General features: G+C 33.7%; 11 protein-coding genes across 24 annotated transcripts in view; 6 read left to right on the forward strand and 5 right to left on the reverse strand.

The window, feature by feature from the left end:
• Window positions 1–9209: 9209 nt before the first annotated feature.
• On the reverse strand, window positions 9210–13461 carry ABCG11 (white-brown complex-like protein). Of its 2 annotated transcripts, XM_012211864.4 has the most exons (11): window positions 13107–13259; window positions 12544–12931; window positions 12044–12333; window positions 11764–11935; window positions 11570–11692; window positions 11205–11333; window positions 10870–11064; window positions 10440–10526; window positions 10071–10343; window positions 9872–9979; window positions 9210–9784 (listed from the first exon to the last, which is right to left on the reverse strand). In XM_012211864.4, exons 2-11 carry the CDS (start codon window positions 12928–12930, stop codon window positions 9437–9439), a joined length of 2112 nt encoding a protein of 703 aa, XP_012067254.1. In that variant the 5' UTR covers window position 12931; window positions 13107–13259; the 3' UTR covers window positions 9210–9436. The 2 variants fall into 2 exon arrangements, with proteins under 2 accessions (XP_012067254.1, XP_012067245.1); XM_012211855.3 differs by having other exon boundaries at window positions 12544–13461.
• A 7297-nt stretch (window positions 13462–20758) lies between these two features.
• Window positions 20759–31144, forward strand: LOC105630152 (uncharacterized). 4 transcript variants are annotated; one of them, XM_012211892.4, is made up of 8 exons: window positions 20759–20907; window positions 21076–21125; window positions 21428–21585; window positions 26329–26549; window positions 26655–26901; window positions 27577–27662; window positions 28516–28610; window positions 29516–30417. In XM_012211892.4, exons 3-8 carry the CDS (start codon window positions 21487–21489, stop codon window positions 29629–29631), a joined length of 864 nt encoding a protein of 287 aa, XP_012067282.1. In that variant the 5' UTR covers window positions 20759–20907; window positions 21076–21125; window positions 21428–21486; the 3' UTR covers window positions 29632–30417. The 4 variants fall into 4 exon arrangements, with proteins under 4 accessions (XP_012067282.1, XP_012067274.1, XP_012067266.1 ...); XM_012211884.4 differs by lacking the exon at window positions 29516–30417 and adding an exon at window positions 30462–31144 and having other exon boundaries at window positions 20761–20907; XM_012211876.4 differs by lacking the exons at window positions 20759–20907; window positions 29516–30417 and adding an exon at window positions 30462–31144 and having other exon boundaries at window positions 20926–21125.
• A 1647-nt stretch (window positions 31145–32791) lies between these two features.
• LOC105630166 (uncharacterized) lies at window positions 32792–39772 on the forward strand. The gene is made up of 7 exons (XM_012211904.4): window positions 32792–33259; window positions 33599–33831; window positions 35266–35944; window positions 36339–36699; window positions 37362–37456; window positions 38219–38413; window positions 38879–39772. The coding sequence occupies exons 1-7, from the start codon at window positions 33071–33073 to the stop codon at window positions 39491–39493; spliced, it is 2367 nt and encodes a 788-aa protein (XP_012067294.1). The 5' UTR covers window positions 32792–33070; the 3' UTR covers window positions 39494–39772.
• LOC105631189 (pentatricopeptide repeat-containing protein At4g33990) lies at window positions 39459–44050 on the reverse strand. The gene is made up of 2 exons (XM_012213220.4): window positions 41430–44050; window positions 39459–40673 (listed from the first exon to the last, which is right to left on the reverse strand). The coding sequence occupies exon 1, from the start codon at window positions 43754–43756 to the stop codon at window positions 41585–41587; it is 2172 nt and encodes a 723-aa protein (XP_012068610.1). The 5' UTR covers window positions 43757–44050; the 3' UTR covers window positions 39459–40673; window positions 41430–41584.
• A 572-nt stretch (window positions 44051–44622) lies between these two features.
• On the reverse strand, window positions 44623–47897 carry LOC105631197 (alpha-galactosidase). Its single transcript, XM_012213230.4, has 15 exons — window positions 47349–47897; window positions 47135–47193; window positions 46995–47051; window positions 46883–46917; window positions 46696–46799; window positions 46511–46586; window positions 46368–46426; window positions 46216–46281; window positions 46056–46139; window positions 45855–45919; window positions 45638–45720; window positions 45461–45551; window positions 45330–45379; window positions 45100–45240; window positions 44623–44986 (listed from the first exon to the last, which is right to left on the reverse strand). The coding sequence occupies exons 1-15, from the start codon at window positions 47534–47536 to the stop codon at window positions 44870–44872; spliced, it is 1275 nt and encodes a 424-aa protein (XP_012068620.2). The 5' UTR covers window positions 47537–47897; the 3' UTR covers window positions 44623–44869.
• Window positions 47898–48441: 544 nt separating this feature from the next.
• On the forward strand, window positions 48442–53347 carry LOC105630189 (uncharacterized). 4 transcript variants are annotated; one of them, XM_020678333.3, is made up of 7 exons: window positions 48442–48602; window positions 48733–49175; window positions 49270–49389; window positions 49512–49565; window positions 49758–49921; window positions 51390–51566; window positions 52996–53347. In XM_020678333.3, the coding sequence occupies exons 2-7, from the start codon at window positions 48780–48782 to the stop codon at window positions 53201–53203; spliced, it is 1119 nt and encodes a 372-aa protein (XP_020533992.1). In that variant the 5' UTR covers window positions 48442–48602; window positions 48733–48779; the 3' UTR covers window positions 53204–53347. The 4 variants fall into 4 exon arrangements, with proteins under 4 accessions (XP_020533992.1, XP_020533994.1, XP_012067335.1 ...); XM_020678335.3 differs by having other exon boundaries at window positions 48774–49175; XM_012211945.4 differs by having other exon boundaries at window positions 48446–48602; window positions 48771–49175.
• LOC105630176 (putative aquaporin TIP3-2) lies at window positions 53304–54671 on the reverse strand. 2 transcript variants are annotated; one of them, XM_012211925.4, is made up of 3 exons: window positions 54341–54669; window positions 54015–54265; window positions 53304–53937 (listed from the first exon to the last, which is right to left on the reverse strand). In XM_012211925.4, exons 1-3 carry the CDS (start codon window positions 54471–54473, stop codon window positions 53548–53550), a joined length of 774 nt encoding a protein of 257 aa, XP_012067315.1. In that variant the 5' UTR covers window positions 54474–54669; the 3' UTR covers window positions 53304–53547. The 2 variants fall into 2 exon arrangements, with proteins under 2 accessions (XP_012067315.1, XP_012067306.1); XM_012211916.4 differs by having other exon boundaries at window positions 54015–54671.
• Window positions 54672–55124: 453 nt separating this feature from the next.
• On the reverse strand, window positions 55125–57455 carry LOC105631208 (putative leucine-rich repeat receptor-like protein kinase At1g68400). Its single transcript, XM_012213241.4, has 3 exons — window positions 56525–57455; window positions 56015–56389; window positions 55125–55923 (listed from the first exon to the last, which is right to left on the reverse strand). Exons 1-3 carry the CDS (start codon window positions 57339–57341, stop codon window positions 55319–55321), a joined length of 1797 nt encoding a protein of 598 aa, XP_012068631.1. The 5' UTR covers window positions 57342–57455; the 3' UTR covers window positions 55125–55318.
• A 3692-nt stretch (window positions 57456–61147) lies between these two features.
• On the forward strand, window positions 61148–63881 carry LOC105630205 (PHD finger-like domain-containing protein 5A). 4 transcript variants are annotated; one of them, XM_012211957.3, is made up of 3 exons: window positions 61159–61288; window positions 61685–61742; window positions 63357–63881. In XM_012211957.3, exon 3 carries the CDS (start codon window positions 63400–63402, stop codon window positions 63730–63732), a length of 333 nt encoding a protein of 110 aa, XP_012067347.1. In that variant the 5' UTR covers window positions 61159–61288; window positions 61685–61742; window positions 63357–63399; the 3' UTR covers window positions 63733–63881. The 4 variants fall into 4 exon arrangements, with proteins under 4 accessions (XP_089578107.1, XP_012067347.1, XP_089578106.1 ...); XM_089721980.1 differs by having other exon boundaries at window positions 61190–61288; window positions 61693–61742; XM_089721979.1 differs by having other exon boundaries at window positions 61230–61253.
• A 2884-nt stretch (window positions 63882–66765) lies between these two features.
• Window positions 66766–67770, forward strand: LOC149495938 (uncharacterized). Its single transcript, XM_089722081.1, has 2 exons — window positions 66766–66929; window positions 67527–67770. Exons 1-2 carry the CDS (start codon window positions 66827–66829, stop codon window positions 67598–67600), a joined length of 177 nt encoding a protein of 58 aa, XP_089578207.1. The 5' UTR covers window positions 66766–66826; the 3' UTR covers window positions 67601–67770.
• A 361-nt stretch (window positions 67771–68131) lies between these two features.
• LOC105630223 (internal alternative NAD(P)H-ubiquinone oxidoreductase A1, mitochondrial) overlaps window positions 68132–68543 on the forward strand; it is a 4212-nt gene continuing 3800 nt past the window's right edge. For 2 of the 3 annotated variants that reach the window (XR_016320904.1, XR_016320905.1), the window contains exon 1: window positions 68132–68543. This exon is cut by the window's right edge and continues 256 nt beyond it. Coding sequence is in view for 1 of the 3 variants with exons in the window: in XM_089721521.1 (XP_089577647.1) it covers window positions 68338–68543 (206 nt within the window). In the remaining 2 variants the exon portion in view is untranslated. The other variant, XM_089721521.1, reaches the window with a different exon arrangement.

Consider the following 68543-nt stretch of genomic DNA (forward strand, 5'->3'; position numbering starts at 1 on the left):
AATATTTCATGTAAGATATGTAGAAAGCATTATAATCATTTTGGGCCATTCCGTGCGGGAGTTTTTGTGCCCTAATATCCAAGGTATACCCCTTTAGTCTTAGAAGTCCAGTATGAAGGCCTGTTCCAAAGCCAATATCGTCTATACACCTGACAGCAACTCGTATAAGATCTTCTAAGTGATACTTTAGGGTCTTATGGTCATATCGGTATGCCTATCTCTCCTGCTCGATGTGTCATTAAGAATTGCATACGCCATATAAACTAATGCGCAAAATCGGTGCCACTAAGGAAGCATTTGGAAGTTTTTGCTCAATATCTCTCTTTCTGTTTCTTGTCAAGCCATTTCGTGGCCATAATATTTTGTCTAAGACATGTAGGAAGCATTGTAATCCTTTTTGGGCCATTTCATGATTGAGCTTCCAGGCCCTAATATCCAAGGTATACCCTTTTAGTCTTAGAAGCCCTGTATGGAGGCCTGTTCCGGAGGTGATATCTTCTGCATGCCTGACCGGCAGCTTGCATAGGGTCTTCTATGCAATAGTTTAGGGTCTTATGGTAAAATTGGTATACGTATCTCACTGGCTCAATGCGTCATTAAGAATTGCATACGCCATATAAATTAAAGCACAATATCGATGCCACTCCGAAAGAATTTAGCAGTTTTCGCCCAATATCTCTCTGTCTGTTGCTTGCCACGGCATTTTGAGGCCATAATATTTCATCTAAGACATATAGGAAACATTGTAATCATTTTTTATCCATTCTGTTTCATAGCTTTTGTGCCCCCATATCCAAGGTATACCCCCTTTGGTCTCAAACGCCCTGTGTCAAGGCCTGTTCTGGAGCTGATATCTTCTATACATGTGACGGGCAGCTTGTATAGGGTCTTCTAAATGATATTTTAGGGTCTTGTGGTCAAATTGGTATTCCTAGCTCGCCATCTTGATGCATCATTAAGAATTGCATATGCCATATAAATTAATGCATAAAATCGATGCCAATCCGGAAGCATTTGGCAGTTTTCACCCAATATCTCTGTGTCTGTTGCATGCCATGCCATTTCAAAGCCATAATTTTTCATCTAAGACATGTAGAAAGTATTGTAATCCTTTTTAGGCCATTCTGTGATTGAGCTCTCGGGCCCCAATATCCAAGGTATACCCTTTTGGTCTTAGAAGCTCTATGTGGAGGCCTGTTTCGGAGTCGATATCTTTTGCACGCCTGACGGGCAGCTCATATAGGATCTTCTAGGCAATATTTTAGGGGCTTGTGGTCAAATCAGTATCCCTATCTCGCCTGCTCAATGCGTCATTAAGAATTTCATACGCTATATACATTAATGCGCAAAATCAGTGCCACTCCAAAAGCATTGGGCAATTTTGGCCTAATATTTCTCTGTTTGTTGCTTGCCATGCCATTAAAAGCAAATAATATTTTGTCTAAGACCTGTAGGAAGCATTAAAATCATTTTTGGGCCATTCTATGACAGAGCTTCCATGCGCAAAAATCCAAAGGTAATACCCCTTTAGTCTAAGAAGCCATGTATGTAGGCCTGTTTAGAAGTCAACATCGTCTATACGCCCTAGGCGCAGCTTGTATAGGGTCTTCTAGCTGATAGTTTGGAGCCTCGTGATCAGCCTAACATTCCCATCTCGCATGCTCGATGCGTAGTTAGGAATTGCATACGCCATATAAATTCATGCGCAAAATCAGTGCCACTATGTATGGATTCGTTAGTTTTGGCCCAATATCTGTCCGTCTATTTCTTGGCATACCATTTTGAGGAAATAATATTTCATGTAAGACCCATAGGAAGCATTGAAATCATTTTCAAGCCATTTGGTGTCAAAGCTTTCGGGCTTAAAAATCCAAAGGTATATCCCTTTAGTCTAAGTAGCCCTATTTGGAGGCCTTTTCTGGAGCCGATCTCGTCTGTACATCTGAGGACCAGCTCGTATAGGGTCTTTTAGGTGATATTTTGGGGTTTTGTGGTCATCCCAGCATGCCTATCGTGCATGCTCGATGCGTTATTAAGAATTGCATACGCCATATAAATTCATGTCAAACTCATTGCCACTCTGGAAGCAGTCAGCAATTTTTGAACAATATATGTCTGTCTGTTGCTCGGCATGCAATATTTCATCTAAGACCTATAGGAAGCATCAAATCATTTTTGGGTCATTCCGTGCCGAAGCTTTCGGGCCCAAAAATCCAAAGTTATAGCACTTTAGTCTAAAAAGCCATGTTTAGAAGCCTTTTTCGGAGCCAATATCGTTTGTATGCTCAAGAGTAGCTCGTATAGGGTCCTCTAGGGGATAGTTTGGGGTCTCATGGTTAGCTTGAAATGCCATCTCGCCTACCCGATGTGTCATTAAGAATTGCATATGCCATATAAATTCATGCGTTAAATTGGTGCCACTCCGGAAGCATTTGACAGTTTTGGCATAATATCTCCTTGTCTAGTTCTTGGCATGCCATTTTGAGGAAGTAATATTTCATTTAAGACCTATAGGAACCATTGAAATCATTTTTGGGCTATTCCGTGCCCGAAAAATCCAAAGGTATACCCCTTTGGTCTAAGAAGCGATGTCTATAGGCCTGTTCCAGAGTCGATATCGTCTATATGCCCTAGGCGCAGCTCATATTGGGTCTTCTAGATAATATTTTGGGGTCTCATGGTCAGCCAGCTTACCTCTCTTGCCTGCTCGATGCATCGTTAAGAATTGCATATCACATATAAAATCATGCGTAAAATCGGTGGCGCTCTAGAAGCATTCAGCAATTTTGGCCAAATATCTCTCTGTGTGTTGTTTGGCACGCCATTTTTAGGCAATAATATTTTGTCTAAGACCTGTAGGAAGCATTGAAATCATTTTCACGCTATTTTGTGCCTTAACGGGCAGCTCGTATAGGGTCCTCTAGGTGATAGTTTGGGTTCTCATGGTCAGGCAGGCATGCCTATCTTACCTTCTCGATGCGTCATTAAGAATTGCATACACCGTATAAATTCATGCACAAAATCAGTACCACTTCGAAAGCATTTGGCAGTTTTGGCCAATATCTCTCATTCTATTACTTGGCACGCCATTTTGATGCCCTAATATTTCATATAAGATATGTAGGAAGCATTGAAATCATTTTTTAGCCATTCCGTGCCGGAGCTTTCGAGCCCAAAAATCCAAAGGTGTACCCCTTTGGTTTAAGAATTCGAGTCTGAAGGCTTATTTTGGAGCCAATATCGTCTATACGCATGATTGGCAGCTCATATACGGTCTTCTAGGTGATAGTTTAGGGTCTCGTGGTTAGTACAACATGCATATCTCGCTTGCTTGATGCGTCGTTAAGAATTGGATACGCCATATAAATTCATGTGCAAAATCGGTGCCACTCCGAAAGCATTCGGCAGTTTTGGCTTAATATCTCTCTATCTATTGCTTGGCAAGCCATTTCGAAGCCAATTTCGTCTAAGACCAGTAGGAAGCATTGAAATCATTTTTGGGTCATTCTGTGTTAGAGCTTCCGGGCCCAAAAATTCAAAGGTATACCCCTTTGGTCTTAGAAGCCTTGTCTGAAGGCCTGTTCTGGAGTCGATATGATCTGTACACTTGACAGGCAACTCATATAGAGTCTTTTAGGTGATAGTTTGGGGTATCATGGTCTACCCGGCATGCCTATCTCGCTTGCTCAATGCGTCGTTAAGAATTGCATATGCCATATAAATTCATGCGCAAAATCGATACCACTTCGAAAGCATTTGGCAGTTTTGGCCCAATATCTCTCTGTCTATTATTTGGTATGCCATTTTGATGCCCTGATATTTCGTATAAGACATGTAGGAAGCATTGAAATCATTTTCTGGCCATTCCGAGCCACAGCTTCTGGGCCCAAAAATCCAAAGGTGTACCCCTTTAGTCTAAGAATCCAAGTCTGAATGCTTGTTTCGAAGCCAATATCATCTGTACGCCTGACGGGCAACTCATATATGGTCTTTTATGTGATAGTTTGGGATCTTGTGGTCAGCACAGCATGTGTATCTTGCCTGCTCGATGTGTCGTTAAGAATTGGATAGGCTATATAAATTCATGCGCAAAATCGATGCCACTCCAAAAGCATTCAACAGTTTTGGCCCAATATCTCTCTCTCTGTTGCTTGGATACCATTTTGAAGCTGTAATATTTTGTCTAAGACCTATAGGAAGCATTAAAATCATTTTTGGGTCATTCCATGCAGGAGCTTCTGGGCCCAAAATTCGAATGTTATATACCCCTTCAGTCTAAGAAGCCATGTCTGACGGCCTATTTTGGAGCCGATATCTTCTATACGCTTGACAAGCAGCTCATATAGGGTCCCCTAGGTGATAATTTGGGTCCCATGGTTAGCCTGGCATGCCTATCTCGCATGTGCAATCCATCGTTAAGAATTGCATACGCCCTATAAATTTATGCGCAAAATTGTTGCCACTCCAAAAGCATTCTACAATTTTGGCCCAATATCTCTCTATCTGTTGCTTAGTACATGATTTTGAGGCTATAACATTTTGTTTAAGATCTGTAGGAAGCATTGAAATTATTTTCGGGTCATTCCATGTCAGAGCTTCCGGCCGAAAAATCCGAAGGTGTATGAGTAGCCGTGTCTGAGAATCCCTGTCTAAGGCCTATTCTGAAGCTGATTTCATCTATACGCCTAACAGGCAACTCATATAGGATTTTCTAGGTGATAGTTTAGGGTCTTGTGGTAACCTCTTCATGGCTATTTAGCCTGCTTGATGCACCGTTAAGAATTACATATAAATCATGCGCAAAATTGATGCCACTAAGAAATCATTCGGCAGTTTTGTCCCAATATCTCTCTATCTGTTGCTTGGGATGCTATTTTGAGGCTGTAATATTTCATTTAAGACCTGTAAGAAGCATTAAATTATTTTTGGGCCATTCCATGCCCAATGTTCTGGGCCCAAAAATGCAAAGGTGCACACCCTTTGGTCTAAGAAGCCATTTATGAAGTCCTGTTCTGGCGTCAATTTCTTCTAGATGCCTAATGGTCAGCCCGTATAGGGTCTTCTAGGCAATTATTTGGGGTCTTATGGTCAGCTCGACATGACTATCTCACCTACTCGATGCATCATTGAGAATTGCATATGGCATAAAAATTCATGTGCAAAATCGGTGCCACTCAGGACGCATTCTACAGTTTTGCCCAATATCTCTCTATCTGTTGCTTGGCACGCCATTTTAAGGCCTAACATTTCATCTAAAACCTGTAGTAAGCATTCAAAGCACTTTCGCTGTATTCTGTGCTGGAGCTTTCGAGCACAAAAATCCAAAGGTGTATCCTTTTAGTCTAAAAAGTCCTTTATGAACGCCTGCTCGGGAGCTAATATTGTCTATATGCCTGATGGACAGCTCATATAGGGTCTTCTAAGTGATAGTTTTGGGTCTCGTGGTAACCTGGCATGCCTATCTTACCTGCTCAATGCGTCTTTAAGAGTCGTATACACCATATAAATTCATGCGCAAAATTGGTGCCACTCAGGAAGCATTCGGCAGTTTTGGCCCAATATCTCTCTATCTATTGCTTGGCATGCTATTCTGAGGCCATAAAATTTCACCTAAGATCTATAGTAAGCATTGAAATCATTTTTGAGTCATTCCGTACCGGAGCTTCCGAGCCCAAAAATCCAAAGGATACCCCTTTGGTCTAAGAAGCCTTATATGGGGGCTTGTTCCGGAGCTAATATCTTCTGAACGCCAGATGGGCAGCTCATACATGCAATAGTTTAGGGTCTCCTTATCAACCCAGCATGCCTATTTCACCTACTTGATGAGTTATTAAGAATTGCATATGTCATATAAATTCATGCGCAAAACTGATGCCACTCCTGAAGTATTCAGCAATTTTGGCCCAATATCTATCTATCTGTTGCTTGGCATGCCATTTTGAGATCATAATATTCCATCTATTGACTTGTAGGAAGCATTGAAACATTTTTGGGTTATTCTGTGTCAGTGCTTTTGGGCCCAAATATCCAAAGGTACACCCCTTTTGTCTAAGAAGCCCTATATAAATGCTAATTCCGGAGCTGATATCTTCTATATGCCTGAGGGGCAACTTGCATCAGGTCTTCTGTGTGATAGTTTGGTGTCTCATGATTAGCTCGGCATGGCTATCTCACATGTTTGATGCGTCATTAAGAATTGCATAAGCAATATAAATTCATCTGCAAAATCAATGCCACTCTGGAAGCATTCGGTAGTTTTGGCCCAATATCTCTATATCTGTTACTTGGCACTCAAATTCAATACCATAATAGTTTGTCTAAAACCTATAGGACGCATTGAAATCATTTTTAGGTCATTCCTCGTCGGAGCTTCCGACCCCAAAAATTCAAAATTCCCTTTGGTATAAGAAGCCCTATATGAATGTTGTTCCAGGAGCTGATATCATTTTACGCCTGATAGGCAGCTCATATAGGGTCTTCTAGGCGATAGTTTGGGGTCTCATGGTTAGCTTGGCATGCCTATCTCACCTACTCGATGCATTATTAAGATTTGCATATGCCATATATAAATTCATGCGCAAAATCGGTGCCACTCTAAAAGCATTCGGTAGTTTTGGCATAATATCCCTCTATCTGTTGCTTGGCATGCCATTTTGAGACCATAATATTTTGTCCAAGACCTATACGAAGTATTGAAATCATTTTTGGGCTATTCCGTGTCGGAGCTTCCGGGCTCAAAAATCCAAAGGTATACCCCTTTGGTCTAAGAAGTGCAGTATGAAGGCCAGTTTCGGAGCCTATATCATCTGTACGCCTGACGGGCAACTCGCATAGGTTCTTCTAGGTGATAGTTTGGGGTCTCGTGGTCAACCCGACATGCATATCTCGCCTGCTTGATGCGTCATTAAGAATTGCATATGCCAGATAAGTTCATGCGCAAAATCGGTGCCACTCTGAAACCATTGGGCAATTTTAACCCAATATCCCTCTGTCTATTTCTTGGCACACCATTTTGAGACCATAATATTTCATAATTGACCTATAGGAAGCATTAAAATCATTTTCAGGTTATTCTGTACTGGAGCTCCCACGCCAAAAATCCAAAGGTACCCCTTTGGTCTAAGAAGCCCTGTATGAAGGCCTGTTCTGGAGCCGATATCTTCTGTATGTCTGACGGGCAGCTCATATAGGGTCTTCTAGGCGATAGTTTGGGAACTCATAGTCAGCCCGGCATGTCTATCTTGCCTGATCAATGCATCATTAAGAATTGCATAAGCAATATAAATTCATGCGAAGAATCGGTGTCACTCTGAAAGTATTCGGTAGTTTTGGCCCAATATCTCTATATATGTTGCTTGGCATGTCATTTCGAGGTTATAATATTTCGGCTAAGACCTGAAGCAAGCATTGAAATCTTTTTTGGGTCATTTTGTGACGGAGCTTCCACGTCCAAAAATTCAAAGGTATACCCCTTTGGTTTAAGAAGTCTTGTATGAAGGCCATTAATTATGTTATACAAAGTTAGTATTTATAAAGGGGGTATAGAATTGTTCATACCTACGTAGAAGAACTATTCTCTTATCTCTCAGGTCAACTCTTTATTATGGTATCATATCTTCTTCAAGGTACTTGTTGCAGATTTATTTTATTGTATTTATAAATTAGGTTATATTATGTCATGGGAAAAGAGGGGATAAGGAGAACCACTCGCAGTTGACTATTAAAGAACCTTTTTTTTTTTTCCTTCTTCTAAATTGCTTATGAAAGTTTGTTTTTATAAATATTGCTTAATATGAATATGAGATAAGAAGTTAATGACATATAGCTGAACCCAAAAGAGGTGAAGACACACCAAGTCAGATAAATTCAAGCTCTAAAGAAACCTAGCTCGGATTTAAGCAGTCCACACGTTTGAGCTTTAGCAGTTACCGAGTCCAAACTCAAGTAGTCCACACGTTTGAGCTTTAGCAACTACCGGTCCAAACTTAAGCAGTCCACCCGTTCGAATTTAAGCAGCAGTCCACCCGTTCGAGTTTACGTAGCTCACCCAGTCCAGACTTAAGCAATTCACAAGTTCGAGGTTAAGCAGCTCACCTACAACACTTAATCAAATTATAATATGTTTTGGACATAAATGACTAAATAATTATAGGGGGATTACTTATAATATATAATAATAAAATATATAAAAGAATAATATATATATATATATATATATATATATATATATATATATATATATATATATATTTTGAAGGTTAAAGTCTAATTAACAAATAAAGTAGGATTTCCACTCTTCTTATCTAAAAATAATTATTTCTCTTCCCTATCAATTCTAGAAAAAGGGCTAATTCAAAAATCTGGATAGTTAACACTACTCACACAGCTAACAATAACAGCAAACAACTAAATACTAATAAAATGGCTAATAGCTACTAAAACAGTTAACAATTATCAAAACAGCTAATTTTGCGGAACGGATCCAAACTCTTCATAAAATTTCAACTGCAATTCTGCAGGCTATATCTGTAGCTTTTAAAAAACGAGATATCAAAACATATTTAATTAATACTTAAAAAAGGAGAGATATAAATAATTCTGCATTGATTCTCACGAACATTTAAATAGCTTGAGTTAAGTCTAACTCAAAGTAATGTGTAATTTCATTGGAAGTTTTTTTAACTCAAGGATATATGTGTAATTTCATTGAAAGTTTTTTTATATTTACAATTTCCTTTTAATTGTAATTGAGATACTAGTGCAAAATTGCATAGAAAAATTTAATAGAGAGATTGCAAAACCTCTAAGTATTCTAATATATTAACCCAAAATAACATACTATTTTAAGATTTTTAAAAAAATAAACATTCCACTTTTTTCGAAATACCAATTATATCCTTATTTCGTCCCAAGATACTAAATATATCCTTATTTTATTAATATATCCTTATTTTATTTTTGTCTTCGAATCTGCCCCATCCCAATCAAATAAAAAAATCGAATTTAGTTCCTCTTCTATTTGCGAACCAAATATAGGAATAAAGATTTTCATTCTACACCCGATTTCGTTATTGATTCTATTTCATTTTGTATATCAAACGTATACCAAGAGTAATAGATTATCCTTTGTGTCGCCTCCATGACAGTTTATTTCAAACTTTTTCATTTTGTATTGCTGTCCAAAAGCTAAAAAGAAAACAGAAGAAAGATTCAGAAAAGCATAAATAGTCTTATTTTGCATAATGAAATATCATTTAGAGGGCCCGCACTTGCCAATAACATCTCTTTAAACTGAAGTGAAAGCCTTAAGGTACATGTATTTCATTTCATATTATATATGCTTAAGGATTGGATAGAATGTTAGAAGGATTAATATAATTTTGCCTATCGTGGCATGCTCCTCCAAATTGGAATACCATACTAGCTTATCTTTCATCTACCTTTTACCACTTGGTCGATTGGCTACGTAATTTCTCAAAGAAGGGGACTGCGTTAGACCATCGGGAGCTACAGTTGTATTTTGAGTTCCATTCTTCTGCTGCATTCTTCTCCTTGCTATGTAACCTCTTATCCAAGGCGTGACATCTTCACTTATCTTGATCATAATAAAAAAGATTATGCGGTAGACGACAATCATGCTGAAGATGACACTTAGGTCCACCCATTTTGATCTGTGCACATCAATCTGGAATATATTTTCCAGGATGTATTCTCCAGGAATCTTGGGAAGATCTGGCGTCTGGTTGTCGAACATCAAGCCTCTTAAATCATTCTGATACTGCCCCTGGAAAATACATAAAAATATGCTTCAGCCATTGATGAATAATGAAAGGTAGAAGCATGCATAAGGATATATATAGTATTAGCTTACCTGTAGAGCCCAGAAATGGAAACTAATATATGACATCGGATAGCGCCAAACAGGTTTTGGTATGTCATTCGGAAGCCTAAAGTATCCAGAGACTAGCATGAATATTCCCTGACATCACAGTTGAACAAAAATTCATAAGTTACTCATCTATAGATCTTGTTAATTGGTACATTTAACATATTGTATATCATCAACAAACCTGAATTCCAGCTCCGATGATGATACCCATGAGGAAGTTGGGGACAATGCTAGCTATGGCCATCATCAAGCTCTCAACCACGGTGACACTTGCATAAAGGCACAACACGAAGAATAAATAATGTTCGAAACCTGGGTGAAGGCGGACCATAAAGTAACAAATGGTTCCAGAGATAAAAGTGATCATTATCAGGAATGGCATTGCAGAGATTGTGTTGCTAATCACAAAAGAAGTCACACCATAGTGGCCATTCAGCCTCTCTCTTTGGAACACCTTCAAATCAAAATGCAAATAGAGAAATCCTGATTATTACTTTTCTTGGTAAATTTATGTATGTGGGTACCTCATACAAGAAGATAAAGTAACTACCTTCATATCTTCTACAAAAGAAGGAAATCCACCAATTGACATGAAAGTGACAAAACCAAAGACAAAGGAGGCACATGAACCTCTCGCCTGTCACAGATGGAAGGGAAAAAATAGTTAAAATCTCTACTGAATGCACACAGGTCTCCTGGGTCTCATCAGTTCGGTTAATTATTTCTTTTTCCTTGAAAAAAGCAAACTAGTTCTCCAACTAGTATTCTGTTGGGAAAAAAAAAAAAAAAAAAAGTTCTACAGTTCCTTTTACAAGTTACTTGTGCTGTTATTAGTAATGCGTTAGAGTGTAACGTTCTTATGTTCTTGAAAGGAGTGTCAAAAGAAGTGCGGTGCGCTTTTTATCCAACAATTTAACGTTCATATTCTGCTTATAACGAAAATTAACTTAAGATAGCAAATTGGCGACAGAGAAAAGTACCAGGATTGAATTGTAACCTGTGCCGACATTCAAGTAGATAGTTCCAATGCAGATGGTGACCACAATGTAAATCACAAGCCTGAGCCAGTAATAGCCAAAGTCCCTTGACATATTAATGAATGAACGTTTGGTTAGAATAAAGGCCTGCAACAGGAAACTAGCCTGACTTCCTCCTGAATCTAGCACAGTTCCTTTCTGTAACACATGGTGAAGCAATATATCATAATCAATTGTAACGGACATAAAGAAATGATACTAATCAAAAAGCATGATCGATCATAAAGAATAGAAGACTACAAATAAATGAATAATAATTGAGCATAAATGATACTTACAACTTTAGATATCTCCTCAACTTTTTCTCTTGCAGCATAATAGTACTGAGAAGAACGGTAGTAGTCAACAAGAGTTCGTATGGCTTCAGCTGTTGTTATCTTCTCCAAAGGATCTTCACTTGACTCAAACTGAATAGAAAGACCAAGTCAAGTTTTAACGAGAATCAGGTTATTCTTGAACAGCGTGAGAGAATTCTAATATAAAAACATTAATAGCCTGTCCATACTAATAGCAAGTACTCAATCAGGAAGCTAAAATGAATCAAACTACCAGATTCATCATGCATATTCTTCCCTTATACTAACTCCTGTTTATATTATAATTTCAAATTCCAATAGAAATAGATGACAAGAAGCAGTGATACCCGCAGTTTCATGGACCCCTTCAAAGTAGCCTTTACTTTGTCAAAGTCAGAATTGATGCATCTAAGAAAATGATCAGAGGGGTTTCTCAGGGCAGGGCAAGGAAAGCCAGCTTGTGCAAAGAACTGCCAACACCAATTAAAATGTTTAGTTTCTAAGTAAGTGAATCGATAATATAATAGCAGAGACGCCTTACCTCGTATGCTTCTGAAGCCTGACCAAAATAAACAGTTTTGCCTCCTGAAAGCAAGTACAGTCTATCAAAGAGCTCAAACACTTCACTACTTGGCTGGTGAATTGAAGCTATGACAGTCCTTCCATCTCTAGACAGACCACGTAATGTCTGTGTTACAAAGAAAGCTGAAGCACTGGCCACACATATCGAATAGAAGGTTAGAGCCAGCAACAGCCCATGAAAAGATTAAATATTCAAATAGCAACAGGAAGATGGATCCAACTAAGAGCATGTAATTAACCTGTCAAGTCCGCTTGTTGGTTCATCAAGAAACAGCAATCTAGGCCTCATAAGGATTTCAAGAGCAATGCTGACTCTTCGTTTTTCTCCTCCACTAATCCCACGCAAATGCCAATTTCCGATAACTGTATCTGCACAGTCTTGAAGACCCATCTCTATTATGGTACTCTCAACCAACGCCCGCTTCTCCGACCGAGGCATCTTATCAGGGAGACGTAGTCGAGCCGAATACCAGATTGTTTCCCTCACCGTTAGAGTACCGATCAAGTTGTCATCTTGTGTCACATAGGCCTATGTATGTTTGTACAAAATCAGTCCGAATTACAGAACAGAGGGGACTCTCCTAAGTTCTAAGTTTTAAGCTCCAAGTCAAACAAGCAGAGCATATAATAGGATTAGAAGATGTTTCCGAAAGCATATACAAACTAATCTTTGCGACCATTAAGGCAAGGAAGGATCAATTAATAAATTTAAAAAAAACAAAACAAACAAACAACTCACTGCCGCTCCGAAAGAGAGCTTGGTTTTACGACCATTAAGCAGAATGGTCCCCGAAAGGAAAGCATTGGCAGCAAGGCGGCTAGAGAGAGCATCAAGCAGAGTGGATTTGCCAGAACCAGATGGACCCATGAGCGCCGTGATAGTTCCTGGTTCAGCATAACCAGTGAGACCCTCCAAAACATTTTGTGTCTCCCCATTGCTGAGGCTCACCATCACCGTTAGATCCTTCCATGTAAGCCTAGCCGAAACATCCCCTACAAATTCTGTGCTTGCCTTTTCTCTCCAAAGAGTCTCGCTTAGAGGACTCAAACCCCCAACCACCATCCCATTTCCTGCCGGTTTGCTTGACTCTATCTCCATCATTACGTGATTAGCTGAATTCTTCATCCTAATTAAATTTTTGAAGCTTAAATCTTGATTGTAAAACAACCATTCAAGGAGCTATAACAGAGATGAAAAGTTATATATGCAAGCGAGAGAGAGACAGTAGGCGAGAAAGTTGTGAGGACGGAGAAACGAGTAATGGATGAGTTGACCAAGTGAACATTAGGTTAAGAACAAACCCATGCAGAAAAAGCCTCAACACAATTTGAGTTGGCAAACCGACCACCGGATGCGCAATTCTCTATTCTTCTACTGCTGATGTTTCTGCTCCTACTCCATATTCAACGTCTAAACAACCAATATAGAAGAAGGAAAGGAAAAAAAATATCAAGAGACATGAAATTACACCTTTCTCATTTCTCATCCATTAAATGGGTTCCGGGGGTTGTTGGTAGCGGCATTTAATACAAGACCGACCCTCATTAAACTTACGGCTCCATCAAGTTTTTGACACCACACCAGCGCCATCGGCAACTGTTGCTTTGACAGTTGACTTGACATATACATTTAACAAGCTTGCTTCAGCTATTTGAATTTTTATTACTACTTAAGCAATCAGATGAATTTCACGCGCAGTGTAAATAAGCATTGAATTTGAACAGTATTGGTAAAACGAAAAAAACAGTTGAGCAGCTTCTCATCTTTGCACATGCAAAGGAAGGAAAGGAATGTACACACAGATACCTAATAGCCAACTGGATAATTAATGCAAGTAGTTTGGGATAGGGAATGACTTGTCATACCACCCACACCTGCCCCAAGTTCCCTAACCCTTTCACCACACCATGTTCTATCTGTCTAGAAGATAAGCCATTATAGATGAGATGTAAGTTTCTTATATTCGATTCCTATATATATCTTTAGAAGAAAATAGCTCATTTTGCCTCCCAGATTTGGCTTACATATCCAATTTGCCAGATTTCAACTTTATAAATTATAATCAATTTACTCCATTAGTTTATCAAAAATTATTGAATTGCCCTTTGAATCTTCTGCGTGCTTTACACGCGGTCACCACAGCAAAAAGAAAGAATCTATGAACTAATTTTTTATTAATACCAATGATTAAAACAGCTTCAACCCTTAAATCGCTAAAAACATAAAATAAATCATCTAATCACAAATTCCAAATTAAAGAGAAAATACGAGAAAGTGAGCCTGAAAGCCTGAGCTTCGGTTTTCGACTATCATCCTCAGTCTCCTCATGAAACTATGGAATTCACTGCCAGATTATTAATATGAGGAGGCGATTCACTATTGTGGATGTGGCTTGAAGGTTCCGTTTTGGGTTTTCTAAGAGTGAGAGAATCCAGGTAAAATATTCTATTCTCATAGATTCATAAAAGTAAAATGGATTTGTAACTTTTATTTTGGAATGAAGCAGAATTAAAAAAAAAAAAAGAAACTCTCCATATATGTTATGTTCTAACTTGTTGCGATGGAGTGCTCAGATGAGCTGCTTTATACTTTGTTACTCACATGCTGAGAAGAAATAAATTCTTTTACACAGTTAACCTTATAAAATTATGTACAATTTGACATTTTTAGGCAAATTAATAGAGTAAATTTACTATAAAATTAAAATCTGGCAGAATGAGCTAAATTCAAGTTGCATAATGAGCTATTTTCCTGTTTAGAACAACATGAAAGAAAGCGCTTCCTTACGTCACTTTAGAACTTCACCTGATAACATGGAGATATAATTTGAAATTAGGTCGATGGTTATTTTCTTTCTATTGTTATTATTTTTCATTTTTTCTTGAGAAAATTAAGGAATATCTATTAATTTTTTCAATTTTATCTTTAATAATATTTTATCTTTAAATATTATTTTATAATTTATTTTGTATTATTATTTTTAATAATTATTATGAATTATAAAATTTGTTATGAACAACAATCAAACTACTTAATATAATCCAACAATGCAAATATCAGTATGATTTGTAATAAAGAAAAGTATATCATTGTTTGCAATGATACAACATTATAAATCTACAGCGTTTTAATGAAGTTTCATTTAATATAATATTATGTTTCCTCTCAATTGTAACCCTACTCAAATTTATTGATTATTGATGTATTTACTAAACTTTTATATAATTTACTTGTAATTTAATAAATTCAAATTTAAAAATTACTAATGAACGGAAGACTTTGATTTTCTTTTTCCTTTTAAAAATATTTTTTTGCCAAAAACAGAAAATAGGCTAAAAGAATAAAAAAAAATATAGTTTTGATCTTATTAATTAGAAACAATTTAATTAAACTAAAACATGGTTGTAAAAAAATTACGACGAAATCAAAATATTATCTCAAACTTGCCATACAACTCTTTTTTTTTATTCATGAATTAATTTTTAATCCATGCAAGATTATAAAAGTATTGATAATTTACGTAACACTATCATTTTCATTATTATCATGCACGACCAAATTATTGTAAAAGCCTCTAAAAAATAATTAAATATGTTTAATGGGAATCATTCAACGTGTATGTCCTCTTCTTAGCATAAATTGTTAGCCATTTGATAAATGTAAAAATTTTAATCAATAAATTAATATGCCATGATTTAAATTTCAATTGAGATGAATTTCACTTGATTGAGAAAGAAAATGAAAAGAAGAATCATTTGTGTTGTATTCAAATTAACGGTTTTATGATAATGTACTTAATTATCTATAAATAGTAATTATCTATGTATATTTATTATATATATATTCAAAATAATTATAAATAAAATTATATTAAAAGTGGGTCCCACTCATTCTTCTTAGATTTCTTAATCTTCTCCTGACTCGTCTAGCTCAAGACGTCTGCCTAGGATCAGTCTTTCCATAAAGGCGTATGCATCTAGGATCAATCTGCCTCGCTCAGGATGAAGCTTTTAGGATCAATCTTTCCATACAGACACTCAGGTTCACCGGTGGGCTCATAGGTGTCGCATGGGCGAGTGTCGGTGGTAAGCACCAGACTCGAGTTGGCTCGGTACTCACACTGCTTAAATCAGGCGTATGCATCCGCACCACCACCTAGTTGTGCCATCAAATTTTCTGGCACTCAAAACCCTAAGTTGAACAAAAAAAAAAAAAAAATTAAAATAACAATAAAAAGTTCACAAAGTCTAGGGTTTAAAAAAAAAAAAAAAAAAAAAAAAAAAAAAAAAAAAAAAGCTAGAGGAAAACCGAATGAACCTGTTATCTAAGATTTCATATGACCTATTTACCGGAACTTATGTTAAATCTAAACTAACAAAAACAACATGCAAAGATACAAAAAATGAAACAAAGTACCTACAGCAGCCAAAAAATCTCCCATGTGAAAGTATGAAGGAAAATTTAAATGAAAAAATATAGAAGTTGAAGAAAACTAACTTCTATTCAACATACCTTTGAGGTAGAAACATACGTTCAATTCAACTATATATATAGTTAGACTTTAGATTCAAGAATGTAAAGATATGGTTTAGCTGAATTAAATTAGATTTTAAAAAAATAAGGTTTTAGTTGTATTAAATTACGTTTTAAAAGTTATCAATTATTTTTACTACATATTAAATACTAAATTATAAAAAATAATTATATTGGTCAATCAAAACACATAATATAAGGAAAAAAATTAAAATTTTCTTAAAAAACGAAAAATGAAATGCAGAAAGAGAACACTTTGAAATTTTCTTTTGTTTCAGCTTTCATATATATATATATTACCAAATGCCTATTGTCTATAATTTCTTAAAATCAATTTTATCACATCTCTCTCTTAATATTTGTGGCATATTAATGAAAAGAGAATTATTAAGATTCAAGTAATCAAATAAGATAAAAAGTAATTTAATTAAATTAAGAAGTAATTTATTATAATTCATGTTACATAAATTTTCACAGGTATTTTAGTTATATATATATATATAAAAGAAAGATAATACTCTTTTGTATCTAAAGACATTTATCAAAAACATATTTGGCAAATAAAAATGGTAAAATACACTTGTGTCCCTAATTAAATTATAACTTAATTAATACTTTCCTATCTTTATTTTTAAGAAATTATTAAGGTACTTTTTAAATTTGCTTAAATTCATTATACTATGTCCTTCTATAAAAGAAAAAATAAATAGTATTTTTCATCAAGAAGCGATTATATTCTATCTAAACAGCGTCTTTAATTAACAGTAAAATGTCGATTTTTTAGATAAAAAGACCTAATAGTAAGTTTAAGCAAAAGTTATGGACGTTATAATAATTTTTTTAAAAATAAAGGAAGGAAGTGTTAATTATAATGTAATTAGGGACCAACGTATATTTTACTCAATCAAAAATTACACTGATGAAAAATGAAAAGGGCAAAAGAGAGAAGCCAAAATCTATTTTAGGATGTATATCTATAGTAATAATGATATTTTTATATTAATTAATTAATTAATATATAAAAGTAGAAATAGGGAACGCAATATTGAGATCGATAGAAATAATGTACTAAATTTATGGATTAAAATATTATCTTAAAGGAATTTAATTTAATTAGTTAAAAGTTAAAAGTAATTTATTTTGATTAATTATATTATATTTTTATTTAAATTTAAATTATATTGACTAAAAATAAAATAAAAATTGTTATTTTTGTGTAATTAATCTTAATTTGATTAATTATATTAGTTTTCCATTTAAAAATTCAAATAAAAATAAAATAATAAATTATTTCAAATATATTAGTAAATAAGTATATGTAAAGAACTGATTTCAAAAAAAAAAAAAAAAGAGTATGTAAAGAACTAAATTTAAATACAAAAACTAATTAGGGGAGTGTTGTAATATAACTAGTTATAATAATTTGATATATTAAAAGAACTACTTGGAAAATTTTGTAATATAATAACAAGTATATATAATGCAAGTCATATTATTTATCATGGTTAAGAAGTTCTGCCTTATCATAATTTGGAATTTGAATTCTATTGTGGAAGTTTACCCAACCATACTATATATATATTGTTGCCAAAAATCAAGGGTTTACTTGATTTTTCTGTCAATAATTTTTTGCTCTCAATGTAAGGATATATACGTTTGAAAACTCATCTCTTTATTATTGTTAAATCAATTTTTTCCTTATTCTTGAAATATTAATTTTAATTTATGATATATTTTTCTAAAAGAATTTATCATAAAAGCATACAACTATTAGAATTTATCATGAATTATATAACTATTATCTCATTTATATTTTTCAAGTTTTTTATATCCATAAAACATAAAAATTAAGGTAAAAATTTATAATTTTTTTTAATAAATATTTTGATTAAATTTTTATTCTAATAAATTTTATCTTATGTTTTTTAAATTAATTTGAATAGTTGTACTACAAAGCAAAATATTAAATAAATAATATTTTTACAATTTTATTTCTTTATTGTAAAAGTATCTCTAATTATTTTTTTTGAAAATATCTCTAATAATTTGTTATTATAATCAAAACGACAAACATATGTTTTATTATTAGTAATTTTCTTTGTCTTTTTTTTTTTTTTTTTTTGATAGCCTATGTTTTAGTTGTTATGTCACGTATTTTATGTAAGTAAAAACCCATAAATAAGAAGAATAAATTTTTGCCAATTAGGTGATAGTTTAATTGGTCTTCTCACTTGTTTCAAATCCTCTTGACCACCTCCGATGAATAAAAAATAATTTTCTATCAGTGAAAATTTTTTCGAATTTTTAAAGATTTTTTTTTTTGAAGTAGCTAATTCTGTAGGTAACAAAATAATATTTCTCTAAAGTTTCTCATATTATAGACAGTTTGTAAATATATATCTTACAAACTTGTGATTGCTTGTGATCGAAGACTTTAGATCTTCAAGTTCGGATAATTTTTTTTTATCAATAGAACTTAGCAATGCGATATTCTTCCATTAAACTCTGATACGTGGGTGTCAGTTGTAATAACGTTCGGGACAATATTGTGGAAGGTGTCTTTTGTCACTCTATTTAAAAATAAATCAGTTTTTATCCGGAAAATTGATCTCTTCTGCCAAAAATTAAGAACATCTCCAAACAGAAGATTTCAATTTTCTATATTTAGATTTTTTATACTTATAAGAATATTATGATGTACTCAATTTATATTTATTATAAATGAATTATTAAATTTAAAAAAAAAGGAAGTATGATAATTTACATATTTGATCTTAATAGTTTTTATGTTCATATATTCTTAATCTTAAAATAATTTAATATTAATTTTTTTTGTTTACGCCATAATATTATATTATAATATGAGTGAATACTCAACTTAAGATATTTCCAAAAAGAGTGGAGTATCCAGGGTTTAGTGTTTAAGATACTAACTCAATAAAACCTTACCAAAAAAACCTTATAATATTATCTGATATAAAGTAAATTTTAATTATTAACTTTTCTATTTAGTTTATAAATATTTAATAAATAATATTTAATAATATTCTATAATTTTAATAAAAATTATTTAAATAAAAAATATTGAATGTAGTTATTTATTTTTCAATAATATAATTATTTTTAAAAGATGAACATGATAACAAATATAAATAAATATATTATTAAGTTACAAGTAACTAGAACGAATAATAACTTGTAGTGCACTTTCTTAAATATTAGTAATTATAAATTTGGATAAGTTTATATATGACTTTGTATGTTTATATTCGTCTATATATAGTAGAAAAATATTAAATGAAATAAAATAATTTAAAAACAAATAAGAGAGGCATTTTTGGCAAATAAAAATTTATACCGATGAATATTGTTCACAGCAAAAGTGAGAAGCTAAATATATAACTATGAGTTTATAGAACTCCCATGTGTTTATAAAAATATTGCATATTGTTTATCTCGTTGTTTATATTTATTTATTTATAATATTAAATAATATAGCATTAAATTGAAATATCATTTTATTTCCATATAAAAAAACAGAAATAAATGGAAATGGTGCAAAATTAAATTGAATGACCAATTATTAATTTTATTAATTTTTATTATCTTAAAATATATTTTGTTAAATAACTATGCTTGCGAAATAAATCCATCATGGTATGCTGTTGATTTACGTAAATATTATGATTTTCTAACTAAATCTACTGTTTTAGCTTATATACTTTTGTTTTTATGATTATATAATAATAATAATAATAATTTTATGGTCACCTTTTGATCTTTCTACTGTTTTGTTATATTAAACAGAAAATAACAAAAATTTGTACGATTAATGATACAATGAAAATAAAAAATGCAAAAGAAAAAAATTAAAAACAAGCATTAAGTAAAAAATTTATACAAAAATAATAAAATCAACAATAAATAATGTAAACAAAATTTTGAAAATCTTATAGAATACAAGTAAAGTTTTAATTACTTTTAAATATTATTTTTATATAGTATCATTTATTAATAAAATTATAATAATTTTCTTAAAATTAAAATTGGTGATTTTTTTAAAGTGACTTATAAAATAAACAAAATAAAAATTCATGATAAAATTACGAAAAACTTTAAAATTCAGTTTTTTATTTATTTATTAAAGTATTTCGTTTTCCTTAAAATTAGTTAAACATAATGAGAATATTTTTCTTCCAAAGTTTTTCTCTGTGAGAGAATAAAAAGAATAAATTTATTTTCTCCATATATTCAAATTAGAAAAAAGTTCTTTCAAAATTTTTCTGTTTTGTTTTCTCTTAATTTGGGACAATAGGACACGTGATTTGAAAAGCAAATTGGTATCGGACACGTGGGTTATGGTTAAATAAACAAAATAAAATTTTAAAGTTTTCTTATCTTCAATAAAAAAAAATGGAAAAAGAAGTAGTAAAAGAGAAAAGACAAATGAAGAAGTGAGGCTAACGAAAAGGAAAACACGCTGACATTTTGGCCACAACACGCGGCGAAACGAATGCCCAGAGCCACGACACCATTTCCATCTACTATGGATTTTCTATCTACTTGAAAGTATTTTCTTTTTCTTTCTCGCAAAAACAAATAATAAGTAGAAAAGAGGAAAAAAAAATTTTTGTTCTTTTGCGTTTCAGGAGTACTCTTTTTGCTTTTAAATTTTTAATTATCCTATTTGAATACTATCGTTTTACTTTTATGTTTATATCTTCCATCTCTCACCAGTTAAATTACAAAAGAAGCATTCAGATTATTCGAGGAGGAGAGAGGGAAAGGTGCGTGCATCGTTGCTATAATGTCTCTTTAATTTCTCTGCTTCTTTGGGCTAAAAAAGAAAAGTCTTCCTTTTTTCCATATGTTGATGTTGTATATATGCGCGTGTGATTTGTTCAGTGCGGAAGTGGAATATACGTAATTAATTAAAACCTTTTTAGGCGTATATGTGATTTAATTAATTAAATCATAACAGAGTATGAACAAGGAAAGCTTAAAAAACTTGCCAGAATAGGGTGTCTTTTGTTTTGGTATCTCTGACCAATTGTATGTGTAAATTTGTATGCTATACAAATAAAAATAGAAATAGACTGAGCCGGTAGAAGAAGAAGAAGAAGAAGAAGTAATTCTCCGAAAACACGAATGTCGTCTTTGCTGTTGCCTTCGACTAGCCGGCAGTCAAATCTGGAACGCTTTCTTCAGTGCGTAACTCCCGTTGTTCCTTCCAGACTCCTTCCCCAGGTACACCACTATTGCGCTTCTTCTCTTAATTTTGATTATCCTTTTCTTACACGTAGTTTCCAAAGCTAAATTTGTTCATCTTCGTCTCAGTTATGAATTCATATCGTGGACTGTATTTTTTTTTTTTTTTTTTGGTGCAATGGACTATAAATTTCTGTTGTAAACATTCTCTTTTTCTTTTTCATTCTTTTAATTTTAATAAAAAGAAAGAGGATTGAGAATTGAGATACCAGTCATATGTATCCACGAATTCACTAAATTCTGTTTTTTTTTTTTTCGTTGCCCCTTATTTTTATATGGAATTTGCATAATAATTCTGAGAAACAATGAAAAAAATAATAATAATTCACTCCATCTGTGACTTTTGTGGTGATTGATAGTCATCGTACTCCTTTATGGTCGGTAATGTGGAGTGGGCCTGACTTGGTTTTGTTTGTCTGCCGTTGTGGGCCACTGCGAAAACCTTATCCTTGTAGCCTTCTAGAGCTGGGTGGAATCATGCTGCGAATATCCTCTTGAGATGTTATAATATGTCTCTGTCCTCCTTCGTCTTATTTGCTAATTGCTAGTCATTCTTTTGATAGTTTCACGGCCATGTGTTGCACGTTGACCCTTTAGATTGTAAATATTCAGTTTGATTAGGCTTAGGTGTCAAAAACAAACTTAGTTTATTTATTGGGTTTAAGTATAGTTTGAGCAAAATATTTGAATTGCTACCTCGTTATTTAAACAGAGTATTTATCTCTCCGATGCATAATTTATAATTTAATTACTGTTTCATATAAACAATTAGGACAATTCTAGCTCATATTCTTTAGTTCGGCTTGATGATTTCTTTTTACTCCGTTTATTATAATCCTAGCTAGCTCATTTATATTTGTATCTTTTAATGTATATAAATTGATACAATAGTTTCTCTGTGAGAAATTATTCTTGTTTTTGAAGTTTAAGGTGTTCTATTGGATCTCGGTGATCATTCTACTGCCTCCATTTTGATATAAGGTGTTCTTTTTGCTGGGAACATCTTTGCATCTTGTTTGCAAACTGGAAATCGTATAGTTACGTAAAGCATGTAAATGGAGTTCTTATTTCCTTTTCCAACTTATAATGCCAAAATGGGCTGGTCCTGAGCTGACCGCCTATCGATAATTGAGTCCGCATGTGAAACAATATGGGTTAGAGAGTATGGTTGGGAATTGTGAAAAATGTATGTGATAGATGTGTTGGGATTATAACTAATCCCGAGTGGAGCCTGCAGAAAAATACCGGTAGTAAAAGTAAAATAAAATTACTATTAACACATATATCTCTAATAATTTCGTATTAGATATTGACGATCGAATCCATAAAAAATAATAACCACGGTAAAAAATTAAATAATTACCGTAAATGCCAGATGAAAAATAAGGACACCGAGATTTACGTGGTTCACCCTTCAACCGTTATGGGCTGCGTCCATGGGACAAAAACTCCGAATAATTCTTCCACTAAAAAATAGTAGGTACAAAAGAGAATACAAAAATAGTAGCACTCTAAGCGTTTTCCAAAAGCGCCCAAAAATTATAATTCTCACTATTTTCTCTTGAATAGTAACTTTGTAGAAAACTGACAGAATTTACCGACCAAAGGCTCTGATACCAGTTGAGTAAACCAGTTAGCACTCCGCTTGCCGCTCACTTCAAGAGAGGTTCAATATGAAGAATGCTAAACCAGTTAGCACTCCGCTTGCCGCTCACTCCAAGTTGAGTAAGAAATCCTACCCATCAACAGAGAGAAAAAGTAGATATGTCAAATGTTCCATATTCTTCAGCGGTCGGAAGTTTGATGTACGCAATGGTGTGTACGAGACCAGACATCGCTCATGCAGTTGGCGTTGTGAGCCGATTTCTGTCAAATCCCCAGAAGACACATTGGGAAGCAGTGAAGTAGATCTTCAGATACCTGAGAGGAACTTCAAAGTTATGTTTAACTTTTGGAGGTGAAAAGGCTGTACTTGTTGGCTACACAGATGCAGATATGGCCGGTGATCTTGATGAAAGAAAATCTACATCAGGATACCTATTTACATTCTCAGGGGAGCTATTTCATAGCAGTCAAGATTACAGAAATGTGTTTCATTATCAACGACTGAAGCTGAGTACGTTGCAGCAACGGAAGCAGGAAAAGAAATGCTTTGGTTAAAGCGATTCTTTCTCTCTTTCCTAACTTTAGGAACCTTTTCCTAAAATTTTCTGCACTGAACTGTGTAGATCTCTTTGTTTTATGTTTTTGTACATTGTTTAGTGAAAAACCTTCTCCTATAAACAAGAGAAGGGGATGTGTCATTAACGCGTCCACGGAATGGATGCGTTAATCACGCGTCCATTTTTCCTTCCTTTTTTCTTCATTCAAACGTGTGTGGGTCCCACACGTTTGAATCTCTTCTTTTTTTTTTCTTTGACCAACAATAAAAACGTGTTTGTTTGTTTTTTTTTTCTTTTCAAATGTTTGCGGGCCCTACATGTCGGAGGGACATTTTTCAAGCGATTCTTTCAAGAATTGGGTGTGCAGCAGAAAGAATATATAGTTCATTGTGATAGTCAAAGTGCGTTAGACTTGAGCAAAAATACTATGTATCATGCACGAACAAAACACATTGATGTAAGATATCATTGGCTTAGATCCGCCATTGAAGAGAAGCAGTTCCAATTGCGAAAGATCCACACAGACAGAAATGCTGCGGATATATTGACAAAGGTCGTTTCAAAGGAGAAGTTCGAACTGTGTCTCAAAGCGGCAAGAATGGAGAGTCCCACCATATAGTCGAGAGGGGGAGAATTATTGTGGGGTCCCTCTAACATGTGGGACCCACACACACATTTGAAAAAAAGAAAAAAAAAAACAAACACGTTTTTATTGTTGGTTAAAGAAAAAAAAAAGAGAAGAAGAGATTCAAAAGTGTGGGACCCACACACGTTTGAATGAAGAAAAAAGGAAGGAAAAATGGATGTGTGATTAACGCATCCATTCCTTGGACGCGTTAATGACGCTTCCCCTTCTCCTTTTATAGGAGAAGGTTTTCACTAAACAACGTACACAAAAAACATAAAAAGAAGAGATCTACAGAGTTAAGTGTAGAAAATTTTAGGAAAGGGTTTCTAAAATAGGGAAAGAGAGAAAATATTGAGGATTTTAATTTTTGGGGTGTTTTTTGGGAAACACTTAGAGTACTACTATTTTTGTAATCTCTTTTGTACCTACTATTTTCAGTGGAAGAATTATTCGGAGTTTTTTGTCCCGTGGACGTAGCCCATAACAGTTGAAGGGTGAACCACGTAAATCTCGGTGTCCTTATTTTTAATCTGACATTTACGGTAATTATTTAATTTTTACCGTGTTTATTATTTCTGGTGGATTCGATCGTGAATATCCAATACGAAATTATTGGAGGTATATATGGTAATAGTAATTTTATTTTATTTTTACCACCGGTATTTTTCCGCAGGCCCCACTCGGGATCAGTTATAATCCCAACAAGATGGATTCTTGGCCCTTCAAAAGAGATGCATAGTCATCTCTATACTATATTGTTTGATAATAGAGATCAATTTAACCAGTTTTCCCCTTGAAAGCCTATCCAAGAGGCAAAAAGTGTGCTAATTTATACAATATGGATAAGAAGATGTGTGGATGAACAAAATTAGATACTATCAGATTGTGGTCATTGTTGCATTCATTAACCTTTTATCAAATCTCAAGACCCTTATTGGGGTTCTTAAGATATAATACAGCACATTAATTTGATGAAAACTGACGGTAGTTTAGCAAGAAAAATTAATACACGACTAAAACTTGCATAATACAATTTCTATCTGAAAACTAGGAAAAAATAAACTCATGATATTAGTTTACTGCATAATGGTCGATGCAAACGGAGAAGTATTACCAAAGAATCCCTCAATTTAAAGCTCTATCTTGTAGGTGAATATGGGCACCTCTCTGCAACATGTTATACAACATGAATCAAGGCTAATTATACCTAAAAATTTATTGCAACCTATTTGAGGCTCTGACTTGGATTTATTAACTTTCATCCGATTTTCTTTTTTTTTTTTTTTTTTTTTTTTTTTTCCCCTTGATCCTTTGAGTTTTATTTATCTATTAATTCCGGGATTTATTTGGGTATGATAATTTCCTTTTGTCCTTTTGGTGCTTTTTTTCCTACTGATATTCCTCCAGAGGATTGCATTGTGCTCATTCTGTCTCATTTCCAAGTGTGGTATCTGTTCCGTGACTTCTACATATGGTAGCTGCATCTGAACTGGAATCTAGTGGAACCGTTGTCACCTTCTTTCTATCAGTGTTGAGCTTCTGTGTTCTTGGTGATTAGTGGTTAGGTTTCTTTTTCTGGTATTGGTTTTATTCTTGTGTGGAGTTATGCCCTGCTCCAAGTTTTGGGTCTCTGCTGCACTGCCACAGGCTACTTATTGGGCTCTTTGTCTCTCCAGGTTTTCACTCTTGTTTACATATAAAAGAAAAATAGAAAGAGGAAAGAGGAGAAAGAAGAAGGGGAGAGGGGGGGGGGGTTGACGATTTTACATCACAAGTCCTAGACCTATTATTTCAGATTTTTTTGCATTTTGCAGCTACCAGGAAGTGATCTTTCTGCATGTTTGTAAACCTGTTTCCAGATATTAAATATTATGAATGTCATCCCTTTTTCTTTAATTTTTAAAATAGTTTGCCTTTGTCAATATTCTGCAGAGTTGTATCCATGATCTAAATAGCTTATGGCAGCCACTTCATAGAAAAGAGAGAGTTGAATACTTCACTTTGGGAGATCTATGGGATTGCTATGATGAGTGGAGTGCATATGGCGCTGGAACCCAAGTACTTTTGAATAGCGGTAACAACATTATGCAATATTATGTCCCTTACCTATCGGCCATTCAGATCTACAGCAATAAGTCAGCATTAGCTTCCAGGTTTGATAATTTTTTCATCTTTTATGCACGAAAAGTAGATGCATTAAATGCTTGTGGACAGGTTCTTGGCAGTAAAATTGAATCGATATGCTTTTCATCATGTAGGAATCTGAATCAGGGAGGATATATGGACGCAGTAGAATTTGAAAGTGATTCTTGGAGTGATGAAAGCACAAGTGATAAACTGTCAAGATCTCTAAGCAATAATTCCAGCTGCACTTGGGATACCATTTCTGAAGATTCGAGCTTTGATCATGACGGTTCTTTAATGACCAGAGACAGACTTGGTTATCTTTACCTGCAATACATGGAGATATGTTCTCCCTGCTGGAGGGTTCCACTCATGGAAAAGGTAAAGGCCTCAAACTTAATCGACAAACACAAGAAGAATATTGCCGGAATTTATTCACATCCAATAATAAAACATGGTTATTGTAGGCTCACATAATCAGCCTGGATATTTGAGAAATAATATTAATTAGTCATGATAATCTTATATACTCCTAATCCATCTAGCTTCAGGCTCTAAATCTTTTAAAATGAATCTACCAAAGCATCTAAAAGTTGTAAGGTATATATTCTATGGGGAATTAAATTTCGAAAGTTGCAGATTCTATTGATATATTGCTTTGCTTTCTTTCTTTTTTTTTTTAAAAAAAAAAAAAAATTGTGAATACAATATTGGTCTATTTCTGTAATTAACTGTTACATATACTGAGTTTTACAAGCTAAAGATGAACTTACACATATTTTATTCAGTTTGTTATAACAGTATTTTGAGATAACCATAACCTGAACCTGTACTTGTAACAAGAGTTACCCTTATCAATATTTAGCTGCTATAAGACTTTTAGGACTCTCAAATGCTTAGTAATGTCCAAAATATATCCTGTTAGGTATTTGGATTTGTTAAGTTCTACATTAACTATCATTATTGTGTCTCCTCTCCCACCTCTCTGGAGGTAGGTCATTTTACAAATAGAATATGATGTATATTCATCGGTGCTGTGTGGATTTTCATTGTCAGATAACTGAATTAGCCAGAATTCATCCAGGACTGATGACGCTCAAGAATGTGGATCTCTCTCCAGCAAGTTGGATGGCTGTTGCTTGGTAACTATTGTTAGTTATATCTGTGTGCATGTTTGTCATGGTTATTTAACTTCTCATTGCAGGTGTTGATTATATTATTATCTTGACATATATATGCGACTTCCTATGTTTCTTTAACCAACTTCAGACTGGATTTTTTTTTTTTTTGGTGTGTGGTGGAGGGTGGCGTGGGGTGGGGGGAAGTTGAACTCAAAGCTGCTTGTTTTTTCATGCACATGTTGCAAAATAGTAATGCAATAACATTATTGATGCCCTTCATCCGTAGTAATTCTAGAAGTTTTAATGTTCATTATGCATGCGAATATTGGTGCAAGATATGATATTTCAATAGAATAGAATTCAAGGAAATGGAATACCTCTATATGATGGGGGAAGACATGAGATTTTAAGATAATAGTGGAGGCGGAAGTTTATAGTGAAAAAAACAATAGGAAAGATTTTTGGATGATGTTTATCTTGCGGGCCTTCTTGGAGTTCAGTTGTCCTTGTTGTGCCAAGTTGCTAAAATAGAGATCACTCGGTATGACTTGTCCTTGAAGTCTGTGTGATGTCAACTAATAATGAAGAGGAATAACATGCCAACCTTGCATCAATATGTTCTTAGCTTCTTGCAACAATTAGTACCCTTCTTGAAGTGTATGAGAAAGTGAAGAAAAGATTTGGGTCAAAGTAGTTTTGTCCTGGTAAATTTTTGGTTATAACTTTCCTGTTCCATCACTGCTTTTAAATTTTATTTATGTTATTATTGGATTTGTGAGTTTTACATATGTCCTTCCTAATTAGTTGTATGTATTTTCAGTCAAAATAAATAAATAAATAAATTATTAAGCATATGTATTTCATTGTTGATCAGGTATCCTATTTATCACATTCCGTCCCAAAGAAATAATGAGAAGGACTTGTCGACATGTTTCCTCACTTATCATGCATTATCATCATCTTTCCAAGGTATTTGATTTTCTGTTGCCTTTCATTTTGTTGTAGGATTCTTAGTTTTCTTGGTTTGTTTGAATAATAATGAATTTAAATATTGAAAATCTCTATAATAATTATTTAAGTCTAATTGCTTCTTAATAATAATTATAGAACTTGTTTAGTTAACATAAATAAATGAGATATAATTAGAATTTTTTTGAGGAACAGAAAGTAGAATTTAATCATATTAGAAACAACAACAAGCTACTTGGAGATATATACCTATGCATATATTAGAGACAATATCCTTTAACGAGTTAAAATCTTGGAGAATGATTTTCGCTCAATACAAGGAACAAATCAATCATTTTAGCTTGCATTCTCTCATTGGCATGACCACTACCAATGTCTTCCACCATGATAGTACTACCTCACCTAACCCCCAGCATCTCAAAGAAAAGCACAGCTCAACATCGCACCACCGTTTTTTACTGTTGCATTGGAATTTCTATCTCAAGCAATATCACTATGGCACTACCTCTCTCTGCAATATATTATGCCATGCTACCTTCACCTATTTTTCATTATTACTATAGCACTCTAGTAGAAACTACCACAACTTCTTGGTTGCCACTACAGCTGCCACTGTTGTAATCTCCCGAAAACCACTCTTAATTTGTTACTGGAGGTGTATTACTATTGCTATATTGATATTCATTAGCACCATGTTGCTCACATCTTAATGCTATTTTTAGCATCAGTTTTAGATGTAAACATGAATTCATTTATAAATAAATTTGTAAATATGGAAGTTCATTGACAAATGAATTCTCTCATATAAATGATATAAATTAAAACATGGAATATAATTGAATTTCAAACTTTAATGTTTTGAATGAATCTAGCATTAATTTTTTTTTTTTTTTTAAATTTCCTAGAATACTCTAGGTGTTCTAAGAGAAACAAAGTAAGAGGAGACAGAGAAAAGGGAAGAAATAGAAGAGAAAGAGACAAGGGGGATGAGAGGAGGAAGGGAGAGAGAAGAATGAGATGAGATGACATTTTTGTCTATGAATTTGTTTTCTTAGTTTTGTGGTTTTATTTGGAAATTTCACCTATGTTGATAGAATTTGGTTTATTTATATTCAATTCCATAAAATTCAACTCCAGAATTGAAATAATTTTTTCTTAATGTTTCAAACATGAAAACGTGGATTTTGAATAAATTCCACAAAAATTTACGAAATTCATTTGTTCCAAACAGAAAATTAGTATGATAAACAGAATTTTCTCTGCTCCGAAGCATCTGATAATGCCTGGGATAGTGAAAGGTGTTATGAGTTAGAGTGAAGCATGGTTATCTTAGTCTCATCATTCTAGGTGCCATGATTCTGTTATACTGAAAGGTAAATTATTAAATTGTATGGAGCTGGAATTAGGCCAATTATATTTGTGAGAACATGTATTGAGAAAAGAAAATCGAAGACGCCCATAGATGAGCATACATAGATAAGAATACTAAAGAGCCTCTTTGGCATTGTAGTAAAAACTACTTTTTTGGAAAAGCATCATTTTAGATGCTATTCAGAAAGCTGTTTGGAGTGCTGTTTGGCTGTTCTGTAGTTTTATGACTAGTATATGTTAGATTCACCTTATAAATGAACTTTAATGACCTATGAAAATTTTCAACGAAGTGACTTTTACCAACAGCATCTCAAACGGCAGCTGCGGTGCCAAAAAATCTTTAAGATGGGTACATTTTATTGTTTCATTTATTATTGTGGATATATCATTGACAAGGGGCATCATCTACTTATTTTATACAGTTTGTTATTGACATTAATACTAAGGACTTGCTATGTTGTTCTTGACTTGATTCTGCAGAATATGGGAATGAACAGGATAACATTGTAGATACATTGGAAGCAACAGAAACTAAACCAAAAGTTGAGAACAGTGGTGGTATTTCCCTTGCTCCCTTTGGGATGGCTACCTACAAGATGCATGGGGATCTTTGGATAAATCCAAGGTCGACGTGCGACCATGAAAGAATGATCAATCTTTATAGCGCTGCAGATTCCTGGTTGAAGCAGCTCGATGTAAACCACCATGATTTTAACTTTTTTACTTACCACTCTGCCACGTGAATTGGTGCGAACTCTCAACTTTTCATATCCCTGCTTGCTTTTTATTTAGTGGCCAAGCAACTACTAACCGAGTCACCTTTTAGCCAAAGCTAGTATAGCCATGAAATTGATAAGGGAGTAAAACTGTCAATGCAATGACTTGATCCGGGGCGTTTTTCTGAGAGATTTTTCTTTTACTTTTTCTAAAACTAAAAGAAACGTTAGGAAAGAGGAAAAAATGAGTTTCTTTTCTTGAACCTTATTCTTCTGAAAGGAGTTAGTAGATCTTACCTGTAAATGGACTGTTTCAGTTTCAGTTCAAGTGTAACGTTCCCTTCTTTTTTTATTTGGCGGGAAATTTGCACACACTTTGTTAAATTTGTAAAGTTTTCTGAGTTTGTTGGACTTTCAATATTCCAGGAAAATATTTTTTTTTTCCAATTTGATGAGCTTTAAAATTTTAGAATAGGGAATATTTATTTAGAAAATTGATAAAAAAAAGTAATTTAGTTAAATTACAACTATTTTTGCTAAAATTAAAATTATTTAACGATGCCGGTTGATGTTGATGTGTATGGAGAAGTTAAGCCAACTCTTTTACCCGCTACATAACAATTTACTTGGTTTGGTGACGTCAATGAAAATTCCTCATTTTGTTTATGTTAGCACTATAAAGAAGGAGCAAAAATCATTTGATCGAGGATACAAAAAAAAACCTCTGCAACCTGTTTTTTTTTTTTTTTTTTTTTTTGTCTGCCGACATTATTTATTTATGTTTCACTAAAAAAGGAAAAAGAAAGTTTCCTAATATTTGCTTTACAAAATCTGTACTTGCAAAGATTGTATGATTGATGGTAACAAAAAAAAAAAAAAAAAAAAAGAGAAACTTTAACGGAGTTAAAGAATTATGAAAAATTTGTAGTAGCTCAATCGTAATATAATTAACTCGTTATGCAGTTGATAAGCTATTGATTTTACTTGTATTTTACCGGTGACTATAACGCTAAAGAGAGTAAATAACGACTAAAATCACTATTTTAGTGTGCCAAATTGAAAAAAATCAGTATTTTATAGGTAAAATATAAAATTTTTTACATTTTATAAGGTAAATTAAAAAAATAAAATAAAACTAGGGGCATGGTCCATTGCTGTGCATATGTTCCCGGTCCCAAATTCAATCAATAATGCAGTTTCGCGTTGCTTCCTAGCTTTTTCCTTTATTTGATGCTTCATGCTAAAGTATTCATAAAGCTATGATATTTAAAGTTTTAATAATTTAAAATAGGAAAAATCTCTATATTTATACCCGTAAACTTATTGAATGTTTGACTTTAGCCCTCCGTATTTTTATTTATCGATATTAAGTCTCTTAATCTTTATTTTTTTTATTAAAATTAAACCCTTATTTAACTGAGATATAGAATATGCTTTATTTATTAAAATGTGAAGGCTTATTTGCTTATTTAACTATTCATTTTAATAAAGGCTGCATCTTTCTATATCACAGTTAAAAAAAAAAGGCTTATTTCTAATAAATATTAAAATTAGAGGGTATATTGTTCATAAATAAAAATTTAAGAGTTTAAGGAGTGAAAATTGTTAAATTCAAGTGTTTAAATATGCATTTTTTAAATATAAAACATATTTTATTATTAAATTGGAAAGAAAAACCTTAACTTATTTTCTAAAATTAAATTAAAAATATGTTTTAAAACAAATTATGGTTCTAGTTAGGTCCAAATTTTAGGTATATACTTCAATGTTTCCTTTTCCCCCTCTTCAAACCAACCCAACGAAAACAAATCCATTAAGAAACAAAAGATCTGAAATTAATAAATTAAAAGCTTTCTATGTTACTGCCATGGTTATGGTAGTTAAATATTAATTAATAAAATTAATTATCAAGAGAATAATCACCCAGATTTGAATTTGTAATGCTTAAAAAATAATAAATGAATAATTTCCTCTTTTATTCTGTACTTACAGAAATAAAACAAGGTCTTTATGAATTAATAAGGGATGGCAATCACGTGCCGACCCATAGGTGCGGTTGATAGAATAAAATTTAGCAACGGTTGAGGAGTTACGCTTCCTAATCCCCAACAAAAGCACGCGTTGCGTTTAAGTATTTAACTGCTTTGTTGAAATTCTGCTTTCGTTTCCATATTCTGTCAAGGGGAATTTCACTTTTCAATTTGTACAAGCACAGTGAGGAACAAATGATTCTTCAGTTTCTACTTCTCTGATGCTTTAATGTTTGATCGTTAACTGAAACCTGATCTGGCTGAGGCTTTATTAGTTCAAGTTGTTCTTATCAGCGAGAAAGTACATTTTATCGACTGAAAAAAGAAAGCAAGGAAGAAGGTGATGTGGTGGTTACTGGTATTTTTTTGTGGATTTTCGTTTGGGGCACTCGCTGTTGTTGCCTTTGAAGCTTTGGGAGTTTATGTCTTCATAAAACGATTGAATCAAAAAATTCGAAAAGAAGAGCACAAATCATCGTCTCATGAAGATCTCGATCCCCATCAGTCACTCGATTACGCTTATAATAAGAAGGTCGCTTTTTTCAACTTCATCTGCTTAATTCGGTACCATTGATCATCTGCATGGTTATTCTCATCTTTCATTTTCTATTACCAATTTAGCTTGATGGTGTTTATAACTAAGCATTTCTTATGGGGCAACTTCAAAATTATCGCCATCGTCTCAATAACTTCTGTTTCTTAAGTCTAGTACACCTTCGTCGTCTCTCTCTCAAGAAGCTTAAATTTCCCTCTATTTTTTCATACTTTGCATGTACGCACATTTTAATTTTAATATTTCTTTTGCTTCTGTAATTACGTTTTCAAACTCCTTATTTGCTGGATGGCTGTCTGGTTTGCTTTTGTGACTCAGGGTGTTGTGTGGGTTCTAGAATCGGACAAACTTCCCAAAAATTGGCTGGCTGAAAAGGCCCCAAAAGAGCCAAAGAAGAAAAAGTTCTTTGAGGTTAATCCTGTTAAGAGGAATGCAAGAATCAAGGATCGATCGCTTATTTTGACAGATTCAGATGGTTCCCATGCGACTATTCCATTAAAGAGTTGCACAATAGACGCTGTTTCTGCTACCGACCTTCCCTCAAGAAAATGGTACAACAGCATTTGCCATACACTTCTTCACTGATCTGTTGCATCGTGTGACTTAATGCAATATGATTTTTCTGAGTTTCCTTTCAATTTTACTTGCTTGTTGGGAAGGCTTGTCTTTTTTTCTTCTCTATACCTTGAGTTTTTTGCTTTTCCTTTGATGCCGGACTATCATTTCCTTATTTTAAACAAATTGTCATTGATTCACCATGGTTCAGTTTGGCATTATGTTAACTGATGTAGTGTAATTTAATCAACTGTAGTTTAGTTCATTATTTCAAAATACAACAACTAAGCCTTAATCCTTAAACTAGTTGGGTTCAGCAATATGATTCCTTTATTTTTATTTCACTTTGCTCATAACTAAATCCGTACTAATGTAAAGAGCTAGTAGTTCCTTTCTGACAACTTCCCTCTATGTTGTCTTGAGTCTACTTCTTTCCCTTTTAATACCCTCTATCATCAGTGTATCACATTCATAAGCTGGAAATGGGGTCTACAAAGTGACTAAACTATCTTAGATGTCCTCTCATTTTATTCCAATGTGTGCTATCCTTTTGTCAGATGTGGTCATTTCTAATCTAGTCCAATATTGTGTGACCACACATTTGTCTTAAAGTTAACATTCTTACAACATTCATCTTGTGAATATGTTCGACTTTCAGGGCCTAAAATTCATGCCTGTATAACATCATTGGTTTTAAGGCATTCTATAGAATTTGCCTTGAACCTTATTAGAGACCCTCCTATTGCATAAAAACCTGTAAAATTATTCCAATTTTAATTCATCTGAATATGTTATATCATATTCTACCACGTTATACTAACCATAACCTTAATGTTTCTCATGCTTCACCTCATCTTGAAGGCAATAAAAGGCTCCTCCGCTTCCTCCTCTCCTTTTCTTTTCTCTTTTTTTTTTTTTTTTTCCCCTTCAAAAAACAAAATTGTTGCAGGGCAGGGTTCAAGCTTCATCTTTTTTGCATAGAACTGAATTCACAGACCTTGTGAACTCGTTCTGCTTCAGAATTCTAAGTGGCATTGTCATGTGGGTCATTGTTTCTGCATCTAAATTATGCTTTCTTTCTTTGAATGAACATGGCTTCAGTGAGGATGGTTCTTCTAACAGTAAGCTTCCAATGAAATTTTCTGTTGCCTGATGTCTTGTGATAGGCTGCAGCGAAATATCCTTTCCTAGCCCTTCTTGTTGACAGGAGTCATTGAACTACATCCTTTTAGAACCTCTCACCCTCCTCCCTCCCCTGTTCCTCTCTTTCTTTTTCTCCCTTCTCATGAACAGAAAATAGGTCTTTTCATGCTTTTAAAAAATTACTTGATGGTAAAGCTAAGGGAATTAGAATTTTTTACATCAATTAAAAGTAAGAAATCTGCAAACTATTAATCTTTATCATTGTGCAAAATTTTGTGACATTGCAGGGCCAAACGATTTCCCATAAAAGTGGAGAGCAAGACTTCGGTGATATATAATGCAAGTAAGACAATTTATATTTATCTGGACACATCTTGGGAGAAAGAGTCATGGTGTAAAGCCCTTCGTCTTGCTTCGTGCGATGACAAAGAGAGACTTAATTGGTTCACCAAGTTGCGTGAAGAATTCCATTGTTACTTGACATCCTTAAATACAGGATACCCTTCATTTATGAAGCCCTCAGTGGGGTTCAATGCTGAGCCTGTAGACAGGATGACTAAGCTTGATGGTTCTGCATCAAAGGTCCGCGTGTTTCTGAAAAAGCTTGCCAGAAAGGCTTCAAAGACAGATAACAGAGGAAATTTCCCAGTAGGCCGTGAAGAGAGAAAGATTAACGAGAAGAATCGCTCATTCCAAGATCCAACGTTGACCAGTAGCTTGGTAAAGACTGCTCCAACAGGAAGGGCACGTCTGAATTCTGAGGAGGAGAATATGGCAGTACTGTCATCATCGCCCTTTTCCCATGTAGCAAACCAGAGCCATATTTCTGTTGTTTCTGATCTGGACTCTGATGATAAGTTCAATGTTGATGAAGGAACGCTCTGCTGGAATTTGCTTGTTTCTCGTATTTTTTTTGATGCCAAGAGCAATGCTACGATAAAGAGTTCAGTTCAAGCGCGGATTCAGGTCTATTATTTCTCAAAATTTAACTGCATTTATTTGTGTGCTTGAATGCCAGCTAAGTTCAAAGCTAATAGGAGATACATTAGATGTTATTTCTAGTATTATACTGTGCAGCACTTACGGGGATTGGTCCATCAAATAAATTTCATTCTGTTATTGTTAAGATACTTGAGATTATAACTACCAGTAGAGGTTTATATAAATATATATTTGGTTGTGAAATATTTATTTCTTGAACTGAAATATCTAAGCATAAAATACCATGTTTTTCGCATCATTACATGCAGGTCCAGGAACAAGTTTGTATGTGTATTGTTTTTGTTATTTAGATATATGGACACACATATTGAGACCAGTGATTTTTTTAATTTCTGTTTTTTCCAATTTGGTATAACAGAGAACATTGTCTAATATGAGGATACCCAGTTACATTGGTGAAGTCATATGTACTGATCTAGGCTTTGGGAGTCTACCACCTTATATCCATGGTATTAGAGTTCTTCCCATGGACATGAACGAGGTATGGGCATGGGAAGTTGATGTTGAATATAGTGGCGGGTTGGTACTAGACATTGAAACAAGACTGGAAGTTCAGAATCTCCAGAAAGATATGGGGGATACGAACTCAGAATCCAACTCTGATGGGGATGTCCCTCCAGACCTTTTGGAAGGTATTGAATATTTTGGAAAACAGCTGAAGCTTTCTGAAGGATCCATTGATGCACAAGATCAGAGAAATGAAGGAAATCTTAAACTTGGTAAGAATAAATAAGTACTGATTTGGATTTATATGCTCCTTATATGTATGCAAATGCTTAAATACAAAGACAGAATATGATATGATCCTTATAATGATGTCCTAATTCATAATTGATCAGTGACTCCATTATGTGATTCTGTGCTTGTTGAAGATTCTAATAATGTGTTTGACCACCAGTTGTAAAGTCAAGATCCAATTAAATGTTACCTAAATTCTGGTAAAAGTAGTTTGTTACTGGTAACTGCAAAAGTTTGCTAGTATGATAAGACGAATGTTAATGCATGCATATGGATGTCTTTTAGAGCTCTTCTGGGATCTTTTCTTTGCTATCCTTCAAAACTTTTATGAGGCAAAGGTTTCCTCAAATGCCTTGCTGCTTCAAATTGCTTAGTTCTCTAATTCTCCAAGTTGAGATGTGATGTAATCATTAATTTGTAACAAAATTAAAACAAACATTAGTGATTATGATGGACAGATAACTTAGACGGGTCAACAGAGTAGTAAGATACAATTAGGTCCTATAAAGGGCGTAAATTTCTTGCCTGCATTGTCATACAATTTTATTAGTTTAGGCAAGAGCAATTACACTGAATTTAGCATCTGGTTTACAGAAATTAATGATGAATGATAACAATTGCAGCTGATCTTTCTTTCTTGCAGATGGGTTCAAAAACTCTACAGATTATTTGCCAACATCAACAAATGTATCAAGGTGGAAGTCCATTCTTAATTCTATTGCAAAACAGGTTTCACAGGTTTGTATCATACATGTATAGCTACACACAAATTCACACGTGCTGTCAACGGTTATGAAAATTCGTAGATGCAATTCAAATCTGACAAAAATCCCCTTGCTAGATAGTTTGGTCACATGCAAAAGATTGGAATAGCATCAATCGTGGTTTTGCTAGTAACTCAATGGAACATTTTTTATGGCTATTTTGTTTAGGTATTTGTATATTACAATATTGAACTATTCATAAAATTGGTGAATACCTGAGAGGGGTGTGATTGTCAAGTAGTGGCTATAATGATGACAAGATTGGCAAATGGAAGATAGGAGGGGAATATTCAAAAATCAAAATCATTGTTGGGCGGTCAGCTCTTGGGTGCATGTTTGCCAGAGCTGTCATTGGCTTTTGCTTCCTGGTGTGAAATCATATATACAAATATGATTTTCTCTTAAGTGTGTCTTTTATTCCTCTCTTTCTTTGTATGGCTATTTATTCATGGAACATTTGAACATGCAAAGTGTGCTGATGCAATAATTTAAAATTGACTTTCATTTCAAATTATTTCAAGTTGGTTGATAATGTGAAAAAAAAAATTATAAAGAATAGAAAAGTTGAAAAATGGTTACATAAGGTGGAACTTCAACAAAGTTGCAAAACTTGGTACGATATTGAAATTCTGGCTCTTGTAGTACATTCTTTTGGTTTTTCCTTGATGGTTCTTAGGATGCATCACTGTAAGAATAAACTTCCTTATTTTCCCTAACTAATGCTGTTTTAATTAAGGTACCCCTCTCTTTATCAATAAGGGTGGCATCTCTTCGTGGAACTCTGCGGTTAAATATAAAACCACCCCCTTCTGATCAGATATGGTATGGTTTCACATCTATGCCTGATATAGAATTTGACTTGGAGTCATCTGTTGGGGAACACAAGATTAGCAGTGCACATATTGCTTTGTTCTTGATCAGTCGGTTTAAGGTATGATATTGCTCTCATCACATATTATTTATTTACCCTCCATAAGTATTCCTTCTATTACTGGAGTAAGACTGAAAAAAAAAAAAGACCATTAATTACACATGTTACCGAGTTGCCTATTTCCTTAACTTATCCATTTTCTGCTGCATTCATTCACTCAAGGTAACTAACGCAGAATATCTTAACCATCAAACCCTTCCCTGGTGCATGCCTGCTATATGTGTGCCGACAGAAACATTGTCTTGTTGTAACTCTTAAGTAAAACTTTATTTGATTTGTAAGACTAAAGGAGTTCCAAACTTTGCTTGCTTTTTTAATTTTTCAATATTGTGAAGAGTTAACTGGCATTGATGGAAGATTAATTGTTAAGTAAATATTATGAATAATATTTTTGTGGTCCCACTGATCAAAATTCCAGGCTATACTAACAATGCCATGTGGCTTCACCTAATGCTGTTTCTGCAGGCTGCTATCAGAGAAACTATGGTGCTTCCAAACTGTGAAAGTTTGTGCATTCCTTGGATGTTGGCCGAAAAGAATGACTGGGTCCCCCAGACAGTTGCTCCTTTTATTTGGCTTAATCGAGAAGCCACAAGCGAACATGCCTCTGCATCTGAAGCTGTTAGTTCCCGATCTGATGAAGCAAAACTCAAGGAGGAGGCTCATAGGAGAGCCTCCAATTGTGATACAGAAAGCAGCCATTTAAAATCGAAGAATGTTGAATGTAGTCAGCGATCAATTTCTGCTTCTTCTGATACCTTGGAGAGCTCATCAAGCTCTGCCAAGCCATCAATTGAAAGCAGTAAATCTTTGCAAGAACTAACAAGTCCTTTATTGGCAAGCTTTGAACCACAAGATATTTGCAATCAAAGCAGAGAGAGTCAATCACCATCTAGGTCCCTCACAACTGCAGAAAAACAGAATCATGCTGTTGAGGACGATGATTCAAGACCAAAGAGGATGGGAAGAAGAGCAAGAATGCTAGATCTGGGGAAGAAGATGGGAGAGAAACTTGAAGAGAAGAGACGTCACATTGAGGAAAAGGGCAGGAACATTGTTGAGAAGATGCGAGGACCATGAAACTGCAAAAAACAAAGGGAGTGCATAGGCATACTTATAATTTGTAGTGAAAGCTATAGATAGTAGAGGAATGGAGGCATCCATGAATTAAAAAGATCATGTACAATATTCTAGGTGCTAAGATTCTTTTTGACATAAAATTCACTTACTATTCTTGTTCACTCCACAGTTCTTGTGCAAACTAAGATGTAATTGATACAGATCTTACACGGGGTATTAGATTGTATTCATTTAGTGAAAATGTAATATACAAATACAATCTCAAGATATTGAAATTAATCTCTGTCGCTATAGGTTGTAAGACAAGTACAAATAGATACTTCTGAACACACAGTTCATTTAATTGTTGTATTTATTCCACGCTAAGATTGCCAAACATACAGTACAAATAGGTCCAGTAGGCCTGGTTTTCAATAGGTTTTTGTTAGCCCCTGGTTCTGGAGAATATGCATGGGTGGGACTAAGAGAAGCAAGCTCAAACTAGGTTGGGCCATGTCTCCCGCTGTAGCTGTAAGGTGCGTAGCGGAAGCCCGGGAGAGGAATTAGATCCTTTGCGTGCATAACATACTTTTTTCCAAAGCTTCAGAAGTTATATAGAGTCTGGTGGTAATTTCCTCGTCTTTCACTATCTCCCTCAATTTTGTTACCACTCAATGGGTGCAAGATATAGTTCATCTAACATAAAAATGTAAAACAGTGCTCTGCAAAATGGAATTTTGCAACAGCGGCAAGATCAATAACCCGAATATTGTCTCATATATAGGGAGACAATCTACAGCTTCAGTCCACCTCTTTTGCAAAAACATTAATATTTTAGGGCTCTGCCTCGACAGATAACTTGACACACTAATTATAAATTCTCCAATAGTTACGCCCACCAAACCGATCTATAGCATGCAAACCACAATCACATGTGAAGCATCTGAACTGATGAAAAAACTCGGTGCATGTAACAATTGTTAGCCTTAATGCAGACTCCTCAAATGAATGTTATACCTTATCTGTTCCTTGCGTTCCTTCCACGGCTTTACATTGAGGTTTCACTTCTCAATCTTGTTTTGCCTCGACTCATTATTAGTAAGCACTCACGGTTAAACTGAATATGCATCAGCTATCTTGCTCCGTGTCAGCTTACTTGCCGCCTAGTGTCTGCTTTTAGGAATGTTCAGCATGACTCCACCTGAAATGCGACAAAAGTATGAAAGTTATTGCCAAATCCTCAATATGGGAACCATTAGTTTATGGAAGAGCTTGCAGCTTAAGTATAAATTTGGCCCTTAAACTTATTTAATTGATCCAACCAAATTCAGAGATTCTCTGTGGCCTAATAGGTTCTCGAATTCTTGATTTCATATTAAAATCTATCCTAGAACTTAAACTGGAAAGAGATACACACAAATTGAGTACAACAAAATGTTAAAAAGTAATAAAACATCACATCAAATCATAACAGTAAAATCTTGATTTCACCTTATTGCTTTTAGGGTTTCTAACTTAAGCATATTTACTTTCAAATAATCTTTCTCTATGTTACTTTTTACATTTTTTAAATGAAAAAGTGGAAGTATAGTGGATACACTGAGTTGTGTGTGGATAGATTTAGACTTAATTAGTCCAGAATTAAAATTCAACAGTTAATTCAGCACCAAAACAAACAGTTTCGGGTTTGATTGGGTCAATTGGAAAAAGGGAAGACCCCATGTGTATATGACCACTTACACACCAAATCAATCCAATAAAATTATTTAGAACAAAAGAGAATATTCTTTTTACTTGAAAAAAAGAGACAAGATAGTAATAAAAGATGAACTTTTTTTTAATGATAATTTTGGTTTACCATATAAATCAACCCATGTATCAAAAAATCCTACATAAAAGGTTGATAGTAGAAAAATTTATAAATATTATATGAAGTTGAACTTAAAGAAATATTTACCTTTTATAATACCCAAGTTGTTTGCTTTTAACGAGAAATAGCACGACCCTTCTTAGCAAGTCAAATTGCGGCGAAAGCTTGACACATTTTCATTCTTAAAGCCCTTGATCGATTTTCAGGTCATATTGAACTCAAGCACATAACTAGGAGTAAAATCACCAGTAATCTTTGCATGAGCAGGAACCAGATTCAAAATGATGGAACCGGTGACCATCTCTGACAATAAGATGCCTCCCTGTAATTTGTGAGATATATTTCAAAGCAGAATGGCAATCATCACATGTTCTTAGGTTTTTCATGATCCTCAGAGTTGTACCTGCCTCAGTACTGATAAGACCATATGCAATAGCCAATCTCTCACTATGAACCTTCAAAGTTTCCTCCTTCTCTTCCTTTTCCAAGTCATGAACCACGGTATCTGTTTCTGGAACATACCCAGCTTCCAAAAGTTTAACGTTTAGTTCCTCTAACTCATTATAGATATCATCTGACCGATAGTGTGATCGATCTCCAACAATGAAAATATGGACAGAACCATCAATCTCGATATAGCTCCAACCTGATTTCTTAACCAACCGTTTGTGATCCATCAACCTTCTTGTCACAGCAGCCTCCTTCCACTTGCCTGCATGTGTATATAAATTAGCCATTACAACATAACTTCCAACACTTTCAGGATTCAAATGAAAAAGCTTTCTTGATGCAAACTCCCCCAGCTCAAGCTCCCGATGTTTTCTGCATGCACTGAGAAATGGAGCCCATGCCTGAGCTTGTACTTTGACAGGCATCTCTTCGATGGTTTTCAATGCCAATTCAAGTCGACCAGCTCTGCTAAGAAGATCTACCAAGCATGTATAATGTTCTACATTTGGTTCTATTCCAAAATCCTTCTGCATGCTCTGAAAAAATTTCAACCCATCTTCAATCAGTCCTGAATGGCTGCAAGCCAGTAATATGCTTGTGTAAATAACAGCATCTGGCCTTATTGCTTCTGTCTTCTGCATCTTGTGAAAGAGACTGAGAGCTTCTTCTCCCATACCATGGATGGCATAACCATTTATCATGGAACTCCAAGCAGCTAAATCTTTCTTCGATAGTTTCTCAAATATTGCCTCTGCCTTCTCTATATTCCCACATCTGCAGAACATGTGTATCAAAGAGGTCTGGACTTGAAGCTTTGATTGTAATCCGTTAGCCAAAATATGATCTTCGATCTCTTTGCCCATACTGAGTGAACCCAAATCAGCGCAGGCTGAAAGGATAGTAGCCAGAGTTGCTTCATCTGGTTTAATATCTGTCCCTAACAATTTCTTGAAAAGCTGTAAAGCTTCACGAGGATAACCCAATTTAGTATACCCACTAATCATTGATGTCCACAGGAAGACACATTTTTCACGTGCCATATCAAATACTCTCTGAGCTGAGACAAGGTCTCCACAGTTTGCGTACATGCTCACAAGCAAGTTGTTTATCGGACCTTCATTATCATATCCTTCTTGAATTAGGAGAGAATGAATGGAGGAAGCTGCTAACAAATTCCCCACTTGCGCACAACCTGAAATAAGACTTATAAAGACTACACAGTCTGGTCTAATACTTGTTCTCATTTGGCTAAACAAATTGAATGCTTCAGAGACATTTCCAATACCCACATAACCTCTGATAACTGTTGTCCAAGAAATGACTGACTTGTCATGCATCATATCAAAGATGGTGCGAGCTTCATAAACCCGGCCATATTTAACATACATATTCATGATAGCATTAGTTAAAGGAATTTCACAACTATTTATAAGTCCAAGTTTAAATGCGCAACAGTGGATTGATAAGCCTTCCTGAAGAAGGCAAGTGGGAAGAAAACCAAGAAACGTGGTGGAGCTAGGTTTGAAACCAAGAATCCGCATTTCTTGCAATAGCCAACTGGCTTCAGCAGCTAAAGAACAACGACAATAAGCAGAAATTATAGAATTCCATGAGACAGAACTTCTCACGGGCATTTTATCGAACACTTTCCTTGAAGATGAAAGATCACAGCATTTAGAGTACATGTCAAGAAGAGATGTCTGCACAAACAAATCTTGTTGAAATCCCAGTTGCAGTACATGGGAATGGACTTTCGTGCCATCGCGTATGGAGTTGATATTGGAACAGGCTTTTAGGACCAAAGGAAGTGTGAAGTCATTGCCATGAGTGCCGCTGTAAAGCATGGATGAATAGAGGTACAAAGTTTCAGAGAAGAGGCCAGCATTGGTGGAGTTGCGAATCATGAGGTTCCATAGGTATACTGGTCTCTTCACGTTCACTAGTTTTAGATGGGCCTTCTGCATTTGGTATCTGTATATAAATATTTATAATGTTATTATACTCGATGTTCTGGCATTCTTTTCACGTCTTTTTCTTCTTCCGAAGAGAGTTGCAGAAGGAAACAGCAGAATCTTTGGGTCATCTAATTCATCCAATCAATACATGACCAGAAAACTAAATGAGAGGGAAGAAAGAGACATGAAATTTCAGTTATGGAATTGCAGTGATTAGTGAAACAAGAGGAGAATATACTGCAGTGGAATTTTACAAATAGCTACTTAAAGTATCAATAAAGAGATCAATTAGATCACTAGAATTGCAATTTGAAACCTTTTGAGTATGATTTCAATGCGATTCTTGTAATTATTGATTTTGGGCAGTGATAAAATGACATTATGAATATCTATTACTAAATTATTTTTTTAAATCATTTATTACTAAACTTAAGTTATTATGTAATTTCTTATTCTTTATATATAATAGTCTGCTTAAATTTTATATAGTTTATTATGTTATTAATTATATATAAATAATTTAGTTATTACCTATATAATGACTTGAGCAGAATAAAAATATCATTTAGATTTTAGACTTAAAAATATACATGTGCATATATTTATTATTTTTAATTATATAGTACCTTGATTTTATTTTTGATTATATTATTCTCCTGTAAACTTTAACACACGTGAAGATGGTTAAGTATTTAAACGATTCTCTAAAATAATAAATTGTTAACGAAAACAATAAATAATTTTGACTTGAGAGCGAAATAATAATGCACTCTTTTCGATATTCTTGATGATATTTTACTGACAATTAATTAAAAAATAAATTGAACTTTAAGTGATGTAACAAGAAAAAAAAAAAAAACCGAGAGACTATAAAATTAAATTCTAAAAATAGGATCTCAGTAGTATATTCGAGAATAAACGATAGTTATCAATCGCTTTAAACTTCGTATATTATTATTTTTTTAATACAAGGAAAAACGAAATAATCTAAACAAGAAGATATCCCCTAGCCTCTTTCTCTCTTGATTTGGAAAGATTTAAACTTAAGACTTCCATCTAAAAACTCAAGCTTTCCACCTTAAGTTGTCTCCCACGGGAGCTTGGCAAGGTATGATGGCTATTTTACCCCAATATGACAGGTCCAGAGTGATCATTATGTGGTGTTAAGACATACATTTTACAAGCATGAGAATCCAAATCAGCAGATATCTGGCCTTCAACTGATGTCTGAGTTGAGTGCTGCATATTTGAATATATAATTTTAACTTTTAGCATATATATATATATATATATATATATATATATATATATATATATATCATATATATCTATATAACATATATATATCTCACCGCCCATAAATCTCTAGCATCAGCGATAGTTGTCGGTTTAAGATCAATATCAGACCAGTTCGCAGTAACTGTAGCCTTAGAACCACCTCTATTCCACAGCACAACTGCTACTTTTCTATCACTGAGAGGACCAGCCCAAACCTACACATAAACACACACAGACATATACATATGCTCATAAAACCAAAATATATAAAAGATGGAAATCAAAATGTAGAACACAGACAGACCTCTAGATTCCCATCAACTTTAACCTTTTTCCCTTGAACTCCAAGTTTATCTATCCACAAATATCGTTTTAAGCAATTAGTTAAATTGAAAGAAGCAAATCAATTATAATCTGTTTAGTCATTTCATATACCTTGATTAACAGCAATGACTTCCTTATTGCTTAATATTTCATACGTCTCATTGCTCATTGATCGAATATCACACCCAATTAAAAGAGGAGCCTGTATATATAGATATATCATTATACGTCTGACTGAAAAATAAATAGATATCAAATGTCTTTTTCAAGTATTGATTGATATATAACCTTGGCCAATGCCCATATGCTGAAATGTGATCGGTACTCCTCGATTGTCATGCCTCCATTTCCAACTTCAAGCATGTCAGGATCTGTTACCAATAATTATTGATGCAAATGTAAATTTGACAGCATAGGAGTTTAATTATGTCGATGATCAAAATTAAAGAAGATACACATATGTACAGAAAAAAAAAATTAGTTGAATTTTGTAAAAGTATTATACCATTCCAACCTCCTGGTCCAGCGTGAGATGCCCATTGATCGTTTGAGTCCGCGCGAGAAATCATGCTGCTCGAAACAATTAGTTAGACATGTTTTATGTTCAAAATTACCTTTATTGATTAGTCAGTGTCATTTTGTTCGAATTATATTAATATAAATTTTATAAAAGATAGAATGAGATGAAATATGATCTACATCTAACCTCTCCCAGTTATTAGAAATATCTCCTGTTGTTCTCCAACTATTTCCAATATCAGCAGCCCAAGTAGCAGGGTCTTCTTCTCCCCTGAAGCGGAAACACTGCTTATTATAGCAATTTAGCATTAATCTTAAAAGGTGATAAACAACAAATTTTTGCTCACCATTCACATAGTGAAAAGAAGATAGGCTTTCCAGAGTTTAATAATGCCTTGCTCATAACTGGATATCTGCTTAGAATTCGGAGAATACGAACTGATTATGATTCTGAAACTCAAGCAGAAGTTGAGAAATTAATAAAATAGAAAACAAATACCTTTCTTTTGGACTTGTACCATCATCATTGCAATTATCATACTTCAAATAGTCAATCCCCTGTGGGTATGCATTTTACTCTGAAATTAAAAAGGCTACAAGGAAATTAAATTTAAGTAAATGAAATAGATAATAATTAAATACCCAAGAAGCAAAGGTTTTTGCATCTTGTTCCTCGTAGCCCAATGATCCTGGCATTGTTTTACTGCATGTCTGCGTCCTTTAATTAGGAAAGGCAATAAGTAATTTTTAATAAAAAAGCTTCCCAGCATGTATGTATATATAACAAAAATTATGAGAAAATAATATTGTGATATTACCGTACTTACCCAGCATCAGAGTAAATCCCAAGCTTTAAGCCTTTGCCATGAACATAATCTGCCAACGCTTTTATTCCAGAGGGAAATGTTGAAGCTTTAGGAACCAAGTTGCCCTGTAATTTATATATTTTATTTATTTCTTTACCAGTAACAGTAAGAAAGTAAACAGACTCCATTTAAGAAATAGAGCAAGTACCTGAGAGTCTCTGTTCAGCTCAGCCCAGCAATCATCTAAAACAGATGGATTCATTAATCCATATATATAAATAAATAAAACACGTGAAAGAACTTTGATGGTCTTTTCCTACCCAAGTTTACGTACTGATAACCAAGTGCAGCAAGTCCCGATGACACCACAGCATCCGCTGCCATCATAAAAACGATCGAGATCATTAAACTAATTTTGATTTCAACGATTCAATTTCTTCAATTTTCTATTTCAAATTACCTGTTTCCCTAATCAGTTTCTCTTCAATCTGACACTGAAAGTGGTTCCAACTATTCCATCTGTCAATCTCATCAACATATGGCTATTTCCCATTAGACACAGTTACAGAGATGAAATGAGTATATATATATATATATATATATATATATAGTAACTGAATAATTAATTAATGAAGACAAACACTCGAACATTATAGTATAGCACGGTAGAGTACCCCATAGGTGGTGTAAGACCAAGTCCATTTGCCAAGAGATTTCTACGAGAATTGGATTCCATGTCTAATGGGCGAGCAGCAGTAACAGTTGCATCACCATCTAACAGTAAGATGGAGAAGAAAATGCACAACACAACCAGCTCTCTTTGTGTTAGCCACCAACATTTCATAGATGAACAGCCCATCATATAAGCTTAACAGAATCAATTAGAAGAGGAAGTTAAAAGATTAAGATTAAAGGTTTGATAATTGGTGGTGGCAGTGATGAACTATAAAACATGGGAAAGGCAGAGACAGAGTACAGTATATTTATAGAAACTAGAAACTCGAGGTCGGATTTTTCCACATTTGAGGTAATGTACAGCTATGCAAAACCCATCATTTCCTTTCACATTTTCAAAGCCATGATTTTTATAATTGTTTATGCATTAATTTAAGCAAGCATTCCCTGTCAAATGCACCAGCACCAACCAACAAATTAAATTACCCAGCAAGTGTGCAGTGAATGGACATACTTTTGTGTTTGTATTTGAGTTCTTGTTTTTTCAGACCTCTTGCATTGCAGACAGACATTAGATGACCAAATTATTAGTCCACTGACAATTGAGTTGGAGTATTACAATGTTAAAATATTATAACAGGCGTGGCAAAGAAAAAAAAAAAAAACAGGAAAGCTTGTGGACTAGGAAAATTTAATTGGACAAGAGGCGTATCAGAAGGAACAAATGTGACATTTTACATGGATAAATGTACATGTAAGAGTGCACTCATAAATGATGCTGACATAAAAATAACTCTCACAATTTTAATATATTTTTTTTCTATTTACCTTCATTGTATATATCTATACACCAATCAAATCTAATAAAATTATTTATATCGAAAATAATAAAGCAATAATAAAGTATAACAGTCGTTTTCTATATTAAGTGTAAGCAAATATTAAGATGACAGTACATCATAAACCCAATATTTCTGCAATGAGTTGTCAATAAATAGTAGTAACAGTAATGGAAAATGCCATTCGTCGTTTAGGCCTTTATGTATCGGAGTATTTGGGCCACCGATCCATCATCGCCTCCTAATTGGGTTTGACAAGCCCGGAATTGGGTTTGGAGAGGAACAGAGTCCAACAACGCAATAACGTGCGTTTCGATTGAAGAATCAGAAAACTATTTCATTTGCAGCGTCTCTCTCAGTTCTTCGTACTGGTCGCCACCGGTTGCCAGATTGAACCAAAATAAAAGAAAGAAGGTACTCTTTTTTCTTTTTCTTAATTTATATATTATTCTTTGTTTTATATGTGAAAAGTGAAACGAAGTATCGATTGCTCATCAACTAGCTGAATTACCATTTAAAGTTTGAATTCTTCAATTTGTTATAGTAATGGATGAAATTTTCGTACAATCTTCTTCCAAGCAGCAGGCTTAAATGTTGGTCGAATTGAGATGCATCCCTTTTTGCCTGAGCTCATCTCAGCAGCCCCGTCGTTCGAATTATCTTTCCAGACAGATAATAGCAATCGGAAATATAAAACAGGCTCGCATTGCAAGGCCTCAAATATTGCCTTCCTCTTTAGGAGATGGTTTTGGCTTTCGGGTTTTTGTTGTTTCTGACTTACACACTGACTACCCTGAGAACATGGCGTGGGTCAAGTGCTTGTCGTCTGAAAAGCACAAGAAAGATGTTCTTCTTGTTGCTGGTGATGTAGCCGAGACATACGGCAACTTTTTGTTCACTATGTCCCTTTTCAAGGATAAATTTCAACATGTATTTTATGTTCCTGGGAACCATGATCTCTGGTGTCGCTCTGAGCAAGACCATTGTGTAAGAATCATTATCTTAGCTTTTTATATGGTAATCCATCTTTTCAGCTGATAAAAATTTTCATTTGAATCCATAATGCCAACTGTTTTTCCAGCTTGATTCTCTTGAAAAGCTGAATAAATTGCTTGATGCATGTAGAGGACTTGGAGTTGAGACCAAACCGATGGTTATGGATGACTTGGGAATCATACCTCTGTTTTCTTGGTACCATGAGGTGATTGGTCTATAATTCTCTACTGTTTATCCTATTTTTAGTAATCAGATCAATATTCTCGAAAAGCTGATTGATTTAATGATTAATTTGCACTTCGTCATGTTCTGAATCCACATTCTCAGAGTTTTGATACAGAGGAGGACGTCATTGGCATCCGAATTCCGTCCTTGGAGATGGTGATTCACTTTCTTCTCTTCTTGTAAGGGTTTGAAAAACCTTTTGGTTCCAGTGAACATTGCTTGCATGTACGATTGACATCATTAATAATGTTTCACATGTTTTCCTATGCTGCAAATAAGACCTGTTCTCTTTTTATTATAGCTCTAACCTAGTCTCATTGCTCCATGGCCTGAAAATTCTATCCATAGGCATGCAAGGACTTTCATGCATGCAAGTGGCCAAAGGAACTTTCAAGCAGAGATACCTCTCTTGCTCTCTATTTTGATTCGATGAATGAAGAAAATGGGGAAAAAATCAAGGTCATCCAGAAGAAGTGTAGCCAAATAATTACATTCTCTCACTTTGTTCCCAGGTCAGTCACTCTAAAACTACTTGCCTATATCTCATTGATTAAATTACCTGTTCTTACTTAAGCTGCTGAATTTTGAGATTTGATGATTACAGAATTTCTAGTTTTCTTAAGTTGACTGACTAATTGTAGTTGTTTACAGTACTTTTCAATGGTTATAAACCTTGCCTTGTGTATTTCATTTGTTTTCTCATGGTAATTGTAGTATTCACCCACAGCTGTTTAACTTTCTTTACAAAAATTTTACTGAAAAAGTGCTTTTACTTTCATTTTCTTAAAAACCAATTTGGTAATTCTTTTTTTTTTTTTTTTTTTTTTTTTTTTTTTTTTTTTTTTTTTTTTTTGTTCCCTGAGCTCATAAAGTTCTGTTGGTGAAATCCCCATGCTTTGTCTTGACAATATTTTTGGTCTGTTGTGCATATCTTGGGAAAAGTGCCTCGTCCATATAACTCTGGAACTTATAACTTAAATCTTCCCAAGCAGCCACTACTTGATTTTTGGATACTTGTTTTCCTTTCTCTCTTTTTTTTCTGTTCTTTTATTTATTTTTTTTTTTTTTTGAGTCAACCGATAATGCATTGAATTGCTCTTGCACCAGCCAGAAGAACTGAAGTCTTCTGATGTATTATTTGAATTATATTATTATTTGCAATGATATATAGAAGTTTCTCAAAGGACTTCTGCTTCGTGGTCATAAGCATATTCCTCATCAGTCCTAGTCCTAATTGTACTTGGTAATACTATGTTGCTTTTTTGTTCTGTACTTTCTTGTCAGGATTACATCTCTGAGCATCAGCTAAACTGGTGTAAGGTCATACTTTATGAAACAATCCTGAAATGGGAAAAAAATAGAAAGACATATGAGATGTACATCAATTCTATGTTTGAAAAACAAAAAAGATGCATAAGGTGGTGGTAAATGGAATTAAGTCCGCATATATCAGTTTATGTGTAATTGCTCCATTGGAATTTTCTTGTTAGAGATATACTTCAAATGAGCATCTTCCTTCGGTTTGTAAGTAATTTATATTGGCTACCCATTAAAAATGTGATCCTTGACTTCTGACCATATATCTATCTATTTCTTCGCATGTATGAGTGTTTCAAATTCCTTCCTTCTGATTGTTAGAAAAATATTTGAAGAAAGGTTAAGATAATACAAAAAGAAGCATAATATATTGTCCTCAAAACGAAGGAAAAGAAAATTTTAATTTCCTGCTAATACAGAATAGCTTGCTGCTCCCTTTGCGTATGAACTTCACATGTTATTTACTTATTAAAAGGCGTCATATCATAAAATCCCCACTTTTCTAGAAGTCATTAAAATTAAAATTATGTTGATTAAGTAAAAATAAGTCAGAATTGAAACCCAATGAACATTGTATACAAGAACAATGTCAAATTGTATATAGTTCCTTATTGCTTACTATCCATTGGATGTCTGATTATCAATTATCTTTTCTTATTCCAGGCAAGAGCTATGTCCTGAGAAGAGGATGTTGTTCTATCCAAACCTCCCAAAAATCATTGGTTCTGATTGTCTCGAGGTTCGTTTAAGGTCAATACATGGAACTAAGGGGAATGCATCTGCGTGCCATGTATTTGGTCATACTCATTTCTGTTGGGATGCTATGCTTGATGGTATCAGGTAAATATATCTTCTTGTTATATAACTATTTACCAAATACATAATATAAGTACCCATATAGTTTGTGTGCAAGAAAAACAATATAAAATGAACTTTACTTTTTAAGTTAGGCACAAGCTTCAAGACAGGTGTATAAAATGAACTATACATATTAAATTCAGCTTGTTAAATTGCTCTTTCAAACTCAATCACTAACGATATCAACAAATCCTGAGTACAAATTTAATTTCATTATATGGATAAACAAAATTTGAAATATTTCTAAACTTAGTCTTTATATTTATGATCAACTTACTTATTGCATGAATAGTTTCCTGTTTGAAATTGATTCTAGTACAACCTGCATGTTTCTACCATACAAGGTGAATAACTATGATTTGGTGGGCTGTTTTAAGAGTCTTATGCTGGATTCCACTTCTTTAGTTTGAGTATTAGGATTTGACTTCTTTACATGTTGAGACATGTTTGCTTGTGAATGGTCGTTGGAATTAGACCAAGATAATTAGAGTATTAGAACAAAGCCTTCTGGACTCAAATGTGTTTAGCTCCGCGGAATGATATGCCATATCATGTAGTACGGACTTGCTGGTTTTGCATGGAAGGTGCAATTGATGCAGAAAGTAACCATGAGATATTGGAGGGCTAATGTATTTGGAGTCGGTATTTTTAGCTCGATAGGTGGAGTGGGATTATGATCTTTTGACATTTTTACCCAGGCATGTTTCATGCAGTCTTCGTCTTTTCTTTTCTTCATTGTTTTTCTTTGATGAATCAATTCCATTCATTCATCTAGGGATATCCAATTCCCATTAGCGAAGTATGTTTTTAACAGGAAGCTATAGGATTGTTGATTATCAAAATGATTGTATGCGTCCATACCACCATTGTAGTCGTTTAAGGCGATTATTTTGTGTTAAAAATATAAATTGACTTGAATATTTTAAGGATTACCCTTATTTATATTATATACAATAATTTACAATAATTATTTTCACAAATTGATTTTGAAATAAAAAGTAATCTGATGAGATTAATCTTAGTTTTATTATAAATAGGCAAATTAATTATTTTCTTAACTCCCATGCAAAAACCTTAACTTATATTTTGAGATAAAAGAGGATAAACCTAAGTTGTCAATGATATGGATAAGTTAATTTTGTACCTTAAGCAAATTGCAGTGATATTCTTCTTAATAAATTCATCCGGTTTGTAGAGTGTTGCTATTAACTAGGACGTGTTTTTGGCGCCCTGTACATTTCTTTGTCTTCACTGCAATTTCAGCTAGATAGGACTGTATTTCATTTAGAACAACTGAAGAAACCAGTTGCCAGAACTTCAAAAATGGTCTGGTAATTGCAGATGTTGTTTTTGAAGCATGGATGTGTCTCGGTGAACCTTAAAAACTCATAATCTTATTTGTGTGATGCAGATACGTACAAGCACCATTAGCTTACCCTAGAGAAAGAAAGAGGAGGATGAATGGGGGTGAAACTTGGCTTCCGTTTGGTATATATTCCGATGGGAAATTCGCTGAAAGACTCTCACCGTGTTATTGGTCTGATTACTATGCGACCAACCCAAGAGCACCCCATAACACTGAACTTGCTCCCTGGGTTGCCAGACTCTATAACCGATGATAGAGTGCACTTTTGTATTTAGATACTATACAAATCAATTTTTTCTATTTATGTTTATCAAATTATGTTACTTGCACAGCTTCCTTATATCTGCCATGTGTAATGGAAGGCCTAAAGGCCACAATTTTATTGCCGACACTATCAGTATGGGATAAAATACAGTGAAACAGAGTCAGACGTACATTTTATTTACTACTATATCCATGACCAAAGCAGCACTTGACAAGACAAGAAACAGAAGAAAGGTAGAAGAAAGCAGAAACACAAGACAAGTATATGAAGAAACAACTAAAGAAAAGAAATCGTTTGTCTAAGCAGAATTAATTAACTTGTAACCAAAGGATTTAGTAGTCTTCAGGAGCCAGAGGCTGATGGGTATGATGTAGTGGCGGCTCTGTTGGGATGACCATGTACTCGTAAATGAGACCAGCCAGGGCTCCTCCAATGAAAGGACCAACCCAGTAAATCCAGTGGTTACTCCATCTCCATCCGACCAGCGCAGGCCCAAATGCTCTTGCTGGATTCATTGCCGCACCATCAAAAGGACCTCCCACTAAAATGTTAGCCCCAACTATTAAACCGATGGCTAGAGGGGCAATGATTCCTAAACTTCCTCTTTTGGGATCAATTGCTGTTGCATAAACTGTGTAAACCAGTCCAAATGTCATTACAATCTCCATTATAAGCCCATGAACCTCTCCAACTCCTGCTGTAACATGAAATCCTTCCGGTCTCTGCACCAAAAATAAATTTTAATTTATTAGAATTCTAAAATGCTGAAAACGGAAAGTTAAATTTATGTATATATTACCATCCCATTAGTGACAAGCCTCAACAAGAGAGAAGCAACAATAGAACCAAGAAGCTGAGCGATCCAGTAATAGAAAGCGCGAACGACCGAAATCCTTCCTCCAACAAGAGCTCCAAGAGTAACAGCCGGATTGACATGGCCACCTGATATGTTGATGCTAGCTGCTACAGCAGCAAACAGTGCCAATGCATGCGCAAGTGCAATCATCACTAGTCCTGAAGCCGGTGGACCTGTTTCCCTATATAATTTCTCTGCACAACACAAAGGAGTTTTTTTATAGCTTGCAAGAAAAATATGGAATGGATTAGCTTTTATTAGATACAAACCCAGAGCAAGGACGGAGCCTTCGCCAGCAAAGACAAAGATGAGAGTGGAGACGAATTCAGCTAATGTGGCTCTGATAGAGTCTGGATGGGTGGCCTCTTCTGTCCTCCCAAATATATATCTTCGAGGAGGCATGGTGTGCTTGAACTGGTAGCTACGTATACGCACTTGCTCTCTTCTTCTTCTACTTCTTCTTCTTCTTCAGTATCTGCTGATTAACTTAGCTCAATCGCTGCAAGTGAACCTCCTGTGAGGATTTCTAAGTTGCTAAGAGCTTAGCTTCTCTTAGCTAAAGAAAACAAAAGAAAGAGAGGAGAGATAGAGAAATGGGATTCTTGCATGGATGAGAAGTGTAGGCGTTAGAGCTTAAATTAGCCAAAGAGGAGTTGGAGCGTTGTGGACACTTGGGAGATGCTAATGCATTAAGCTTGACACGTATTACAATAGCTCTGCTTTTCCTTCCAACTGGATCTGTTTCTATTTTTTTCTTATCCCTTCATTACTTTTCTGATAAGAATGAAATTCAACGTTCAACCTAATCTGATTTAGGAATTGCATGATATTCTCGACACAATAATTTTTAAAATATTATTATTACTATTTGTTATTCAAATTAAAGTAATAATTAAAATTTAAAACATAAACTAAAGGAACATGTTTAGCACTTCATTATTCTGTCACATTAGGCATGTACATGTATCATGTCATGTATGTATATATGTATCAGCATGGTAGTTTAAAATTAACTGAGATTTGTTGATCAAGAACATTCTATCATTGATCTGCTACTGAATATGAAAGAAAGAAGCCTATGGTGATATACAATTAATAGAGGTCTGAATTTTTATTTTTTATATTAACCACACGTATTTCTGGACTAAAACTACATCATACTTGCACCGGATCGACCAACTAAGGGTTCAAGTGCTTCCGTGAATACAGATAAAATCATTAATTAAAGACTTGATTCAACAATCATGTTATTGATTCTGTGAATTTTTATGCTCAATCTCCTGTATCCTTGTTAATACTTCACTGATTTTTGGCCGCTTCTTTGGTGTCACATCAGTACACTGGAGAGCGATCTCTGTAAGTCTCAACATATCATCATGGCCTTCTCTGGATGCCAAGATCTCTATATCTAATATATCAGTAGACCAATCATTGTTAACTACCGTTTTAACCCAATCAGAAAGGTCATCAGCTTTATCCTCGTCATTTTCTGATGATGAAACCCCGTCTGGAATCCTTCCAGTGATTATCTCTAATAATATAATGCCAAAGCAGTAAACATCGGTTTTATGTGACAGCTTTTTCCCTCGACAGAACTCCGGCGACCTGCCAATTGTCAGCTTTTGAGATAATTCCCGACATTGCAGTAATGGCAAGAAGCCGTAGTTTGTTAGCTTGGAACGGTAAATTTGGCCATCTTGATGAATTAGCACGTTAGATGATTTGAGGTTTGCATGAGGCACCTTATGAGAAGGCAAGGATTGGTGAAGGAAAGCCAAAGCCTTTGCTATATCTTTGATTATACACAGTCTTGCTCCCCAATTCAATGGCACTCTTCCACTTCCTCTATTCTCTAATATGTAAGTATAATATAAAAGTATGATGAGAGGCTATATATTTTTAAGATTTTTTAAGAAAAAGGAAGAAAAGAAGATTGAACTGACCATGCAATAGCTCAAATAAACTGCCATTAGGTACAAATTCGTAGACGATCAGCTTTTCCTCTTTGGAATAGTAAAATGAAACAATCTTAACCAGATTTTCGTGCTTCAGGTTTCCTAACAGTTGCATCTGCTGTACAAATTCCTTCCTGCTCAAGCCGGTCATATTTTTCGTTCTCTTAACAGCAACAGCAATACCTGATTCCAAGTTTGCTTTGTAGGTAGCGCCAAGTTTTCCCTTGCCTAACACTTCAGCTGATGCCCTCAGCAAATCATCCAAGTCAAAGACAGGAACATCCCTCTCGAAAAATTCTAATTCCACCCTTCTTTCTGGATCCCCTGTGCTTTCGGAATGTGGCAATTTCCTCTGTGTCCATGCTTCCAAGAAATTTCATTTTTCAAAATTTATGAAAACATTACAATTTGCCATGAATTCTATACTTGATACTGTATAATATTTATAGAGGCTAATTATGTATACTTCAAACTCATGTAAATAAAAACACGTAATACCTGGTGCTGCTGATTCTGCCTGTGGTTCTTTTGCTGTTTCTTTTTCACGCACTTTCTTGTAACAACAAAACAAAACAAACACAACCAATAGAGGAAGTGAAGCTGCAACTGCCGCAATTAAAACAACGATCCAAATTTCAAGTTTCACTTTCTTGTCCTTTGGCGGTGGTATAGGAGAAGCAGAGGGTGAAGCTGTGCATGAGTCTAATAATGGAAAGCCACAGAGATTCGAGTTATGATCGTAGGAGCTCTTAGAGAACTTTCTAAGAACGTCTGTTGGAGGAATAGGGCCTCGAAGATGATTATAAGAAACATTGAAACCTATCAATGTATGCTGATCAAAAGGCGGAATTTGGCCTTCTAAATAGTTCTGTTGAAGCTCCAAGTGTTTGAGATTTGGCAGTTCAATATATTCAGAAGGAATTGAACCAGTGAAACGGTTGTATGAAAGGAAAACAGATTCCAAGTGAACAAGATTTGTAAGATTTGGAAGCTGTCCAGAAACATCATTGTTTGTGAAGCTGAGTTTGGTCAAAAGAGAAATGTTATACAAAAAAGTTGGCGGAAGAGAACCTGTTAGATGGATACCTTCAAGGACTAAGTGAATTACATGCCAATCCGAACACACAATACCAAACCATCTGCTGACATTTGCTTCACAAGGTGGTCCGGTCCAGTTTTTATGCAAATCAGAAGAGGAATTCATAGAATCCCTTAGCTGTAACAGTGCATCGCGTTCTTGAGGCTGATACTCAGCCAAGGTTGACGATGGAAAATGAAGTGCAAAGAACAATATGTTCAGAATTATTAAGTTCATGAGGAAGAAGAGCGAAAGAAAAGAGAGATTAGAGGAATATGTTTGGTGGTTGGAAAGAGATAATATGGGTTGGCTTGGCTTTGCTGTTAGGATTATAGGATTTTGACGAAGTATGCAAGGAAAGCTTAAAAAGATTCGCAGTGCCAGTGAATGGGAAGGTTAGGGAGAAATGCGGAGACCACAAAGAATTTTTATGCTGTGTGACAGCTTTCGATTGATTGAATATTAATTACATTAATCACACATCAATTATTTTTCTCATTGACTGCTGGGCTGATCATGAAGGGAGATGGGATTTAATATATAAATATTTTTATTAGGAAGGATTAACAAAACAACATTAGAAAAAACACAGCAATACCTTCCCATTTACATGTCTCTGTCACTTAAAATTATGTTTCAAATTTCACTTTAAAGACCAGAGTTTTATTGTTGTTTGTAGTTATTTGTCACATTATCTGCTCGAGTAATATAAAGACAAATCAAGAATATTGGTTTTAAATCAATGTTAAAAAGGGTAAATATTAAAGAATTCAATTAAAAAATTCTAATATCAATGGATAAATATTTTAAACCAATTAGAAAATAAAAATATCAGACAAAAAAGATTAATAAAAATTATGTATAAAAAATTAAACGATAAACAAGAACGTATATAACAAATAAAAATAATATGCAATACACGATTTTAAAAATTAGACACGTTATTAAATACTAAATATTGTATCTAAAATGATTCACATTTTACATAATATAAAAAAAATTATATATATTTAAAACAAGTATTCCATATTTTTTTTTATGTAAATTAACTTTATAAATTTTTAAAACTGTCTTGAATTGGAATTGTACATGAATTCTTTTATTTTAACTATTAATATTAAAATAATTATTTCACAAATAGCACAGCCGCAAGAGTACATTTGGTCTATTTGCAAAATATAGTTTAATTATTGGGCCAGACGCACGTTTAAGCCTTGTTCGACAGAAGCAAATCCAAGCGGAATTCTTTTGGTCTTCGGCTTCGTCCAACATCAATCACCGCTTCTATCAACTCAGCGACGTCTCTCGATTCTTCTTTTCTATTGGCAGCGAAAAGCCCATGTTTATGCTCTGTAGTATATAAAAAAATTGTTCCCATGTTCCCTCATCTTGGATTTTCGCTTTGGCAACCACAAATCCGCGATACTGTAATTCATTTTTCCTATAACCCATTGGAACAAGTTACAGCTAGCGGGGCTGTGCGGGTTAATCATATTGAACCTCTATCTGTTTCTATATTGCTCTGTCAGTTCAATTTTGCATCACTTTTGTGCGTGTAAACGCATTATATTTTAGAATTGAAGGTTAAATCTATTGTTTGCGTCAATGTTCCATCTCTGTCGGCATAATTTCAAGATGAAATAGGGATTTTGAATTTGTTATTATTGATGCAGCCGGAAAAACGCAGCGGACTCTATCCAAGATCGAAACAAGTAAAGCAAATTACACAAATCACAAGAACTAACCTGTTATAATATAGATTTACTTATCAGTGTTCTTTTCATATATCTTCAAGTCACCCTGCAGCATTCTGCCGTGTGACCTTAATTGATTTTATGGATCCTATTTTTCTAAATGGATAGAAAAACACAGTACGTCTATTTCTCAAGAAACTACTGCATTTTTTTTTATACTATTTCTAACGCGTGAGTAGCAAACAATAAAATTGAAAAGTTATGTTACTCTCATGCGGTTGATATTTTAAATAAATAGATTATCCTTTTTAATTAAAAAATTAATAAATAAAATTTTAATTAAAACATTAATCTATTAATTATTTAAAATATATAATTCATCCAAATAATTAAAACAAAGTAGAGACCACAGGAATAAATTAATAAGACTATAAATAATAATAATAAGAATCCATACTAAACTAGTATATTCTTATTATAATTAATCATAAATTATTCCATTAAATTATAATAAGAATCCGCATGATATTTCATATTTGTTGACTTCGTAAATAATAATTTAACTTATAGATAACATTATAAATATTATATTGACATTATCATGTACATGTAATTATATAATAAATCATAATAGTATCTGTGTAGTTTGATAATGTTATTTGTCAAACTATTTGTTATCACACAAATCCATATATTTTTTAAATATAATTTATTATAACTTTATTATAAAATTTTCAAATATAATTTTATTATTAACCTATAGTAATTTTAAAATATTTTTTAAAAATAAAAATAATAATTAATAAATTATTAATGAAATTAATTTCATCATTAATTTATTATTTAAATAATCACCAAATATAATTTATATTCATAATTAATTGAAAAAATAAATACATGATATACTATATATACAATAAGAAACTTTTTTTATTTATACTAAGCAAAATTTAATATTTTGTCTATTTATAAAGTTTTTTTAATGTGAATAAAAGCAAGATAAGAGTTTTTGTTATTGTAATCTATTATATATATAATATTTCTCAAATGAAAATAGGCAATTTATATAAATAAAATTCAAATTAATTTTTATTAATTTTTTATTTTTGAAATTTTAATTTGAGTCAATTTAGACAAAAAAGAGTCAAAAAAATATAAATTTATATAGATATTATTCTTGAGTTTAAATAAGATATCAAATATTATTGTTTTATTGATCGGACTAATAATAGAATAAATAAATATTATTTTAAAAATATTATTGGTAGAGCTTTATATAAGTTTATAATATTAATCTTTAATTACTTGAGAAAATTATTATGGAGATTTAATAATTAATATTTGATTGATAATTGTTTATTATAAATACAAATATGAATAGTATTTAATGTTATCAATAATATGTATGCACGTAAACCACCAAAATTTTCAATTTCTAAAAATTTCTACGTTATGAGAGAATATATATGGCATTTATTGATTAATTGGATTAAAAAATAAAAGAAAATATGAAAATAAATCAAATTAATGAAAAAAGTCTTTTTTACATAAATCAACGGCAAATCAATTTTATATATTACAAAATTAACTATTCAAATTATTTATAATTATGCTTTTAAAAAAATGCATGGAGTCATATTAAATTTTGCTTATATAAATAAAAAAAAATTAATTTAAGAAATTTTAAATGAATAATTATTTAAGTTATAGCAAGAATGTAATTAAAGAATAATAAAAGGGTAAAGTTTTGAAAGGCTATTTTATTATATGTCGGTGCTACAATGTGGCAAGAGCCTTCTAGTTTATTCAACTCTGTTTTGCTTAACAATGTTCTTCATCTAGGCTTTTCACGTAGCTTCTAGTTAGATTTATTTTATTTTATTTTATTTTATTATTTTAACAAAATAGATAAAAATCTTGTGTTTTTTAAAACTTTTTTTAGAAAATATATTCCCAAATATTGGTGAAATATTATTTAGTCCTTTAATTAGAATTTGTGTTTTAAAAATTAATATAATGGTCCTTTTATTTCAATTCCATCTAAAAATTACCTACAGCTGAGGATTTTATTAAAATCAAATAAATTATCGCCAATTGAATATAATTAATTTTGAAAAATTAAAAATTATTACACCCGTAACTTAATATTGAAGTGCTAACCTTTAACTACAAATTACCAAAATACCAACAAATTTACATAAATTTACATAACCTTGATTATTGGCTAATTTTTATAATTATCAATGAAAACTTCCTCAAAATAAAGATACTAATGAATATGATATTTATAAATTTAAAATATACTCAAATTTATGTTTGAGATCTAAGTTTTTATTGGGCCAGAAGGCCCACAAATATAATTGGGTACGACAGGAAAGAGCCCTTTAAATGCGTCCTCCTCTTGACACTTCTCCCCTCCTTTGTTCCTCCGACTTAATTTTCAGTATCAAGAGAGGTGAGTCAAAACCCTAACCATCCCCGTCGGCGCAGGTTAGTCATTTGATTCCATTATTTCCTCTTAATTCGATGCCATTATTCAGATTTTCTTAACGTTCTCATCCTGTCGCTTTTGTAGGTTTTTCTCTTATTAAAGCTATTATTTTCTTCCAAGTAGCTTAGGTTAAATCCTTAATTATTTTTTTTTTTCGCATTTCGGTAATAGAGAACGCGATTACATAACCCATTGGGATTAAAAATTTGGAGTGTAATAACTGGCAAAATCCATTTCATTTTATTATTTGTAGTTAGAACGCACGAAACGTGGTCTATTAGTCATATGCAGGTACTTGGGAGTGTTTGTATTGAGGTTTTCTGTGTGTGTGTGTAAGAATACTATGCTGTTTCAATTGAAGTACTAGTGATTTTGATGGTATAAATGCTTGATAGGACGACAGGCGTGGTGTTACGTTTTGAGAATCTCTATAACGTAAGGATTTCCCACCAGGTATATTTTATTTGGCATCTTTGGTATATTTCTTTGTGTTTTTCTTTTCCTGCTATCCATTCTAAGATTTTTTTTCTGGTCCTCGACTGTTGAAGTAATTAATAAGGTTTCAAAGTGAAGGATGTGATTCCTTATGGGATTTTTTTGTCGCATTACATTATTGCTTTTGTTCATCTTGTGTTTTAAAACATTTCAATTTTTTTATAGGAAATCCTGTTTCTTTTTGGTTATGTAATGCAATAATTAAAAAATAAACTCATAAAAATTTAATTTTTCAAAGATTACCTTCAGTGTCAGCAACACATTGGCAATGGCGAAGAATTAGATGAAATCTCAGTAGGTGAGATAAAAGTTAAACTATTTGTAATGAAAGACTTAGTACGATCTTAGAATGCCAAAGTGCATTTTTTTTTTGGTTGGTTTGTCCCGGCCCCTCTCTCTTTTAAAAATGGGTTTTTTCGTCCTCTTCTCTACTGTAATTGGATTTGTGGGTGTAACATGGCATAGTAGCTAAGCCCATTATCAGAAGCACAAATCGTTTTACGTTAAAGAATATAGTTTGTCTTGGCTTTTTTACCCTAGGTAAACCATTTAACTAGAAAGTTATAGGAAGCCTATTAGTTAACAATCATAATATTTTTTCTTGTGATGGACAACTTTATCTCAAGTATTTTTATGTTTTTGATTTCATTTTTCTTTCAAAAAATTTATAGAGATGAGACTTCTGTGCAATCCTCACCGGTGCTTAAACAGCATAAAATTGCTTTAAGTTGATTTTGTTACAGATTTAGATGTGTTTCTTAAAAGGTTCAGAATTTTGCATATTTTGATGTTATACGTGTTTTTGTGGAATTCCACTATTTTATGTTGATTCATTGGCACTTCCTTTCCATGATGAATAATATGCTGAGGCCGTGTTATTGGCAATCATTTTGCGTGGTCCTGGTCCAAAAAAGATGGTTCTTGGATGACCCCTTCTCCATATGTCTGTCTGTTGTAGTGAATTGGATCATCGCAAATCATTGACCATGGTTGCCTGTTCATTTTTTTTCTATTTGCTCTAAGTAGTTTGGTTGATGCATTCTTGCTATAAAATAAGTAAACTCAAAAGACAGCGCCATATTGTGAGAATTCATGTTGTAAGATATTTACTCAAGAAAACACTTGTGCAAAGTATGATTATTATCCTTGAGTGTAGGATTAGGCTAATAAAGTTCAGATTATTTTTTGAACTTGATCAGGGAAGTAGGAGCCGGTCCATAGGCTTATAGTTATGTAAGATCTTGAACAAACTTTGGACAGTTATTTTGGAGACATGATTAGATAAGAGTCCACTCTCGATTCTGTAGATGGTCAGTTTCAACACTGGAGTTTCTTGTTTGTTTGATCTTTTCATTGCGAGATATATTCATGTCCCAATTAATTGATTAAAATTCTTCCAATTAATATGTGAAAAGCTGCAGAAGCTGGCTTTTTTGCCTTGCAAAAACACTATTTAGTCTTCAACTATGTACATATTTTTTTTCAATAGCTATTGCTTTTTTTTTTTTTTTCTGATTATTGGATAACAATTGAATGAGAAATAAAGAACTAATATTTTGGTTGTATGGTCAGATTTGCAGGTTATAGGCAACAGCAGAAAATAGGACCTTGAAGCATGGCCAAGCATCATCCTGATTTAATTATGTGCCGGAAGCAGCCAGGAATTGCCATTGGGCGACTCTGTGAGAAAGATGATGGGAAATGCGTGATATGTGATTCTTATGTGCGTCCTTGCACTCTTGTGCGAATTTGTGATGAGTGCAACTATGGATCCTTCCAAGGGCGATGTGTTATCTGTGGAGGAGTTGGTATCTCAGATGCCTACTATTGCAAAGAATGCACACAACAGGAGAAAGATAGGGATGGGTGTCCAAAAATTGTTAATTTAGGGAGTGCCAAAACAGATCTGTTCTACGAACGCAAGAAATATGGTTTTAAGAAAAGATGATAAGGTAAGCTGTGGGTCACTTCTGTTGTGCTTTATGTCTTCTGTCTTACTCCTCGCTACTGTACTTTGAAAAATCCAATCTAAAACTATTCTAAACATTATTATGTTTAGTTGTTACCTAATATATGATGGTATTAGTTTGCATGAAAGGTTGTGTTTGCTCATAACATTGTAGACTGAATGAACTATATTAGAGCCTTATATATATATATATATATATATATATATATATATATATATATATATATATAAACTCAATACTAAATAGTTGCCAATAATTTGATGGATGGATCTTTGTACTTGGAATTCCAGCACTTGCTGTTTTTTATTATCTGAAGTTTCTACCTATAGATTTAAGGAGGTTCTTGACAGTTAGTTACTTGTTGGATATAGTTTTGGTCCTCCTGGAAAACCGAAACTAAGATGGATGTGTACTGCATTAGAAGGCAAGCCCTCCCTTTTTAACATGTTTATGATGAACAGTTTATTTTGGATATATTTCCTCGTTAGCAAAAGACCTAATAGTATGTATGAACATTTTGGAAACTGAGATGAACATTTTGAATCATGAAATTTTCATCAAGCAGTTCGTAGATTATACTATGACAGGGACAGTGACCGGCACCTAATAGAGTTTTTGTTACATTGATTGGTGGAAAAAAGGATTTTTATTTTTTAGTGAAAAAAATAGGGGTTGAAGTATTGTTGATGTGATGTTTGGTCTTCCTTTGAGATTGTTCTATTACATTTATTTATGACTGACATTTATAAATTCATTCCTATATATAAAACTCCTTTTTTAGGATAATTATATCGGGCCGAAGCGCGACAATATGATAAGTATGTCGGGTCTATTTGCAGTGTATATGAAGACGCGCGCGTTTTGATATAATAAAATTTAAAGGTTAAAACTGTAATTACAATTCAACCTGTTGTCACCTGCCGCCACCATATCTCTCCCTTCGTCTGCGCAAGAAAAATCCTAACTGAAACACCCTCTCTCTCTCTCTATCACCACTTCACCAGTCACCATAGCCACCATTTATCTTCCTTCCTATCCATCACCAAAGTTCACCACCACCATCCTTCTTCCTGCCTCTGTTCAAGAAAAACTCAACTCAAACACCCTCACTATCCATCACCACCAAAGTTCACCACCACCATCCTTCTTCCTGCCTCTGTTCAAGAAAAATCCAAACTCGGACACCCTCTGTCCATCAACCACCACCATCATATTTGTCCTCTGCAAAAATAAAAAGAAAAAAAAAAAATCTCTAACCACCACCCCCGCCACCATTTCTCTCCCTCAGCCATGCCTTGACATCGCATCAATTGAAACAAAATTAATAATTTATTGTGAAATTATAAAAGATGATAACAATTTGCTTTTCTAGGTAAAAATGGCAAATCATCATAGATTTATATATAAATTCCAAAACCCAAAGTCAAATCAGAGACTTATATAGCTCCACATGGGAAAATAAAGAAATTAAAGACATGGAAAAATCAAGAAATTAGAGTGATGGAGGAGAGGATGCAGTAGCAGTGGTGGTGGAGAGGAGGCAGATGCAGCGTGATTTGTAAATTTTAACTATTTAATTAACTTTTTATTATCCTTTTCTTTTCTTTATTATACTCCTCTTTCAATTGGTATACGCTCAGATACGGTTTTTTTAAGATGCCCACCCCAAATATTAAATATTCGCCATGCCATCTATCATTGTCCTATTCTTTTTAATCAACACACAAATGTATAACACCTTTTGACTTTTAAAATTATAAAACTGCATTTAATGAGTATTTTAACTTAAAATAATTTATTGAATAGTTTAACTTGTGAAATTAGATTGATTAAATATTTATTAGATGTATTTAAAAAATGTGAATTATTATCCTAAAAATTATATTAATTCACCAAATTGACATTTTAAATCTAAAAGCTTAAAAGGTCAAAATTTGATTGACATATTAGTTCGCTGTGCAAAATTTGAGATAGGTAGCACAATTTTTTTCATAAGGGTGTAATTAGAGGTCAAAGAGATGTTGATGTGATGTTTTGTCTTCCTTTTGACATTGTTCTATTATATTTGTTTATGCCTAAGGAGTGGGTAACATCCCTAGACTAGGGATGTTCATATGTTTTTTAACCATGGTTTTTTAAAAATTGATAGTTAGTTTGGTTTTATTTGTACAATCATCTGTATTGGTTTGATTATGATTTGATGGTTAAAATCATCAACTCGAACTTAATCAAATTGAAAATATCAAATACTAATAATTTTTTTTTTCTTATCATAATTTGCATTTGTTTATATAATAAAATAAGTTAAGGTACACTAAAATATAGGGCAGTGGTAATACATTATGATCTGACAATAAATTTATATTTAAATTTCCCTTCTCCAATACTCAGAAGAAAAAATTGAGGGATAATTTCAATATAAGGATTAACGTATTAGAATATCATAAACTTTACAATTTTTGTAATTTCACCGTACTTTAACTTTTCTCTCAATTTTTAAATTTTATAACAATTACATCCTAAATTACTATTAAGAGTTATCATCTTTTTTTAAGATATTACCTTAAAAGGTTGAAATGAATTTCCATCTTAGGGAGTACCTTTCTTAATTCATTTAGTTAATAAGAGAAAAACATGAACAATTTTAATTTCTCTATTTTCCTATCTCTAAATTGCTTCTCTATTTGAAATTTTGATGATTTGATTTTAATATTTTTCAATTTTTCACTTTAAATTTGATTTAATTATTACTTCAAATCGAACTAAACCGACACGCAAACAACCAAGTAGAAACAACTCTCGAGACCACAGTCACGGCACCTGAACAAATACGCTTGCAAAAGGGTAAAAGTTGACTCAAAAGAGACGTGTAAACATGTCAAATGGCTTGCACGATGTTTAGAAGTCAACTCTCACGCTGCAAATAGCTATCTTCCACGTGGAACTGGAGCAAAATTCGGTGCCCTGACCGGCCAATAAATACTAAATAGGATGGTGAAGTGAAACACTAAGTGGTTTTCGTTTTCCATTTTCATTTTCAACGCGTTATCATCATCAATTCCAGATAAAGAAATGGGTTGCAGAGTTGGGATTTATCTGTATCTTCTTATCTTGCTTCTTGTGTTTGCTGCTGTGATATGTTCTGCTCGTAACACCATTCTCGTCTCAGCCTCAGGTACAGATCTTTGCGTTTGTTCTGGAAACTTTCAGTTCAAAACATATTTGCTAACTCATTCTATATGCATATATATATATTCAACTAATTAACCAGGATAATCATATATACATGTTAATTAGTTTTGATTTGGTAATTGCTAGCTCCATATAGATTCAACCAATGCTGGAATGGGTTACTGACTGTTGTTCACACAAAATTATTGTAAGCTTCAAGGTGTTTCTCCGCGTTTGCTCTATAAAACAATTAATATTAGCATTTTTAGAATATACGTAGAGCAGGCAGATGCATTGTACAGTGTGTGATACAGGCCCAGATACAGATACAAATTACTAATTTATTATCTTATATTTCAAGATGAAGATTCGTTTTTGGAAATTAGAGATATCAATTGGTAAAAGAACTCAGTGATATGTTTTCTTTGCATGCATAGATTAATATGATCATAAACTATTTATTTATGCTGTTTTTGATATCAAAAGAGAGCATATATTATACTAAATTCAAAACAACTAGCTACAAGCAATTTTAATGAGGAGAAAGCCATGAACTTTTAAGAAGTGTATGAAAATAATAAAATGGTGTGAGCCCTTGCAGGAAGATCTTTGAAGATGTCGCTTGACGACTACCATGGGCCGAAGGCAAATAGCGGGCACGATCCAGCCGGGTAGCCGTCAAGTAAGAGTAAGAAAGAAGGTGGCAACCGTGGTGCTAAGAAAGGCTAGAGACATTTCATGTCATATATCGTTGCTTACCAGTTATATGTGACATATATATTATAATTTAACTTCATAAATAATGTTAATTTCGTGTTATCCATGCAAGTCCTTTTGTTTAATAATGTGATTATCTGTCAATTAATTAATATACGCCAAAAATATATAATTATAATTAGAATATGCCACACAATATATAATTAAATAGTTAAGGATGGAGTATGTTGAACCAATCTCTCCTTAGACCAAACAAGTTAATCAAGCAGCTATGATAATCAGCCGAATCAAACAACCCTTTATGTGTTTTATCATAACGTACCAAAAAAAAAAAAAAAAAAAAAAAAAAAAAAAAAAAAAAAAAAAAACAGAGACTTCAGAGCTGGTTGAATGAATAAAACATTCAAAATAGGCTTGGGCCAATAGCCCGAAATCTATGGATGAAGCCCAGCTCATAAAATTTGCAATAAAATGGATTCAGAATCTTGCAAGAGCAGTCAAACAACTGCCACGTTAATTCATTGCTGCGCTGACTCATCACAGAATTCCGTCAAAATTGGAATGCTAGGCCAAAATTTATACTTCGACTTCCATAGAAGACAACAACTACAACTGTACTTTGTGTATGGATATGGTGGACTGTTGATAGATAGATCTTTGATCCTCTTCCATCTCTAGAATTGGATAAAACAACCATGGCTTGGTTTGGAAACTTAATTCGAAACTCAGCTTTCAAATCATTATCATCATCTTCATCCATCAGGACCAAACCAACTAATCCCCACTGTTTATTGGCTTCCTTCTCCCATTTCACCACCGATGCCACTCATCACAACCAGCAATCGCATTTGCCGACGCAGTATGCGGGCCTAGAGCCCACAAAGTCCACCGAGAAGCCGAG

Source organism: Jatropha curcas, chromosome 5 (genome assembly GCF_041381405.1).
Source record: "Jatropha curcas cultivar XTBG-Jc1 chromosome 5, XTBG_Jcur_1.0, whole genome shotgun sequence".
Lineage (NCBI taxonomy): Eukaryota > Viridiplantae > Streptophyta > Magnoliopsida > Malpighiales > Euphorbiaceae > Jatropha > Jatropha curcas.

Coding starts and splice junctions, on each gene's coding strand:
- ABCG11 (XM_012211855.3), bottom strand. CDS start 12,930: ATGAAGAATTCAGCTAATCACGTAATGATGGAGATAGAGTCAAGCAAA. Junction 11,693..11,763: donor AGGCTTCAGAAGCATACGAG/GTAAGGCGTCTC, acceptor TGGTGTTGGCAG/TTCTTTGCACAAGCTGGCTT. Junction 9,980..10,070: donor TCATCGGAGCTGGAATTCAG/GTTTGTTGATGA, acceptor CTGTGATGTCAG/GGAATATTCATGCTAGTCTC.
- LOC105630152 (XM_012211884.4), top strand. CDS start 21,487: ATGTCGTCTTTGCTGTTGCCTTCGACTAGCCGGCAGTCAAATCTGGAA. Junction 26,550..26,654: donor AAGTCAGCATTAGCTTCCAG/GTTTGATAATTT, acceptor TTCATCATGTAG/GAATCTGAATCAGGGAGGAT. Junction 28,611..30,461: donor ATTATCATCATCTTTCCAAG/GTATTTGATTTT, acceptor TTGATTCTGCAG/AATATGGGAATGAACAGGAT.
- LOC105630166 (XM_012211904.4), top strand. CDS start 33,071: ATGTGGTGGTTACTGGTATTTTTTTGTGGATTTTCGTTTGGGGCACTC. Junction 33,260..33,598: donor ATTACGCTTATAATAAGAAG/GTCGCTTTTTTC, acceptor TTTGTGACTCAG/GGTGTTGTGTGGGTTCTAGA. Junction 35,945..36,338: donor CAGTTCAAGCGCGGATTCAG/GTCTATTATTTC, acceptor TTGGTATAACAG/AGAACATTGTCTAATATGAG.
- LOC105631189 (XM_012213220.4), bottom strand. CDS start 43,756: ATGCAGAAGGCCCATCTAAAACTAGTGAACGTGAAGAGACCAGTATAC.
- LOC105631197 (XM_012213230.4), bottom strand. CDS start 47,536: ATGATGGGCTGTTCATCTATGAAATGTTGGTGGCTAACACAAAGAGAG. Junction 46,427..46,510: donor CAAAAACCTTTGCTTCTTGG/GTATTTAATTAT, acceptor GCATACCCACAG/GGGATTGACTATTTGAAGTA. Junction 45,380..45,460: donor AGTCATTGCTGTTAATCAAG/GTATATGAAATG, acceptor ATTTGTGGATAG/ATAAACTTGGAGTTCAAGGG.
- LOC105630189 (XM_020678333.3), top strand. CDS start 48,780: ATGTTGGTCGAATTGAGATGCATCCCTTTTTGCCTGAGCTCATCTCAG. Junction 49,566..49,757: donor GAATTCCGTCCTTGGAGATG/GTGATTCACTTT, acceptor TTCTATCCATAG/GCATGCAAGGACTTTCATGC. Junction 51,567..52,995: donor GCTATGCTTGATGGTATCAG/GTAAATATATCT, acceptor TGTGTGATGCAG/ATACGTACAAGCACCATTAG.
- LOC105630176 (XM_012211916.4), bottom strand. CDS start 54,473: ATGCCTCCTCGAAGATATATATTTGGGAGGACAGAAGAGGCCACCCAT. Junction 53,938..54,014: donor GGCTTGTCACTAATGGGATG/GTAATATATACA, acceptor TTTTTGGTGCAG/AGACCGGAAGGATTTCATGT.
- LOC105631208 (XM_012213241.4), bottom strand. CDS start 57,341: ATGAACTTAATAATTCTGAACATATTGTTCTTTGCACTTCATTTTCCA. Junction 56,390..56,524: donor GGCAGAATCAGCAGCACCAG/GTATTACGTGTT, acceptor ATTTCTTGGAAG/CATGGACACAGAGGAAATTG. Junction 55,924..56,014: donor TTTATTTGAGCTATTGCATG/GTCAGTTCAATC, acceptor CTTACATATTAG/AGAATAGAGGAAGTGGAAGA.
- LOC105630205 (XM_089721981.1), top strand. CDS start 63,400: ATGGCCAAGCATCATCCTGATTTAATTATGTGCCGGAAGCAGCCAGGA.
- LOC149495938 (XM_089722081.1), top strand. CDS start 66,827: ATGGGTTGCAGAGTTGGGATTTATCTGTATCTTCTTATCTTGCTTCTT. Junction 66,930..67,526: donor CATTCTCGTCTCAGCCTCAG/GTACAGATCTTT, acceptor GAGCCCTTGCAG/GAAGATCTTTGAAGATGTCG.